Genomic DNA, 60,948 nt, shown 5'->3' on the forward strand with positions numbered 1-60,948 from the left:
CCCTGGGCAAACACCACTGAGCCCATCAAGCTCATAGAGGTTAGAAAATAATAATCATGTTTTATCTCTTGCTGTCTCCATTTTGTTCTTTTTCTAACTAAAGATATTTAAATGCATTCTCTTCACATGAGATTTATTCATTCAAATTTCTGCCTTCTAGTTCCTGGAAACTACGCTGAAGGAAAGAGACAAGCAGGGTTCCTTCCATGTATCCCAGGCCATCCTCACTCCCACTGTCAACACTGTGGCTAAGGGGTTGCTCTGGGGCCTGCGCAGCTACCTGGTGGAGAGGTCCGTGACTGCGATTGGATGGTGTAGAGGGAATCATGGATCATATTTGTATGACAGTTTTAACATAACAACTCTGAAAAAAATCTTAAGAATAACTGCTTCCTCTACTGCTCATCTTCATTCATTTATTATAGTTTGTGGCCAGTAGAGGTCAGTAGAGTTAATGGTGCTAATGAAATGCATGGAACAAAGTCAAGCGCTGGCTTTGCACATGCCTTAAAAGGCCAGAAAAAGAAGAAATTCTAAAAATATTGAAAAACTACATTGCAAGAAACACTGCAGATCTTAGAGCACATCCTGTAACACAGTAAGTTATAAGAACATGTTTTGCATCTTTATATTGACTGAATGGGGGAAAAAAACAGTGCACAAAACATAAATCAAAACTTTTCATAACTCTTAAGAGATTGTATTCTTCGTAAGCAAAGGCATATGATTTTCACTTTTTTTTTTTTTTTGCTGTCATCTGGCTTTTTTTATCGTCAGTGGAAGTCTTGATGTAAGGGTATTCTACTCTCTATGCCCTTACATCTGCCACCGGGCACCAATATCAGGGTATAAAACTTCTGAACAGACACTACGGCGAGACAGGAGGTAGCCTAATTTTGCACTTCCGAGGAAATGGGATTGTTTATCCAGCAGTGATAAACAATGTGACTTCCTGGTTTTGTTCTGCTGGTGACTGAAACATAGTGAAGAATCAGAGGGTGTTAGAAGTGATACGGCTACAGCGTCGCTGTGTTTGTGTCTATGCCAGGAACTAAAATATGGAAAGCATTGATTCTGAATGGGGGCAAAGCACTGTCTCCCTGACAGATGGACAAAAATGTCCGTCCCTTTAATTTTCTTTCCCCAATATGTCCACTTTCTCCCACATTGTGACATATCTCAAAAGTCAGTCAACAGCTCTTAATGAAATCTGGCAGAAAGAGAAACAATTACGTAAGGAACTACTGATTAGATGTTTGACAGTGTTGTAGACATAACTATAAAACTAAAAGACAAAACCTTGGCAGTGGATATTTTTGGTGTGTATTTGCAAGGTCATGAATTTGGTTTTGATTCAAATTTAAATAGCAGGATGTTCGGTGCAACAATAATTGCCGTAATGCTTTGCTTGCTGATACAGACTTTCTTCCTTTTTGGCTCTAGAAACCTGCCAACCATCATGTCCTGGGTTGAGGCTCAGAGGCCAGGGGTGGACGGAGTCAACATCATCACCTCGGACTTTGTGGACCTCACTGATTTTGCCAACATTGTAATCAAGCTAAATAACCTGCTGTTGTCTGAACAGAACCGCAAACCAAGATGACACACGTTTTCATACCAGGAAGACTGACATGGTGGCTTTGAGTCTAGTGGCAGATTTTCCCTGCCTCTCTTTTTATATTGTTCACAAACGGCTCTGGTGCTGCTGGTAGAGCTTCAGTGTATTTGCTTAAGGACACTCAGCATTAAGATGTGCAGGGATGGACTCTGTATGAGCTTGGGTCCTCTAAAATAAAGCCTTTCAATTTTTAAGGAGCTCGTCAGCTAACTTTCAGTCTGATTTTAAGTTGTAGATGACTTTCTTAGCCTCAGTTCTATGAAGACAGTCCAAAAGAGGGAAAGAAGTGAGAGCTCAGATGAGAGAAAACCAGGCATGCCCAGCTGCATTTTTTTACCATCTTCATAAGGCAGACTGAGTCGTGTCATGCTGGAGTTCTGGCTGCATCTGCAGATTCCTTTTTCTGCTTTCCCTTTTGAGGGAAAGCTAGAAATACATCTCATATTTGCTACTAAATGGGACTGCCAGGCAGGTCACCAGATTGGTAGCTGCTGTACATTTTCCCTTGCATGATTATATGACTTTTAACCTCTCAGGTGCTTATGTGGAAGTTTATTTGGATGGTTTATCAATATTACAGATGTGAATTTGGTTTATTTGTATTTTTAAATGGTCTTATGAAATTACTGACTTTGTAAGTTAAGATAAGAGACAGAATTGCATGTTAAAATGTGGCCTGTAGGCATTTTAGCCACTATTGTATGAACTGCACACAAGGGATTAGGATAGCTTCTTTGTTTGTTTACAAGATAAACTCTGTGTGAAAAGAAATTCTTGATATGATTGCAATGGAACTCATTTGTATTTCCAACATACTAATGATTGTTGAAACTGGACCAGTGAGTTAGGGTTGGCTTGTTAAATGTAGACTTGGTCTTTTTCCAGTAATTAAATGAACTTGAGGGGAAAAAAACACATACTTAAATTTTTTTTCTTGGTATTTTTATTTATATGTTAAGCAATGCCTTTTTTTTTTTTTTAATGAAAGAGAAGCCAGCTGCTCTCTCATTACTTACTGAATTTAACAAGCAATGTGGACTATGGCACCTTTAGGAGGACTGCATAGGAAAAGCCCAGTATGGGTGGAAATTGCGCCGCAGTTCCCACAAAACGCATACAAATACACACAAATAGCTATATATATCTTTATGTTTATCGTATTTTTCCCCCTTGGTCTGTTTCCTCTTACAGTGCTTAAATGTGCAGAAATAGAACTAGTCTCCCAATAAATGTATGTTGGAAAGGAAGTGAAGAGTATATGGTTGTGTACAGTATATGCAAACATGTGGATGAGGGTTCATTTAAAAACTGTTATGCTTAAAATGAAACCAAATGCCAACTGTTGAGGTCTTAAATGTTTTTGCTTGTTTGATAGTGTGCATGTGCATCAGTGTGATTTACAGTCTGTGTGTGTGCCTGTCAGGGCCAGTGATTATTATGCATGCGTGGACTAGAGCAACGACAGTCACCCTGCATTCTTGTGGTCAGACTAGAGTAAGAGAAGAAAATGAGACAGCACAGGAAATGTCATATAAAGAGAAAGGAAGGAGTAACAAAAATAGACTTTTAAATGAAGGTAGATGACATGAAAGATCTGAAACAAAAGGGAAGAATTTAGTTAAAATAGAGCTGAAGTTGTAAAATTGTAGCAGGTGGACCTGTTGCAAGAGAGCGATCAGAACAGCTGCCTTTTCCTGCAGCGGCATCATCATCTAAAAGGGAAATGTTGTTTTACTTTTTAACCCTGTCCTCATTTTGTCACTTACCGACTCACTTATGTCAAATAGCCTGGTGTGTCCAGGCCACATTGTTGACAAGGTTGAGTGTGGTCACCAGGCACTGCGAGGTCCACACACAGACGAGCAAAGGCACTTTAATTGTGGAGTAATTACACATACCATTGTAGGCAAGTGGGAGAGCAGGGAGCAGCAGTTCGAGCAGCAGCTCGAGCTGAGAACATTCCTCTGTTGTTTAGATTGGTTCTGTCTTTTGCTCTCCCCTTAGTCTCTCACTGAACTGTATCCCTGTTGGCTTCCCAGGTTTCAAAGGAGAAGACGATCTAAGCGTAATCACTCAGATGTTAATAAAATCCTGCAGTATTAACTTTTTCTGTCCAGCCGTTTATAAAGACTGCTGTTCTGAAGCTGCTCTCTACCCAGTAAGGTGACAATACTGACACAGAGCTCCCCTAAACTGGTTGGGCACCATAGCTGAGATAGTTCTACAACTGTGCCACTTTAAGCAGTGGTATTTCTGCCACTTCACATGTTCTCATGTCATTTCTCTCTTACCAGGTTCAGAACTTCCTTCATCTACCTCAGTTGCCGAAATATTTTCTCTGGTTACAAGGCACGTGTGTTAAACTGGTGCAAGGCAGTGGTTTCACATATGAGTAATCAGGGTTTCCATTCATTAAATCTCTGGTACATCTGTGGTGTGAAGTGTTTTAACCAAAACCAGCCTTATACACTCCTGTTTGCTAATTTTCTCCTTAAAACTGCTATGACTAGTGCAGGGATGTCAAACTAATTTCACATCATAGGACACTTACAGCCAACTTTGATCTCCAGTGGGCCAGACCAGTGAAACACCCCCTTTCTGTCAGTGCACAGAGGTTCAACTACAAATTTAATCTCTGACATATCTTAATATAACATAAATTGCTTCAATTAAGACAGCATGTCTCAGTTTTTTTCTTACATGATAAAGATAAAGAAATCTGTCAGCATCACTCTTTGAGCTTAACTGTGAGAAATATTACCAAAGAAATTCTGGTATTTCATTGCCCATCCTGTCCTGTAATTATAACAAAGAAAGTTCTTATTAATTCACAGATTGTTGTTTTTTTTTTAATTGTGAAACCACTGTTAAAAAACAACTCCCCGAACTGACATTTCTATAGTAAATGGTGAAAAACCTGGTACTTTTCTGTCATTTAATTGCTTATCTGTTAATTTGGTGTTACTCCTAAATATACAGTTACAAATCCAAAAGTTTAGGCCCTCTTTTGCGTTTTCCAAAGACATCCAGTAATCCGCATCAGAGTCTTTGCCAGGTGGATTCAGGCCTCTGGACACCCCTGGACTAGAGTGCTAAAACACACGTAAAATGCATCTGACACTGTATCTAATGCCTATAGAAGTTCGGGTTGAATGACAGCTGACAGCTCGGACTTTATAACAAAAGTCAGATTCAGGTTTTGTCAAAATTTGGAGAGTGTGATCACTTTCCAAAGAGCTCCAGTGCTCCTGCTACACCTCCTGGGGTCACATGAGAATTGTGGAATCCATTCGGGAATGCCGTCTAATATTTGGTGGCCTTCTGAAACCCACATGCTCTGGGATGATATCACTGGGAAAGCTTAGAAGCTTTCATTGCTTCTAGGCAACCATGCAAACATAATCACTTAAGAGCTTCTGGAAATACTTGAGAAGAAAGAAAGCTAAAAGGAATAGCAATTTTCAGGCAGTATTACCCAGATAAGGTCTTAGCTGTTCCCTTTTTAAATTCTTTCTCATTCAGGACTGATGGATCCATTAGCTGGTACCAACAAAAGTTTTAAAAAGTCCATGAACTTAATTTAATGTAAAGTAAACCTGATATTTTAGATTCTTTAGTGTGCTTTTGGCCAGTTAGAGTGTCATACATACCAGGTGTTGTGGAATGCTAGGAAGCAGTGGAGAAAGTGGAGCACGCTGGGTGCACAAGTTCTCTTCCTGTTTATCTATTAAGGGGTCCACTCAGTGCCTGAGAGATAAGATAATCTAGAATCCATGAATGTCCTATGTCAGCATGGACTTTTTGTGTGTGCGTGCGTGTGTGTGTCAGCAAACTTTCCTTGACCTTAGTCTAAACCAGAGGACCATTTTCACTTCTATATTTATCGTTTTCTAACCAAAAGAATACCTCGTGCATTCTGTCCTCAGCAAAATTCTGCATGACTTAGGTTTTATTATGGCTCTGGATCATTCCTGTTGTTGCTTCATGCAATCATTGTTATGAACTGTAACGAATGCAGAGAATCCTGCCAAGTAAAACTGTTTTTGTGTGATTGAGAACTGATGGCATCTTCTTGTGCCTCGTGATGTCTTCAGAGAGCTGCATGACTGGACATGTAGCTGAAGTTTACAAGTGGTGCACACAGCTTATGCAAACAGCAGCCTATAAGACATTTGCAGTTCCAGATGTGTAGATCAAATAATAAAAGATTATCTAGAAGTGGATTTACACAGAGAACTACGAGCAATATTTTGTCAGAGAGGAAAGAAGGACTCTTTGCCATTAAGCGCACACAAGAGGCGTTCACATTTCTTTCTTTACTACACCTGCATCCATGAGGTATGCCATGGGCTTTTTTATGGTTATGCAACTATATTGTTGCAATTAATAATGGAAATAAAAGCCACAATAGCTTTACTTCGCTGAGAAATATGCCTCAACAGGAATTTAACCTCCAGAAAACCTTCACTGTTCTTTATCACTTTTCTATGCAAGATGGATCTGCTTGTGTAGTGGATTTGAGTGTGGATATTTACAGTGTCACACTATATGAGTGACAGGTATTCATGGTCAACCCTAACATAAATCCCTATATCTATATGACTTTATATAATAAGCTTGTTATTCACTAAATACCAGTATATTCCTTTATTGTTCGGCCTAAATGTTTTTTAATATATGAACCATTTACCACGTTTAACATCCCCCAAGTTTTTTTTTTCTTCATAGAGACAAACTCTCAGTATTAGGAGTGAATGAGACTGCATGCATGCATGTTGTAAAATCATTAGATATCCTTATCAGCTGCCAAGGCTGAAATAATGCGCTCTCTCTTTTTCTTTTTATCCTTCACTCCCCTCTCTTTGTCAGAGGCTTGAACCATTTGATGAAAGGTCAAGTGTACTTTTCTGTAGTCTGTTAACACCTGCACATTAAACTCAGCTTGTGTGAGTGAGTGAGTGAATGAGAGAGAGAGAGAGAGAGAGAGAGACTCCCTCCCCTTGTTCCTTATCCACTTCTGCTTCCAGCTGTTGCTGCATTCCTATGCCCGTCGGAAAGCAGTCGGCCTGTTTTTTTACGCGTGTGTATGTGTTTGGAGTGTGTGCTTGTGTTTGTGATTGTGACAACCGGGATCAAAAGTCTTTCCTAGAGATCTGCACGTTGCCTGTGCTGTGCATGGAATGTATCTCCCGTCAAGTCAGAAGCTGCGGCTACAGCAAAGGCAGAAATAGGCTAAAAACTCTATTTGGGGGAGTTTTGTGCAAACAACATACCTCTCGATCTTGGATCAGTTTCGCAATTGCGTCCTTTCCTGCACAATGACAGAAGTGGCCATTCCCGCTTCAGTAATGGTGAGTGAGTTTTTGTACCTATAGGCTGTGGATTTAAAAAGTGGAAGAATGTATGTTAATTATCAAAATGTGTTCTTGTAAATTAGGTTTATTTTTGCTTTGCTTCACAGCGCTGCAATACTTTCAAAGTAAGCTGTAACGTTATCTGACTTCAACTGAGGATTTTGTTCGGCAAAATCAAACGCAGATTACCTTTTGGTTTGTTAGCGGGCAGGTACAACGTGAAAATGTAGGTGTACTTTTCGTGATTCCACCGACGATCCAACGCTGCTGCTGATGGCAGCTCTAACTGGAACATTGTAGAAATTTGAAATGATAAGATATCGTTTTGTAAGATTTTTTGCAAATATCAGTCCGCAGAGTACGCAGTGATATTGAAGCCCAACACGGGCTCTGAAGCCCTATGGCTACATAATGACAAGGCCACAAATCTATCTATCTATCTATCTATCTATCTATCTATCTATCTATCTATCTATCTATCTATCTATCGTGATGCAAAAAAACCGGTGGATACAATTCTTCTGACATACTGTTGCCAACCGTAACGCTGAAAACATATTTTATATGATTGCTTTTTATTTCACTGGGTATCTGCCAGGTGGAAAAAGGAAAAGCAGAAGTCAGTGTGGAGAGCATAGAAGTGGCCAATAGCTTAAGAAAAACAAAGATTTTTGGAAACAGTATGTAATGCTGATTTATGAAGGTAACTGCTTGAATTATATGTGCTGTATAGGCTCATATTGTGTTTGGAGGCCACTGGTGGAACTTGGGGATTTTTGACCATTAATCTTTTTTCCTCATATCTGAATTCTTTAGTCTGCATTTTAATCTGTGTCTACCTGCCCCCCCCCCATACCCCAATGCACAAGCACACACACAGACACACACACATAGTTTGTTTCTTTTGTTATCTCGAACTCCATCTCCTCTTTTCTTTCCTTTTCCAGCAGTCACAGCTCACTTCACCATACAAGAAGATATGTGTGCTTTAGTAAACCCGTCCACTAGCTCACTGTCTCCCCTTGTCTCGCTGTCATATCCGGCCCTGTGGAAACCAAACATGAGTTGATCCCCTGCATGTGGCAGTTAAAGTAATCTGGGCTTTTCCACAGACACACACACCCTCACTAGAAATTCAACTTACATTTCCTCCAGCTTTGAGTCAGCTGCAAAAACAATGGACTTTTTTTCCTGTCATCTAGCACTTTGCTAAAAGACTGCAAAACTGCCAGCAGGGATGTGAGAGAGTTTGAGCGTGACAGATATTTGTGCTGTTTAACAAGCGGCTCACAGACACGTTTTAATTGGCTTTCAGCGGTTTTAACCAAAACAAATGCAAACACACAACAGCAATGCACAACTAAGGACAAGGGATGCACATTATTAAGCATACAGTATTTTGAAAAGCCATGTATATATGAATGCATGAGGGACATTTTAATCTGATTTAAAATGTTATTGAAGACATTACTGCAAACATACTGTTTACCAAGGACAAGGGAGGACGATAACCCTGAATTGCCCCATATGAAGGACACTGAGAGAGGGACTCCATATTAAATAGCATCTGTGATACAATGCTGGCTTTGTCAGGTGGGAGGAGGAGAGGGTCATGCTGGAATGTAAGGGGAGGGGATGGAGAAAGACAGAAGAGAGAAATATAACTAGGCAAAGCACTGAAAGACAGCATTTTTAGACAAATACAACATAGCTGATGTTACCTTGTGTAAGACTGAGACCACCCTCAGCTCCACTTTTTGGTCAAGTTTGTACCACAGATTGTAGCCATCACAAGCTGCCTATCTTTAAGGCCAACACTACCACAGAAGAAAAAGATGGCAAAAACAAATATATGCATTAAAATGATGAAAGAACCATCCTGATGGCACACTTCTCCCACCATTTTTGAAGTTTTTAGCTAGAAAGCAAAAGCCTGTGAATTACCCCAAACTGCTTATTCATAGATGCAAATAATAATTTTTTTTTAATATCCCAACTGCCATTCATCAACTGAGCCAGAGGACCTGAGAAAAAATGTAATGTTATGGTTCTCCCTATCTAAATTGCCCAAGCCAGTCCATGATGGCAATATGCTCACAATACTATGAAAACCATAACATTTGATTTGGCCTTTTCAAACAGACATATTGTGCACTAGCTTTTCCAACTAGCGCACTAAAGAGTTGTTCTAACATTGGAACATTTTTAAGAGCAAGACCTTTCCTGTTAATGTGGGTTTGAGAATGCTGTCTGCAGTAACATACAGCAGCTGTGATGAGGAAAGTAACTGAAAGAGAAGGAAATGCAAAAACCGTTTAAAGCAAATACAAAAAGAGGAAGAAGTTGACGGAGGAAAGCAAGGATGGGATGGAGAAAATAAAAATGACCCAGCTGAAACAGTCTGAGAATGCTGGGTCTTTCCTCTTGGTTTTATGAGTCCTCTCTCTCTTCTACCTTCCACTGCTATCTTCTTTTTCATTACCCCACACTACCCTCTCATCTCCTTTTCTGTTTCCAGATGCAGGGCAAACAAAGCATTTCGGGGAGACTCAGCTGTTTTACAGATGGGATCAAAGACAAATTGTGTGTGCTTGTGCCTTTCTTCCATTTTGTGCACGCTATATTGTGCATTTGTGAGGTCAGTTCAGTCACTTTCCAATAGAAGGTTTATTTTAAATCTGGGATTAAAATTTTTATTAAAAAAGTAAGTGGGAGGATGTGTGCTTGGAATGTTTTCCTATGGGCAATATTTTCTCAGTGTTTCATATCATTGTGTAGAAATCTTCGACTTATACATTTACTGTATTAGACTTTCTTTGAGTCAGCTTGGTATGTATTTCTGTATTTCCCACATTGGATTCTGGCAGAAGACCTCCTGGAAACACCAGAAAATTTGTCCTTTAAGTTGGAAAATGAGTCTGGTTTCAAGCACAGCACATCCCATTACTGAGTAGAGAACTTTCTATCCATCCTTACATGACTTTTTTTGTAGTTTGATAAACATGATAAACATTTATTTTTTTAAGTTATATTTGAAATGAACAAGTCTTTGCCTTGACACCAAACATTATACAAATATGGGTGAAAATGTGATGTACTGTTAAGACAATCTAGGAGCAGAGACATGTATGCAACAAAGAATTAGGAAACAAACAAGGACACTTAAACACTGAGTGCTTGTTTAGTTTGAGAACAGTTTGGGAAATGTTGGTTAAGATTGTTTAATTAAGGATAAAGAACCATCATGCTTTTTTTTTTGCACGGCATTAGTTTTCATCCTCCATGCTCAGTTTTTACGGGACTCTGTCTCTGTACATATACGTATATCATTCAGTAATCCCATACTTTAGCTTTCACATCTTTCACATCCCTGATAGCAAAGTGACTGCTGTTGGAATCAAACACCTTGAAGATGAAAGCGCTGGAGTCTGGATACTCAGAATGGGGGTTGACACACTTCACTGCTCTGCTTTAACTAGAGTAAACAGGGCCACAGACATGTCTTGACCCGCCTAAGCCAGAGCTCACCTGGTAAAAGAAGGTGAAGGCGGAAGGGGGCTTTGAAAACAAAAAGAACCACAGAAAGACAAAGAAGAGGAATGATGGGATAGAGTGAGCCATTTCTGAAAGAACAAGTCAAGGGAGAGTCAAGCAGGTGGGAATAGACTTCAAGGAGCGTGTGTAGGAATGCAAGGTACTGAGGCCTTCATACATAAAAGGGTCTTTGAAATGCACTTCTGCCTAATTTTCAGCAAGCTTCTGTGACCTTTATTCAGCTGATGTTGCCATCACACACTGAGTATTTGCTTTGTCTACAGCAAGGACAAAAATCGGTAGAATGTGGGCCGATACCTTGGTGCGATAGCAAAAAGAGCTGGTGTGTGACTTTATTTGTAGATTTTTGTGTGTGGATAGGGGATGTAAGGGTGGCTGAACTGCTAGAATGTATGTGTGTGTGTGTGTGTGTGTGTGTGTGTGTGTGTGTGTGTGTGTGTGTGTGTGTGTGTGTGTGTGTGTGTGGGAGCAATGATGGTGTCCAAGCAGTAAAGGAAGTGATCTCAGGGCGGAAACTTAGCGCTGAATTAGAGGAAGTGCAGAGCTGACTTTGATTTGTGTTTCCCTTCATGGTGATTGGAGGAAAAGGCGAAAAGACAGGAGGAAAGAAGAAGGACAGGCAGGAAGAGGAGAAGCCAAGAAGGCCGCCTAGTATGGAAAACAGATTAAATGCAAAAGAGGACTCGAGAGAAAGGAAGGAATCACTGAAATCATTAAAGCAATGACACATTAGGATTTGAAAGAGGAAGGGAGAAAAGGAAATGACAGGAGCAGGAAAATGACGCGTGGTTGTGATAGTTTTTTATATGCTGTAATCATCTCTGCATGGTGAGAAGCATTTAAGTCATCCACTGGTGTGTGTGTGCGTGCATGTTTGTGTTTTTGATTGTGTGTGTGGACACAAATACAGTAGTAGCAAGACTGTTTTCTTCTTCTTCTTCTCTGTTAAATTACAGAGTACTCCGTGGGCTGTTTTTGGCACACGATCTGAGTGTGTTTCCTCAAACATACACATTCACATATTTTGGGCATTTTTTGATTTAGTTTTCTTTTATCTCCACTTCACAGTTTGTCATAGCGTTCCTTTATTTTTCTTGTACTTTACCTCGTTTTTTTTCCATTGCATCACACATATTCCCACCATTAGGGAATGCTTGGACTTCAACATTGAGTCCATACAAAATAAGAACAGTCAAAATTAAACCACTCTCACAGTCACTGCAGTTTTGCTGTGAGATAGATGCTTGAGGAAATATGCCCAAATACAAAGTTTATCACCCTGGGAGCATAGCTGAGCTCAATCTGCCTGTTAGATTAGGAGATGCCTTGCTTATGACATAATTTGAACTGTGCCATACTGTTTGATAAATGCTGAACAGGACTTAGAAAATGGTAAGAAGTGGGTTTTGTGTGCAGGAAGACATTGCAGCTTCAATTACATATATATTATATTTTAATGGAGCACATTCTGAATATTTCTCATCAGCATGCCTATTTGCATGTTAACATTTTTTGGTGACAATAAAAATTTCAGGTGGCATAAAATTAAGAAGAATTATTCACCGGCCGCCATGAATATCCACCCAAGTCATGATCAGGATTTAAAGTCATGCAACCTGGGTAAATGATGTGCACTTGCTTTGTCACCGCCATGGCCGTGCACAAGCACGAGCTTTGCTGTGTATTTACTTTAAGTAGTATACTGCTCATAGCATGCACACAGAAACTCAGTTACCTTATTAGTTACTCTGTATCTCTCTTTATCCAGACACATTCATTGCAGCAGAGTGATGGCAGACTTTAACAGTTTGTGGGAAGTCTGCTTTCATGAAACATTTCTCTCATTTCTCCCCACTGCGAAAAAAAAAAATCTATTTTCCTCTCATTTTCTACTTGGAACATTTTCAGAATCAGAGTTCATTTCACGTGGCAGCTGGGTAAGCTGTGGGCAATTTTTTCCCCTTCTTTTCATTTTTTTCTTTTCTTTTTTTGTGTGGTTTCTTTATTTGAGTGTTTCTATGTTTGGTCATTCCATGCAGGTCATTCCCAAGTTTTGTCATAATTGTGTACACTGCTACATGTCTGCATTGTTTGTGTTTACATTTATGTGTCTGCCTGAATGTGTACACAGGAATCGGAGATGATGTTTCAACCAGAGTCCGATCAGATCTCTCCAGGTGAACCTAAGGTCAGAATACACACAGACACAGGAAAACACATATGCACACATTCACAAGTTTTATGTGGTTTTTGAACAAATCCAGCATGAACACTGTTGCACAATGGCACATTCATTTTAGTCTTATGACTATAAAGTGTGTTTTTAAAATGACCTTTGCACTGACTCTTGCTTGTAGTCTCCGCCCCTGGACCTGATCGACACAGGGAAAGGACTAAAGGTCCAGACAGCAACTCCTCATCTGGTTAGCCTGGGCAGTGGGAGACTGAGTGTGGCTATTACTGTTCTGCCGCTGAAAGAGGGTAACGCACACAAAAAAACCCAGACACAATTTACAGTAAATACACAAACTCAGCATGGGCAGGTTATTAAGTCAGTAGCCACAATTTTTCACATTCATTCCTAATGTAGCACATCCTCACAGCTTCAAATGTTAATTCAACTTAATTTTATTTATATAGCTTTGAATCAAAGCAACAGATATCTCAAGGTGTTTTGTATCAGATGTCCCTATAAGCAAGCACATGGTGGACAGTGGGAAAGAAAAAAATCCCTTTTAACAGGAAGAAACCTCCAGCAGAACCATGTTCAGGGAGGGCTGTCTGTCTGTCATGACCGGTTGAGGATGAGGGCATGGAGACAGGACAAAGGACACACAAGGACACACTGTGGAAGACAGCCAGAGATTAATATTGACTAATGATTACGTAGAAGAATAAAATGGAAAGCCCTTTATTGTCATTATACATGTACAACAAAATTGTGGGTGCTCCACATCAACTGTGCCAGAAAAAAAATATAAATAAAATATAAGTAGTAGACAGCAGGAATCAACAGCAAAAAGAAGAAATATATACAAACCAAGAGAAATATATACAAAAATAAGAGAAAGGCACACATTAGAGAAGTAAAAGAGAGTTTAAAAAAAGGTGAGTGAAGAAGAAACACTCAATACAATTATGGGAAGCCCCTAGCAGCTTAGACCTATTGCAGCACTAAGGAGAGGTTTGGGATCACCTGATCCAGCCTATATGCTAAGCTTTACAAAGAAAAGTTTTAAGCCTAATCTTAAAAGTAGACCGGGTGTCTGTCTCCTTAATCCAAACTGGGACCTGGTCCCATAGAAGAGGGGCCTGTTTGGGTTGCTGTAGCCCTGTTTTTTCCGGTCTGCATGTCAAGTATCCTTGGGCAAGATACTAACCCCAAATTGCTCTCCGATGCATCCATTGCAGTGTGAATGTAGTTAGACAGCACAAAGTATAGAGAAAGGGCTTGTGTGACTGGGTGAATGTGGCATGTTGTATAGAGCGCTTTGAGTACTCTGGGAGAGTAGAAAAGCGCTATATTTGAAAGCTGAAGGGTTTGCCTCCCTTCTAGGAACAGCATGTAAACCTGCAGTCTGAGAGCAAAGTGCTCTGTTATGAGGGTCAATATGGCACATTCAGATCTTTAAGATGAGATGGGTCGTGATTATTCAAGACCCTGCTTGTGAGAGAAAGGATTTTGAATTTGATTCTGAATTTAGCAGAGAGCTAATGAAGAGAAGTCGCTATGGGAGAAATATGCCCTCTCTTTCTAGTCCCTGTCAGCACTCTTTGCCCTACATTTGCCCACCTTTTCCCACTCTTTTTCTCCCAAATATTGGCCCTTTTCCCAGGACAAGTCACTTCATTTCTGTGATTACTGCAGAAGTGAGTTGGGGGGTGATGCTGTGGAAAAGTGATACTGTGTCAAACATTGAGCCAGTGCATATTTATACAAGTTATTCAATCCAATTCCATGGTTACTGTTGCTTATTAACATTCATTCATTGTCATGTGTTGGTTAAGGCACAGCCTGAACCCACAGTTAGCCATGAAAAAATGAAGAGAATGCTTTGGCAACAGAGTACAACCCAAACAACAGTAACACAAATGACACACATCGCGTGGTTTCATGACTCTGTTTCATGCAGCAGAGCGAGCGCACTTGCTTTATTAAATCCAGAGATTTTATTTGGAATGTTCACTGCTATTTATATCAGGCCAGTATACAGTTTTTTTCATAACAAACAACTGACTACAATTAATAAAACGCATTATATTAGTTCCTGTACTGTAAGGGTGGAGTATTATAGTTATTTATACTTCCTCTACTATCAGCTATCTGCAGGTTTCTGGAATTTCTCACCCTCTTACACACACACACACACACACACACACACACACACACATCAATTCAGCAAGCCACAGGTTTCACAGCTTCATTACTCATTCAGGTAGTATTATAAATCAGAGTGAAGTGAGAGGCACACTTGTACTAGTGATTATTATTTATTAGCCTGAAGACAGGACACTGAATACTAATACAAACTGACAGGCATTATATTAAAAGCTTTAAAAGACAGCAAATATCTGCCCTTACAAGCATTACAGTGATAACTCTCATTCATAAACTTGTAGTTTTCATGTGTCTTGCATAGATCACAAGGCTCTGATTATACCCCAGTGAGCCAGAGAAGTCTTTTTACTTGTCTTGTCTTCTCTTTGCAATGAGAACAGTGCACACTGCATTTTATATGAATGGATTTGACACTTAACCCTTAGTCGGGGTTAATGCAGAAATAAACTTACAAACAGTACAAGGGCAGACCTTGACGTCAGAGTCAGCTTTGTGACATTTCCACTTCATCATCGCTGCCCACTGCTTTGACACACACTTTGAAGAATGCTAAGAATGTGAATAAGACCTTTTAGGAAAACTGAGTTTGTACTCCACAATGTGTCTGCATGATAACAGCATTAGATATAAGACCCTTTAATTATGACTCACACCACCTATATAGACATGATAAGTCTAATTCTATCCCCTATATTTATATATTCTGCTGATTGTAAAAAAAATGTGTTTCAGGGGTAACGCGCATAGGCACAGAAGATGCTCCAATTCCTCAGGATATTACCATTCAAGGACCTGGCATCGAGGCAGAGCATTGTCTAATCATCAATGAAGGTCTGTGTTGGTTCACTTTCTCTGAAATGACGTCATAATTTTGGCAGGCCCCAGAATAAACACAGCTCTATTGTCTTTTCCACACTGGCAAGAGTGCTTACATCTTTACAGCATGTCGTGGGAAAGGGAAAATGACTCCTCCTTTCGTTAGCAAGCTTTTAATCTTTGTTTTTGAATCCTAAAATATTACTTCAAGTAAAATCCACTGAAATCAAATCTGTGATTATATTTGGCATTTAGAAGATCTGCTCAATACCATCCCAAGTGCAATCATTGTTATTTTGTTTTTAGAAGATTATTCTGACAAAACAGCAGCGGAAGAATAATAAACTTTCTCAATCCTCTAAAGCCTAAAATTCTAATAATGTAAGAAAAGAAATATACTGTTTCAAAATGAATATAAGACTGAGAAAGCCATCGAGCTGGATACCTGTTGGGCTTTTGATAAAATAGCTGTGAGGAGAAGGGAGAAACTGGATTATTAATTACGCTGTTGTTTTTGTTCTTGTGTGAAGCTTTGTTTTAATTACAGTAAATCTGAATAGTGAGTACCTTTTATTAACAGGGGATATTGGATGCTTTCAGAGGATGCCGTGTAGGAGCGGGATGATTAAGGCAGTTATCTCATGTCGGAGTGTAATGTTGGAGTGAATGGTAATTCACTGTTACTCATTTCCCCTGACTATCTCCTCATTATCAACAGGAGGGGTGGTGACCCTGGACCCCTGTGGCCACCTCTGCAGTCTTGATGGAGTCCAGGTCACTGTACCAACACCACTCACTCAGGGTAAACTCTACACGCACACATGCGCACAGTGTAGGTCAGCCTGCTCTCAGGAAAAGCCTGTATACTGCACATTGGTATCAGCATACATCAGGATACAGGCCTTTTCACATACACACACTTTGAGATATTGCCATCTACTGGTCCTTATTAGTACTGGAGTTAATTGAAAGTTGACTTCATTGCTGACTGTAGATACTTAGTATTTCATAACTGGTGTGCAACAGAGAGACAGTGGTTAGTTTTCTGGGGGGGGGGGGGTTCTTTTTTGGATTGGTTAACTCACATTCCAGTCTATCTGTGTGACTCATATGGGCACAGTTAAGTTTCTTCATGCAAACAACGGGTTGTGCAATATGTTTGTGTCCATGTACATCTACACACATGTAGTCATGTGAGTGTATTGATGCATTTCGGTATGTTTGTGTGTGTGTGTCTGTGTGTGTATCTTTGGGTAATTCGTAGTGGTTTGGAATAGCTAGCTCCTACAATGAGTCACAGCTTCCAGCAACTGCAGAGCATGCAAACCCTTTGGATTGTTATTGGAGACTGCAGAATGTTCTCAAAAAAAGAAAAGAAAAAAAGAAAGTGTAGTCACCCAAAGTTAAATGGATCTCTCTTCTTATCTTGTTCTTCATGCCTGCCTACGTAGACGTGTCTATATTTTGTCTGCGAGTATCTTAATCTGTCTATCTCTGGCCTTTCTTCCCTCTATTCTTTTCACTTCTCTGAATTGCTCCGTCATTTATTCAGTCACAGTATACTCTCCCATTTTCTCCACAGCTTTGTCCTTCTTTCACCTTTCCCTGTCCTACTTAAAATGACAAGCAGCACACTCACTTGTCTGTCCTTTCTGTTTACAGTTTTCTCCTTTTTCTTGTGCCCTGGAAAAGGCCTGGACGGTTTAAGTTAAACATTGACAGGCCTATTTAACTTCCCGCTGTGCCTGGCTGACTCAAATATTGACATCATCTTGGTGGGTCCACACACAAGGCTCAGGCACAGCAAAATAGCAGGGGTGGGGAAAAGAGACTTAAAAAAAACAAGACAGGGTTAAAAAGTCAGAAGAGTATGCGTAGGAAAACGATAGTAAAAAAGGAAAAAGATTGAGAGCATCTGTTATCCACTGGCCTCAGTTGCTCTGGGTTGAGTTGGTCGAACCACATACACAGACACTCATGCACACTAGTCTGGAGATGATTAGCTGTGTTTAGGAAATGATCTGTTCTGTATTTTGGAATTCAGAGCTTGATCTGGAATCACATCAGCTGGAGGACACTTGTAGAGTAGCAATATGTTTATTCAACAGAGGTGGAAATGACAAAGGAAATCATTGTTGAGCAAGAAAGCCGCTGACAAACAAACTCCACAAGTACATTGTTAGTTTATTAATAAGATCTGTTAACTGGAACATTACTGCTTTAGATCTGTTCCGTGTTTTTTTATTTTCCATTTGTCCAAGATTTCCACGTTGTTAGTTTTTCAGTTCACATTTCAGTGGATTTGTAGTCATAAAACTAAGTCTCTCAACATTTACACTGGAAGGGAGCAGATGCAAATCTATGGCACATCTATGCTGCTGCACAAAACACGGGATGCTCTAATATCTGCTCTCTTGTTTTATCTTATTTTACTGTGTGCACAAGATGATCGCAGGATAAAGGGCAAAGTAGCTGTCCACGGGTTCGTGTCATGGTAGAAATGCTTGCAAATGAAGCATCTAAGCAAAACAGACTAACAACCTTTAACCCAGACAGGAAGGCACAGTCCTCCCTCTTATTTTATTTTTTTCTTATTTACTTTTTGACGTTATCTTTCTCAGTCAATACCTTCCACTTGCATACTGCATACCGTTTCTATGCTGTTTTATCATAAAGTCTAAGCAGTCACTTCTTCATTTTAGACTCAGTAAGTCCGACTCTACACAATATACCTGCTTTAAGGATAAACCAGCGGAGTGATTTTCATAGCAAAGAGCTGTTGAAGAGGTAGGTAGACAAAGAAAGCTTTAGAGGTGGGGGTGGAGGGGGGTGTCTACTAAAGACCTCATTGCCGAACTGTCTTTGAACTAACCGACTACACACAGGGGTCGTGGCGGGTAATGCTGTTACATTAAGCTGGTCTTTAGTCACGTGCACTCATCAGTTTGCTCTTTACAGTGTCACTTCGGTGTAAGAAACCATCACTCGTTATATTTACCGTGTTATAACTTATTCCCTGTGGTTATTTATTGACCTGTCCTCCTCCTCCTCCCCCTTTTTACCGACATTTGGTACAGTCCCGGGTTCTCGTGGACGGTAAATCAGTGAACCAACTTTCTTCCACACGGAGTCAAGAGGAGGCGGAACATCACGGAGGAGGGAGGCAGCACAGAGGCGGACAGTGGTGCTGATATATAATCTGTATCTGTTTTGCCCGTGAGGGAGAAGTTCTTGTAGTTCTTGTCATGATAAGATGCTGAAGGAAAACAAATAGCTCGAAAAGGTTTGTAACGGATTTTATTTGCTTTAGAAGTAAAGTAACGTTGTAATTTACTCAGCCTTTGTGTTAGCAAACCTCTGCTTTACTGAACTTTATCCATCCGAAGCACTTTGTGTTACACAATGTTTCAGAAACTGTTGTAAGAGTTGGGAAATATTTTAGAATGAAAAACACACGTCGAGCTTTAAACTATGACGTAGGCTGTTTCTCTGTATATCTAGCCTATTTAATGTGAGGATGAGAAACGCAATTCATAGCTTATATTCCACTTTCACTTATAATATCATCATACTGCTTGGGCATCTGTTTGTTTATGTATGTGCTAAGGGAAATACCTCTTTACTCTGAAGCATATGCAGGATGCTCTTTGGACTGAATGACCAGTGATCCCGGCGTTAAAGTTATCAATCGATTTGTGTACTGGCTTATTTACAGAAACCACACTAGTGAGCACTTGTGCCAGCCAGGGTAAACAGCATTTGCTCAGCAGCTGATATAAAGGTAATATGTCCTTCTGATTGGTTAAAATGATTCAATTCAATTAGATTTTTTTAGTCTAAAGGTCAATAGTATTCACACTGTTACTGAACTGTTACCTGATGTGCTGATCTTTGCTTGTTGCTTGCTGGAAATGGCGAAACACTGTAATTATTGCACGGGTCAGTAAATCACGTGCATCATTATTACAGCAGGTTAGAGGTGTGATTCACCCGTGTTGCTCACTTGGTGGTTCGTTTTCTTATTTTTAGCCAGATTCTGGCAGTGTTCCATCACAGCTTCTTGTCTGCATCTTTTTAATATAAATGAACTTTGTGTGCCTGTCTCGTGGTTATAAGTTAGCTGGTGAGTTCACGTGCATGTGCCAGTGCAGATGTAATGTAGCTCATGGATAGAAAGGCAGACTCAGTGGTCAGGATACCTGACACCTGAAAATAAAACCTCCCTCTTTGTCACGGATGTTATTATCCTCACAAATCTTTCTGCCTGCCCACCCCCAGAACATTTGGATTTTGCTTTTTCCAGTTTTACACCGTAAAATGGATGAAATGTATCTTTTTTTGTTCGCTTTATTCTTTTCTTTAAATACTTGGTGAGAAATACAGTTAATTAGAGGGCTGTTAAGAGGTTATTCACAGGTCTGCATTCTTTGCTTGAGGGAAGTTGATTATTTGTTAATAAGATTTGAGATAGAGCAGACAGAAGGCAATCCTGAGTTTGTGAGGAGACAAATTAGGCCTGTGAGTGTGAGCATGTGAGAGACGGAATGACTAATCTGCTCTGACTCTCCTGAGAAACACCAGTCTGTCTTTTCATGGTGTTACCACTATGCCCTTGTGCCTGGGAGAGGGTTAATTTGTGGTTTTGAGGACAATTTCCTCTCCCGCTGGGACCTGTTTGTGTGTGTATTCATTTCATGAGTGAATACATTCAGCCTGAGATTTAATGTCAACACCGTGCATATTCTAGGGATCATAACCAAGATAGCATTTGTCTAATATCTTTCAAATTTGGGGATAGTTTTAGTTGACCTTGCATCACCATTGTTGGGTATGATTGCCATGGATGTCACACCTGATCAAGTAGCAGGTAGCTGGGTTTCATCCGGGCATGTGTTTGCACCTTTGAAATTGGTTTATTTTTCCTTGTAGCCTAATGGTCTCAAATTGGCAATTCCGCCTCTGATGTTAACCAAACAGAGAAGCAGATTTAAGTTTCTCCTCCCATAACATTGTGGCGAGAGAGCGCAGATCTACATGGGGACAGAAATTGGCTCCAGGCGTACAGCTCAGGCTCCATCTGCGTCCTCAAAGACTCTGAGGTCTGACTTTGTAGATTGCAAACTTTAAATTATCCCATAAATGTATATACAGGCTTATTTCAGCTTTTGTTGTTGTTGGAAAGGGTCTGCTCATATGTGTGTGCGCGGGGAAGAGTGCATGCATTGGGGGGAGGGGGGGGGCAAACTTAATTTGCTGGTAAGCAAGTGAACACGTGAATGAGATTAGAGCAGTTTTTGTTGTGGATGGTGTCTCTGTCGATAGTGCACCCCCCCCCCACCGAAGTTATTAAAGACAGCAGACTTGTATCACAGATAAATTTAGATGTGAAATTTTTTTTCACATGGAGTTTGTTTGCCCTTGTTGCGTAGACTCGTATCTTCATAGCTATTTGTTTATGCTGGGGGTCGAAATGAGGAGAGAATAATTAAGAGTTACTTGCTAGCTAAGGACATGAGAGGAAATTAGAAAGACAGGAGGGTCGGGGCTTGTTAACAAATCAAGACGTCACACGTTACCATACACTTTAAAAGTGGCTATTGAGGGTAGGAAATTAGATTTTTACAAGCGCTGACTGCTGTGTGTGTGTGTGTTTGTTTGTGAGCCCATGTCTGTGTTTGCCGTTACGCTAAATACTGAGAGGTACTGGGATTCATTAGGCAGACCCTGTTACAAGGCATGTTCCAACACACACAGATAGATAGACGTTTTGAAGATTTACACCTTTACTCACGTCTGGCAAGGAGAAGCGCTTATTATTAGCTCTTACTCATACTCGCTGACACAGTGACGTTTGTCTGTGTGTGTGTGTTGCTCTCAGTCTCTTCACGGAGGCCCTACATCTTTTATCGGTCATGATCCCACTTCCTCACAGGTTGTGGCCAAACCTGCAAGCTCATGTTTATATAAGTATGGATTTGAGAGCTTCACAGTCTAGCTGTGCAGACTAAACATTTATTACACTGTTTTCGGGTGTGTGTGTGCCTGTGTTGCCCACTTCACATCACAGCCGCAATCGGATCTCCCCACTATGCTGAGAACTGGGTGTATTGAGAGGGGGGGGGGGGACTGCTTGTGAAATGCTCTAAGGTAATATCTAGACTGGCTCGACCTCTTTCATTTCAACTGTAATGCTCAATTCGGCTATTAATGCAGCTTTTCTGCCTGAGATGTTTATGAGACTTGACATAAGTGTGAGAAAGAAAAGGCAACAAAAAATGAAATGAGAACGAGAGAAAAAGAGAGGATGAAAACAATCTGGATTTTTTCCATTCAGCCTTTTTCCACACCCCCCTCCTCTTGCCTCAGTGGTTACGTCTGACTTCAGGTCCAAAGAATCTGATGTAACTGAAATGGAGCTATTAAGGAGGTGCTTTTTTAGCCTCTTACACATAACGTTATGGGGGTTTTACTGTAACAGGGCTTTTCGACAATGGAAGTAGAAGAAAGACCCGCATTGACCTGTTGATTTAAGAAAGCTGGCCCTCAGCATTTCTTTCCTCCTTGGCTCAAAAAGTGCGTCAGTTCAGTGTTTTTATTCTTTTATCCTTTTCCTCTGTTTTTCCCACACAAGACCTCCTGTATCTGTGTCAGCGCCGCTCTTCCTCTCTGTTGCCATCTCAAGTATTTGGACAGCTGTGGCTGCCTGTGTGTATTACAGAGGTTGTGACCCTGAGATCTTGTTTAATACCCGGCCCTCTCAGGCTAATTGATGGCCAGGGCAAACACAGTCGTCTGCTGCGCGTGCGCAAGTGTGTCTAGCTGTGAATAAACATCCAGGCTCACATGAATCTACTTAAGACTTACCTCTTCACATATGCGCTGTAATGTGGATGTTGTAATTGTGTATTTTGTATCACACTAGCTTCACATGTTACCTGGTTACCTGCAGATTTTGCATCATTTGTCTCAGTAATTTGAGACGTGTGTTTGTGTTTTCCCTTTCAGGTTATTCTTTGTGTCTGGGAAAATCCTATTTGTTCCGGTTCAACCATCCTGAGGAAGCCAGCAGAATGAAGAGCATGCTTCCCCAAAAGAGTCCTGTATCAGCTTTAGCCTACAACACAGGTACATCACACAAGGGGCTGACCCTGAGCTGTGCTTGATCCCTCTTTGGTTTGTCTCCTCTGTGTCTTAATTTTGCCATTCCAGAATATACATGTAGGCCTTTTTGATTATTACTTTACTGGCTTTTCACTTCTTTGCCATCTTCAGTGCTCCATTAGATCCAGCTGCTGATGTAACATCTGCTGCTCTTCTCACTAGTCACTTCACTGTTATGTCAGTATGGAGTTACAGATAGTCACACTCCAGACGGGTTACATCCAATTGGAGGACCACACTGACCCAATTTAACGACCTGGTTGAACCATAAAGAATGTAAATAAATTCAGATTTCAAAGATTGGATGTCATCTAACTGACTGGCAGGGGGGAAAAAGCGGGGAATGCATGTGAGCTCAACTTTTCTGTGCACATTAACCATGGCTGCTGCCTGAAAGTGGTGGGAGGAAAGAGTCAGTGTTAGGGTGGGGGCAGGTGTTTCTCTCAGTCTTCTCATATGTCTTTCCCAAATGCACTTTCACGCACATTCCAAAACCTAAAATTCAAAGCATATTGGAATGTTTTGGTTGTGTGGTGTCTGTCCATTGCCACGGCGATACATCTGGACTCTGCTGTCTCTTAGGCGATTTATCGAGTGCTCGAGGCTGCTGTATTCAGTGGAAATCCCGCTCTTTAAACAGGCAGAAGGTGCTTATTTCTTCCACAGCTTCACGCACGTGTGTTAGGAAAGATTATTATTATGGGCAGAGATATTCTTCACCGTCACCAACCCTTATTTTAAAGACGTCCAACTAAAGACAAGGCTCCCACACAAACACAACTGAATATGTTGGAGCAGAACAATCATGAAAGGAGAGAGTTGATGCACACCAGCCCTCCGGTGTAAATCTGCCCATGTATGGACACAAACACCCTGTGTGTGTGTGTGTGTGTGTGAGCATGCCTGCATGTTTCTAGATCTTATGATGTCTTTCACCTTCTGCCTCAGTTCACTCCACCATGTAAGGGTTTGACATTTTCTCACACAGGCTTATATTCATCTATAATCTGTCTATGCACTTTTAGGTGCTCCAGGTTCTCGCTTTCTTTTACACATGGAACATACAGGCGGAGGCACAGTTGCAGGAAAGTGTATATATGTGTGTGTGGGTGTATGTGGTTGTTAAACACTGGGTGGTCTAAGTTTGAACATTGTAATAGCTCCTTTTCCACATAAAGCCACAGATAATTTTGAAAACTGGGCAAGGTTTGAGCACATTACTTTACCCTAAGTGTTTTCACCTGGTTGGCCTTTTTCAGAAGATATTTACTGTTTTCTTTTTGGAATTTTACACCAAAATAGTACCGGAGCTATCAGGCAGACATACTTATACTTAGCATTGCTGCCAATCTTAGCTATGCTATTGAAAGAAAATGATAGTTTATTTGTAAATCCAGCAGGAAGGAAGTAAAAATTGACTCAGCTGAGGTTTTGAGAAAAAAAGACCTCCTCACTGCTGAAGCTACTTTAAATAAAAGACTTAAGGAAGGGCGGGGGGGAGCCTCATGAGGGTATTCCAGAATATTTTGTGGTTTATCTCATCTACAAAATCCTATACTGAGGAACTGAACTCGAGTTAAACTGTTTGTCTTGGATCTAATGGATGGTTTTGTGTGAATGTGTATTTGCATGCAGTTTGTGTGTGTGGGACAGGATTGTTTCCTATTCTCAGGGATAGGGTTAGTTGTGGATTGTTTGGTTTGAGTTTGTTCTGCCAAGGGTCCCATTTATGAATAGCTGCAGGTTTAACTATACATAAATCTCTCCCTCTCTCTCTCTCTCGCTCTCGCTCTTTATTTTCATTCGCCACTCCCTCTTTCCTTCCTCTGTCTTCACCTGGCTCTTCACACATAATTTCCATATTTGTTCTCCCTGTTTCTCTTTCCCCTTTCTGTATCTACTTTTCTATCTAGTCGTTCGATAGCTTATGTTTATGTTTAACCTAGCTTTCCCATGTTATAGATTCATTTTCTTTTCCATTTAATCTCTCTCCCCGTCCAGACTACCTGAAGTTTAGCAGTGACTATAGCCATGCAGTTGTGGGTGGCACCAGTAGTGCTAGGGGCATGCGATCAGCATCAGAGCTTCGGGACTTGATGGACACCCTGCAGCGTAAGAAAATTGCCCTGGAAAACAGCCTGAGAGCCAACGGGAATGCCAACCCCTCCTACTTCAGTGTGACACAGGTCAGTCATCCTTTAGCTCCAACATTACCTCTCAGGGCACTTTAACAGGGTTGTGAATGATTCTAACTGATATTCACTCATTACATGAACCAGTTGTTATCCAAACACAACTCTGCACATATTCATCAACACATACATCAATATCAGTGTTTCTGTAATTTATATTACACTGTAAACACTTGAATCTAATAAAGCCTCAAAATGATCATATTTGTGTATTTCCATTTCTTCGTTTGTTTCTGTCTATAGCTTCCACAGGAGAACTGAATTCTTATATATTTCTAATCATACATTTTTTTCTTTTCTGTCTCCCAGTCTCCCCCCACCACACCTGTCTCCAGTCCTGCCACATCTTCATCAGCCTATCAGGAACAGGCAAGGCGTTTCTATAGCTCCGATCGTCCTTCTCTGTCTTTAAAATCTGCTCCCCCTCTTTCCCCCGGGCGACGTTCCGACCCTTCTTCTTCTTTGGCCTCGCGCTCTTCAGTTGGCCGCAGTCAGGACAATTTTAGCACCAGCGATAGCCGACGACTGCACAGTCAGAGCTCCTCTCCTTTACTCTCCACCTGGAATGGTGGGGGATCTTCCACTTCTGTTGCCAGTAGTGAGAACTATCTCCTCTCTCTTCCTCCATCTTCTTCCTCATCCCGCACTCCATCTTCTGGGGGCGCTGCCAGCATGCCCTCTAGCCCCCGTCTAGGACGCCGCACCTATGGGAACCAGGGGAACCAGGAGCCGACGCCCACTAGTCGAACCAGGAAATACTCAGCAGGTTCGCTGAGTGGGATGACAGCAGGTAGGACACAGCCGCTCACTGCCACGGCTCTGTCCCTCCCCGTCCCCCCGTGACAATAATAATGGAGTGCTAACTTTGTCAACGCTGCCTCCACGGCGGTCTGATACTGCTGGGGATTACAAATTTAGCAAAGAGCATTACAGCAACGGCCAAAACGCTGACCTCAACCACAAGTCTAGTCACTCCAGTCAGCAAGCTGCAAACAGGATTAAAGGCCAGACCACAGCTCAAGGGGAAGGTGTCGTGTCGATCTCCCTCTCTTCCCCTAGGACCTCCTCCTGCGCCACCTCCCACTCCATCTCTTCCACATCCACATCCACTCCACCAGATGTAACAATCCCATCCAGGGCAGGGGGCTCCTCTTCTCCTCGTGTTGCCAAAAAACTCAGCCTAACCTCCACCAGCTCAATAGGCTCCATCAGCTCTATAGCTTCGAGCCCTCCAGAACAAGAACGGCTAAGCAGCAATGACGCCTCCTCAGGAGCAGAAATGTCTGTGGCGGAGCAAGAAACACCAGGGGTGGGCCTTGAACTCACCGTTGCACCGGGACTAGGACTTAGAGAGAGGAGTTCTTCATTTGGGAAGGCCGGCCTGGAAACTGGAATTGGTCTGGGGGAGAGGAGGCAGTCATTTGGCAAAGCAGGGGTGACCCCGCCAGGGGGGTTCAGGGAAAGAAGGGGGAGTATCAGCTCCCTAAGTGGGAAGGAAGAACTGACAGACTACCACCAACGCCAAAAAGAGGAGAGACTCCGTGAGCAGGAGGTGGAGAGACTGGTGAGTTTAATTGCTTTTAGCTTCTGTATTTAAACCATTGTAGCTGCTGTTTTTACTGTGCCATTTAGTATTTGCTTTTTTTTTTACTTATCATCATAGAGTGCATCCTCCAGCTAAGCTTATTCAGATAGACTGAATATAGGCAGGAGAGCAGGGTGTTTAAGGTTTAATGTTATTTTGTGCACGCATACAAAGACACCAAACATGGAACGAGTGTAGGAATGCTTCCCCGCTCCTTGCGCTCTCAAACATACTCTCCCAGGGAGCTTAACACAGGCGCACAGTGAGGTTCACCACTTGACAGGTGCTCATGGCAGTTAGCCCATACTAACAGCACTATTCTTAACCCTGTACTTGGATTGTGTGTGTGTGTATATGTGTTCATATGAGGTTCATGTTTATGTCAGTCATCTGGAGGTCCACCCAGTGTGGTTTGCTGTGCTAAGGAGCCACAGAACACATCAGTCAGATGTGGGTAAGAGAAACCAAGAAGATTACAGAGTTATAGTGTAGCAGGTGGATAAACACATATTATCAACATATAATGACAACTGATCTCGTGATCCCTCTCTTTCTATTTCTCTGTTTCTCTCAGCCATGTTCTCACAATTAAAGTGTCTCAGTATCTCTGATTTAAAGAACAGTTTGACGGTGGCTTTTGACAAGCCTCCAAATTCTTATGAGCGTGGTTTTGAGCTTTCATGATGTGAAGATTTTCTCTTTTGCCGGTATGAAGATGGGGGAATGAATTGTGTTGCAGTGTTGCACTTAATTGGGTTGAAACTATTTCGACTGCCTGTTTTAGTGCGTGCCCTGGTGTTAAATATCATCGATGATCCACATTATACAGGGAGTTATAATCACGTGCATCTCTACTTTAATCAGATGACTAAAGGTGAGATGTAGCAGCAATTGTAGCGTTTCAGTCTAGCCTTATTGTCTTGTATTTGTCTGCCCCCTAGTGGTATCTTTAGAAAATAGAATTCTGAAACAAGAGACTGCTAAAAAAGAAAGCTGAAATTAATGTCTGTGTTAATTAAAGGCACACAAACCTTTTAAAAATGAATTTAAAGCAAGGCGTGTTGTCCAAAAATTTCCCAGCTCGTTTCCTGTCTTTCGCTTCTTTCACCATCTTTCATTTTCGTGCTTTCTCCAGCTTTCCTCTCATCTGTCCGTGTCTTTGTCCTCTCTTCTTCTTTCTGTCTCTTGCTCTAGTTGACAGCTGATTACTATAGAGGCTCCACAGAAGCTTATGCCCATTAGAATAGCGCAAGGTGACAAACTGACACGGACACGTTTTGTGCCAGCTCCTGGTTCATGTTACGTGTTATAATTGGGGTTTGTATGTGTGCATGGTAAAATGTGTTCGATGCTTTGTTATATGTTGCTTCTGACATAACTGTTTAACTAAGAAGCACTATAAAGTGAGTGTTTCGTGCTTTTCCTAAACACACAGTTAACTATTTCATGATTTTCACAATCCAAATGTCACCTGGATCCGATTCTCTCCTTGTGAAGAATCCCCTGGAAAGCATCTTGTTTCCACGGTGACATTCATAGACACATTCCTACTTTGGAGTCAAAGCCGGTTCTTGTGCACACTTATGACCATGGTTGACAGCTGACCACCTTCTCATTAGCTCACTCTTTCTCTCTATCACTCACACACACACGCCTCTGTCCATTTCCCCCCCCTCTCTGTATCTAATATTACTAACACAGGCTGGCTGTGTGGCTCATATACGTAACCCTTGAGAGAAGTAACTGCTGAACCTGCAAGAGGGCATTTTTGACTCTCTGCAGCCTCCGTAGTGCCCCACATATAGCTATGCACTGGCAGGGAGAAGTGCTCACTCCAGGGATTCCCAGTGAGAAGAAATGTTTCTTCTAAAATCTGCAAATATTAGATCAAATTAGATCCACATACAGGAGAGGGTCATGCTGAATACTAAGTAAACGCTACTTTTCTTTATTTTGGACTAAACGGAAAAAGTTTTAGAAGGACTGACTTCTGTGATGCTTCCCGAGGTAATACTATTATTTAAAACTTGACTAAGCTCAATACTATAGGGTTGCATTGTATTTGTGTAAAACTTCAGCAACATGTCAACATTAAAAATCTTAAATAGTATTTGCCACTGCATGCACATAACCCATACACGTGTGTGCCTTTATGTTTGCCATCATCTCAGGAGCGACAGCGGCTAGAGACCATCTTGTCTCTTTGCTCTGAGCTGGGCCGAGCTGAAAGGGACGGAGGCGCCGCAGCCACCAGCTCCACTTCAGCTGTTGCAGACCTGCAGAAGATCAACCAGGAGCTTGAGAAGCTGCAGCTGAACGACGAAGATGATGACACGCCTTCTGTGTTTTCCGACTCTTCAGCTGTTAGTGGAATAGTCGGAAACGGGCACACGACCTCCCCTGGATCGGAGAACGGTTACTATGATGATGACCTGCAGGTACGACGGAGGCGTAGCAGCGGTCACCGAGACAACAGGGCCGAATCGCCTGCTATCAGTCTGCGAAGCTTTGCCCCCACACCTTCACCACGTGCACATAGGACAAATGAGGTATAAGACACAGGACACTTATTTTGTGACTGTTAGAACTTTATGCTAACACAGAAATGCCCTCCATGTGTGAGTGCAGTATCACTGAGGTGTTATCAAGAGCAAAAACAAATGTTATTTGGTGTATAAGATGAACTAGTCTACAGAACCGTGTTTGTTCAGTAGAATCATATAACTTTTGACCCTCATTCAAAAAAGTAGGAGAAAACATAAATTTAAAAAAATATTCCGGTAGTATAAAATAAATACAGTGAAATATGCAATGCCTTGATGGTCTACAGACTTTAGTCACTCTGAAGACTTCATGCAAGAGAATATTCTGTAACATTAGTCTCTGTTGATTTGGTAAAATGATAGATGTATGTTTTTTCTTCTCCGTGCACCTTTGACCTTGGTCATCTTACTAAAATATTAATCAAGATTTATGCAGGAAGTGTTTAGCCCCCCATTCATCCTGGAAAACATAACAGTGACAAGGATCCCTCCTCCTAATACTTAGAAAGTATTGACATAAACATCCTACTCAAGCACAGATGGGAGACATTTACAGTCTATTTATTAGATTAGAGCAGGCTAAGTGTTAGCATTTGGAACTGACAGCAGGCATTTGTGTGTATGTATGGAGCCCATACGCTTTCCTTTCCATTTGTGGCATCAGTGATTATTATTACAGGTCTCGCAGATATGTCAATGTAAGTGCATGTTAGCAGGAGTTAAATCAGCGACTACATTGATGATGATGTTACCAGGCTCTAGAGGATGCAGCTCGCCATCGTGGACAGGACACGATCCCTTCAGAGGAGGAAGTGAGGCGCGTGGAAGAGGAGAGAATCCAGGTCCTGAACAACATGGAGGAGCTTGAACAAAAGATCAAAGAGCTGGACAATCAAATTGAGGAATCTGCCCGAGAGGTATGTAGACGATGATGATATTTACTTTATTTATTGATTGATTTATTGTCAAGATTAACAGAAGATGAATGAGAATGTTTTGATAAAAGCACAGATATAAAGTATTGGTTTAAAACTGAGCGGTGTGTGCGCGTGTTTTTGGGTTTTTTTTTAAAGGTCGAGGTTGAGCGAGCTCTAGTTGAAGCTGAGCAGGAGTCCGAGATAGCAGCTCTTCAACACGAAAAAGATGCTTTAGAAGCGCTTCACAACAAGATGGCTGACTTAGAGACCCAATCCCAGCAGGAAAAAGAAAAGGTATTCAAGTTGATACACTCAGAATGGGATGCTTACAGACCTCTTTATCATCTGTAATCCAGCTGGGTTAAAAGTTAGAGGTCCCTTTGAATATGCTTAACTTTGCCTTTGAATACATATGGTCATCAAAAGGGGAGAGAAATACACATTAACATATGGAAAAATTCTTTTAGGTGTTTGAAAAGCCATCTCCATTCACTCATACAGCCTATATTTTTACTAGCAACATGCATTGAATGGCATTAAAAATACATAAGCAACTGAGAGACCCGGGCGGTAGGTGTTAATCCTTCTCATGCTCTCTCTGGTCCAAATATATATCTGCTAAGACTGTCCGGGGAGTAGCGGTCATCAAGTGATCCTGTTTGGCAAGTGTAGGGAAGCAAGTGTGCCTATATTTTTTCTACATTTATAACACCATATGATATTATTGACAGAGTGGGAGGTGTAAGCAGATAAATGGACGGTATTTCTGGTGTGTATCCGTGTGTGTGCGCGTGCTTTGGTTTGGCCTGTGTTCGACTGAGTCCTGGACTCACTCTGAAATTTCCATGCACCGGCATCTGCCAGCGGAAGAAGTTAGGGAAAGAAAAGCGAGCGATCGGGTAGATGCGTGTAGCCCCGGGTGTTAAAAACTGTGGTTGAAGAGCAGATGAAGTTGAGTGCTTGCGCAGATTCTAGGTGAATGTGTGTTTTGTGTATTTTATAGAAAGAGCCATCAGTGTGATAGTTAACCTCTGCTGCGCCATTCCATACATGCCCGTTCTCTCTTCTTACTTAATCATTTCAATCATTTGCATTCATAAAAAAACGAATAAAACGACAGAAGTGAAGTCTCATAACATCATTAATCAGTTTTCCATTGCGCTCCCTCCAGCTTTCCCTCCCTCCCCACCCACTAGGCTATCCGTACTGACCTGGTCGCTGTAGTAACTAACTGTTGCTCCCCAATCCCCACTAACTCTGCCATCCTCTCTGTCCTTTGTGTGTGTGTGTGTGTGTGTGTATGTGTGTGTGTTCGTCTTTTTGTGTCCATATGTACACATAAACAAACGTGTACATGGTGTACGTCCTCGTGTGGGAATGCGTGTGTGCATCTGTGTGTACGTACGTTTGCCTGCCAGGCGTGCAAGCTGCTGCAGGCAGAAAAGGGCAGAGTAGAGAGGTTGGCTCAGATTGTGTGTGAGCAGCGCTCCCAGCTGGACAGCTGTCCTGAAGCCACCAAGGAGCCCCTGCAGGAGCAGCTAGCCAGGGTCAGTACACACAAACACACACACATATGCACACAAATACACGCACATACATATATTTAGAAAAATATAGTGGAAGAGCCAATGGAAATCATGCATATTCGAGAAAGTATTCAACATAAATGTGACAGCTGTATCGGCAAATACTAGCACTGACTCTAAACATTTGTTCACATGACAGACTCGTTTATACAATGTTTGCTTACTTGCATGAGAGCATGGCACACTTTCAGAGCTAACGTTCATTCTCAATCATTCCCTCTTTATGTTTTGTATCATCTCTAAAGTGTCAGGCTTTGGTACCTGTTTGGTTCTTACAGACTCACTCTGTTGGGTGTAATGTCTAAAGGCTTCACCTTTTGTGTTTGATGAGCGACTGTTCTTTGAAACGACTTATCAAAGAGGCGGCACATTTAAATCATCTTCACTTTGGGGCGAATGCTTATGGTGTGTGAAAGGCTGCATGTTTAGCCAAACGGTAGTGATGTGTTGTTGCATGTTTAGTGTTGATGACACACACATTAGAGATTTCACAGTCTGGTTTGCACCCGTGTCTACGTATGTTATGGAATGAGACGTATTTGATAAACGATTATTTGTCGTATTTGAGTATGTTGGCATTTCTTTGCTAATATTAGTAGATGCAGGTTTTTATGTGAGAAGGTTTCTTTTATGGACACTTGCACGTATACTTGATGTTCTTTCTCTAATGTGGTGGCTACAAAAGCATGCAAAGTTTTGGATTGGTGGAATTTTTCTTGTTTTTTATTGCAATTTATGGAGTTCAAGTTTAGTGAAAGGGTTTGTTTTAAGTTTAGGAGAGCGCAGCATCAGCTTTGGAAGTAAGTTTAGCCATGAAAGACAACACATATTACTACATTTATGCAGATTACCACCTATTATGCCTGTGTTACTTTCAGGCCATTATTAGGGCAATGCCAGACTGCAGGATGTGCTACAGTACATTGCTGTACTCAAAAAATAAATAAAAAAGAATAAAAACATCAGTAGCAAAGGAAGACTGACTGCTTGGTCATGTGATCCTAGGGTACCAGCCCTAGATCTTCAGATAATTAAAGCCCGCCACAGCGGTCTGTATCAAGCAGGTTTAAGCTGTACTGCACAGGGTACTGTGCTGCTTTGACTTCAGAAATCTTACAGTTACTCCCAGTGACAACTAAAAATTTGTGAGCAGTAGTGTACACTTGTATTATCTATTTCATTGTGTGTATCAGGACTGCGAAGTGCTTGAGGCAGAGACAAAGCGTTTTGAGGACCTGGAGTTTCAGCAGCTCGAGAGAGAGAGCAGGCAGGACGAGGAGAAGGAGACCCACACCCAGCAGCTTCTCCGGGAGATCGCAGACTACCAACGCAGCACCGTCACCCGCAAGGTATCAGCTCTCTTCTCGGTTGTTCTTGATTTAAAAATCCAGCCTGTTTAATCTGCCGTTTGAAGCTGAATTTGCTCTTTAAATGTCAATTTGTTTAGATTTGCAGGGTTAACAGGAATGTTTGATTCATACTTTCTAAGCAGGCTAGAGGCGCTTGATAAGTTTGTTCCGCTCTCCCTCTCGCAGGAGCGTCTGTTAACTCTGAAGAAGCAGTCGGCGCAGATTACGCAGCAGGTTCAACGAGAGAAGGAGAGCTTCTTGAAGGAGAGGAGCAACCTTGAGTCCATGCTGCAGAGAGTATGGCAGATTTTATGTTCGCATGTGCGTGCTGTGCTCTGTATTAATGATGGGAAAAGTTCATTTTTGTGTCTGTATCTGTCTGCCAGGAGAAAGAAAGCCTGGCTGTGCTGGAAAGAAAATACGCTGGCCTCACCGGTGGACGGAGTTTCACCCTGAGAGAGGTTGGTGTGATTGGCGGCTGCTGTGGTTACTTACGAGTCCTGGAACGGGCGATATCCTGATTTTAATGGCTATGATTTCCTTTTCCGCTTGCTAGGATTCAGCCTCTTTGGCTGATGTGTGTCGCTCCCTCCTTTCTTCTATTTTTCTTAAGAACGCAGAGGTACTTTGCCTTTCTGAGCTAATATTTCCCCTTTTGTGTTCCACTTTATTTTTGGTTTCCATTTTTTCTCTTTATTCCCAGTCTTCTTCTTTGTTTTGCCACTGTAGCCTCTTGTTCTAACTGCTAGCTCTTGTAAAGCACTACTAGAAGTTCCAGAAATTCGAGATGAAGCTTATTTTTTTACGTCCACGTACTGTATATTAATGCTGACATAATCTTGTTAGTGTGTCCTTTGTCTCATGTTAACAGTGTTGTGTGTAAATAACTTATTTCTGAAATTGCCACTAAATTTTTTGCATTGTTCTAACAACTAATTTCCACGGCTAACTCACTTCCCGCTATGCCTCACCCCTTCTCTCTCCACATGACACCTTGCAGGGCTATGTCACAGTCAGTGAAATCAATGAGCTTTACTCACAGCTTGGGCAAGACCCTAAAGCTGCTCCTGTCCCCACTCTGACCAAAGCCTCTCCTGAGCCCGAGGCAACCCTTTCCCCTGATGAGGACACCCCCAAACCAGCGGAGGATGAGGTGTGTGTAGTGGTGTGACGGGTTTATCGTGTGTAGATAAGTACGCCGAGGCGGATGGTGCAAAGTGTGCGGCTGGTTCTCTCCCCCAGCTTGTCTTCCTGTTTCTGCGCTCATTTCAGCTTTCTGACAATGTTCCTTTCTTTTTCCGAAGCTCTGTCGTTCTTCCTCACCTGCCGACTGTCACTCCTCTTCCTCCTCTCCTTCTTCTTCCTCCCGTCTAAATCCCCGCCCCCTCCCAAAAACACCCTCTGTGCACTGGCCAGAGAACATGGTGACATATCGAGACCCTTCCCCTCTCCCAGACTCCCCCCCACCTCCCCTTCCTGTCAAAAAGCGCCATCAGCAACACAGGCAGGTAATGTGTGTGTGTGTATATGTATACCATATTTACATATCTTTGTGGGGACCAAAAATTGGCATGCTCCTATACTTGTGGGGACTCCCAGCCATTATAGGGACAAAATGCCTGTCCTCACTCAAAATGTGTTTTTAGTGTCAAGGTTACAATTAGGTTATGTTTCAGTTTAGGGTAAGAGTTAAGGTTAGGCATTCATTTTTGATGGTTAAGGTTAGGGAAGCGGCAAGGGAAAACATAATGTCAATTAGATGTCCCCACAAACATGAAAACACGACTGTGTGTGTGTGTTGGTGTGTAAACAACTGTGTGTTTATTTTTATATCACAAGCATATTACATTGAAACTAGATCCGTCTGTCTAAAGAGTAAAATTATTGAATGTGGGTTAAGAAAGGGAGAATGCATTTCTGCCACTGTGACTTATTGATCCTCCAGCAGATGGCGCCAGAGTAAGACATTTTAAATCCTGCACACCAAGACTTTACGTTACACTTAAAGTATGGGGACATTGATATATGACTGAAAGTGAAATGAATAATTTTAATTTTTGGTAATTGTGTTCATGTGTTCTGTGTGTGTGTGTCTCATCAGCATTTCCGTCTGCTGGAGGAGAGGAAGAGGTCTGAGAAAGAAAGTGGCTCACATCTAAGTGATACATTACCCTGGAAGAAAACCGCGACCGCCATGAACCCCCAGTTTATGTGTGCAACACTCGGGCGCAGCTTCCCCACAAAGGTACAAACAGAGATGATTGTGCATGTAAAAAAAAAAGAAAATTGACAGCAACTTCCGACTAAATATGATTAGATTATATTAGATTAAATCTAAAGTTGATTTAGTGTGAAAGTTTGTGGTGTTTTTACAGATGGGAGTTCACAGAGCATCTTATTTTCCTTGACATCAAATGCGAGATGTGTTCATATGTCTGCTCTTCTCTTCTTCCAAAGCGCTGACATTTTGTCACGTTTTCATGAGAAATAGGGAGCATGGGAGCTATTTGTGATGTGCATGTCTAACCTGGATCACTTCCAAACTCGTCCCGCCTTTCTGCGCAGCTTAATTAGTTCTGATTGGATCTCATTTTATTCATTGACAAATGTGACAGTATGTTTCATCATAGTTTTTGTCCTTGTGCATTAGTTTTTGTTTAGTTATCGTCTCGATCTCATCAGAAAACAGGTTTTTTACGAAAACTATGGTGGAAATGATTGGTTTACAAATTTACCACTAAATGTCAGACTTGGTCTGTGTATCACTTTTCGGCTTCACCACTTGGTCTTTGAGTTATAGTGTTTATTATAAATAGAATATGAAGCACCCATTTCTTCTCCGTCTTCTTGATTCTTTATAGTCCCATCAGCCTCTGGTACAGACTACAAGTTGTGGCAGTATTCTTCCAAGAATCCTCAGTTTATCCAATAAGGAAAGTGAATCTCGACGTCTGCATAAAGGTAAAACACACACACAAATACACTTAACTTCACTTGATCTTACTCTCTTTTTTTTCTCTCGTGTATCGCACAAACACACAAAACCACACTCATCGCTGAGCTGGGATTTGAAAATGCACCTTATATGGAGACAATATCCCAGCAAGAGGCTTTGTTTGTGGGTGTGCACCTCATTGTGTTTTGATAAATTCCACATTTGCTTATCTGTCAGTGGAGGAATGTGAGCGTTCCATCACTTCGTGGGGATTTACACGAGTTGTTGTAACGTCTTCACTGTTAAGAAAATATGACACACAAGAGTGTAAAGCGTTTGCAGTCTGTGTGGATGTTTGCTGTTTGGCCCAGAAAGATACAGGATGCCACCTGAAGGACACCATGCCTCCTCTCCATAGCAACCTTTTGCATAGGCATCGCTATTATAAATTAAATTTAGATTTGCACCTACTTAGACATAATAATAAGTAGTTTAGTCTTTCATAAAATAAATTTTTCATTGCCCTTCAGACAACAAATCAGCATTTTGGGGGATCATTTTGAAGTACTGTGTGTCTCATGTTATAAGAGTACTGTTGTTGTTTTCTGGGAACTGGCACGTGTATCTGATGCCTTGGCCCCTTTAGTCCCCTGATCTGGCTCATCTGATGGGTGGGTCTAGTAAACAGAGCTGATGGTATCAGTTTTTGTGTGTGTGTTTCTTCCTGTACCAGGAGGTTTAGTTAGTCTCTCTTTAAAGTGTCCGCACTGTAGATCTGTCATCATTCATCCGTCAGCTTCTTGAGAATATCTTTTTGTCTTTCCAGAAGTCTTTGGACAGTTTCAGGCTGCTGTTTTTATTCATTTTTAAATCTCAAAACCTGTTTCTGTGCTTGTTTTACAGAAAATATTTTTTCCTCTTTATTTTCCATTTATTTTGTGTGCTTGAGTGTCTTACTGTTAGGCCGCAGTTTCACCTAATCGTAGCATTAAGGCCTGGATATATTTTTTCCCGGGACGTGTGAGTACACAGTGTAACGGTGGCAGGGCATTGTAATCAAAATTTGAACCCGTCTGGGCAGTCTGTCCCAGAAGAAGTTACACCGACAGGTAGAAGACTTGGGTTGATGCGTGGGCAGGAGGAGTAAGTAACCTTGGTTGCTACTGGAGAATTCATCCTTTTTCGTCTTCATTGCGTTTGTGTGTATCCAGGTCAGCCGAGCTCCCGAGCTGCTTCTCAGACCAACGTCTACCTCGATGCCTTTGGGTACCGTGAAAACCAGGCCTTTGACACAATGAGTGTGGATAGTAGTGACTCTATTGAAACCAGCATCTCTGCTTGCTCACCTGACAACATCTCCAGGTAGGTGACACAAAGGCCTGTCAGCAGTGTGTATGCGCTGATGAAAATAACTGTTAAAGACGTCTTTAGAATAAGTTGAAATGGGACAGAAAGTTGGATGAAGTGGGGAGGGCTTGCTAGCAAAAAATTAAATAAAAAAAGAGTTTCCTGCCTTTCATGTTCCCTCCTTGGAGAATAGGATGTGTAGAACTGAGCGTGTAGCATGAGTTAAGGGGGGAGGACTCTGTTGATTAGAGTTGTAGGGATCAGCTTACGGAAGACAGAAAACATAAAGGGGTGTGTGCGCGGGTGCCTTTCCAGTCAGGCCCCTCAGGTTCAGATTAACTGAGCAAACCAGCATGAGTGTGGAGGTCCATTTAGGGGTTCAGCCCCCCGACTGGAGTAAAACCATGTGTGCCTGCTTTCCCTCAATCCTTTTTACATCTTTTGTCTCCCCTCCTCTTGTTTCTCTGAATGGTATGGTCTCGTTCCAGCAGATTTGAAACCATTTGCAGAGTTACATCTCTGTTTTGCGCGTTTTTATTCTCAGTGTGCTTTGGCTCAGATTAGGCTGCATGAGGTTATATTGCACTGGAAGTCACGTTGGGGAATGTGGATCAGTTTTATGACAGAGCTGGAGTTTTTTTTGTTAATTTGCAGTGATGAGTCCTGTTTCGGGAGATAGAAGTGTTAGAACAATTTTTTTCCCAAGTAGTCCAGAACTCGAATAAATACATTTGGAACTGCACGGGTGTGTATTGACAATGAGTGCAGTTACCTCTCGTCGATTGAGGTAAGAAAAATGCCATCGGTGGTACTGTTTAATTCATATTTGACTTTGGTGATATGTTGATATTCATTCATAATTAAGTACTTTTTCATTTAATAGTAACAAGTGCTCTAATTTCTTTCAAAATGATTCGACTTGTTACTGTTTTTGGATTCTTTGCTGGTGTTTTGTTGAGAAAAAGCATCTGGAAACTGATGAAGAAGACAATGAAAAAATAGCAGAGTGGGGAAAAAAAGAGGTTTTTTTCCCTTTTGCAAATGTTCTAGTTTTTTTGTTAGTTTTTTTTCATGCCCTCCCTCCCGTTCCTTTTTTGTCCTCTCTGCACTCGGGCTGCTCCACATTTCTCCACCCTGTCTCGCTTCCTGATTTGTTTATAGTTCAGTCTGATGTGCACCATTCTTCTTAGCACTGTTGTGACATCAACACCGGGTATTCATTTCCTCCTGGATCCAGATAAGAAGCTGTGTGTGTGTGTGTGTGTGTGTGTGTACATTGCTTATGTTGCTTAAATCTGGTTACACGGTCATATTTTGGGAATTGGCCTTCCCCTGAGTATAAAAAGGCAAATTCCAATAACAGAAATATTTAAAATGTAGTGCTCAGACTTGGTTTAAGGTTAGGGTAAAGCAGGTTATGTTCAGGGCTTGGGTAAGGTTTCATAAAATGAATGTAAGTCAGCACGGCGGTGGTACCAGAAGTGCATTTGTGAGAGTAAATAGACTTGGCAAGAAAATTAGTGTGAGAAAAAGAATTACTGCTTGACGTGACAGAGAAATACATACATAGATCCTTTCGCTGTGATGTCAGGAGTGAGTGTCATGTGTAGACCATATGCAGTTTGGGAGACCCTAAATCAGACAAGGCCTCAAAGACCTAAAGAGATAATATAGATGGTTTGCCTTGGCAACGCGGCCTCTTTTCTTAATGGATTTCCTCTTTGATTTAGCGCGCACGCACACACACACACACACACACACACACACAAGCAGTGAATAATCAGTATTCTCAGGACAGTTTAGCGTTTACTTTGGAATGTTAAACAGAGTTCTTCTTTTTGGCTGTAGATCTACATGTGTTGTATGCATGTATGTACACACACTGCAGCCATTCATCGACCAACTCGAAAAACTCCATTATGAAAAAATCCTCGATGCAAGTTTTTCACTTTGATCTTTTTTTTAATCCGCAACTCTTTAGGGCTCAGTTGTCACCATGACTATGTGAGCGTTTCACCCACACTAGAGACTACAAATACAGCTGCAATAGAAGATGTAGATGAACTGTTTAAATTAGGCAGCTTACTAAAGCCGTCCCACTTTTTATCACAATGTTAACTGCAGGGGTGAGTCTAAAGGGGGGCATGGGGTGTTCTAGGCCATATTTATTTGAATGATTTTGCAGATTTATATTAATTAAAGTGTTTTATTTATTAAATGGTATTGTATATAATATTTAAAAATATAAAAAATAAAACTGCTAAGTTGCACACTGAATCATTACTAGCATTAATTGTTATTATTAATTATTAACAGTTATACCAATAAGAATGTCACTTTTATGCTGACATGCTAGCTTCTCTTCACTGACTGAATATTTACTATTGCTCAGTGATAAGACATAAGTATTTCTAATCCGATTACTTGATTAACTCGAGTACTAAAACAATATCGATAGCTGGAGCCCTATATTGGATTATAGTAATGCCGACATTCATCAAACAATTTCAAAGAAAAGTCCAAGTTCATTGATTTTCTCATGTCGCGTGTTGGTGTACCCACTGGTTTTTTTTTTTTTATTAACTCGCGAACTGCTCCCTTGCATTTTTGGAAAATCCCAAAGTGGGTTTTTTGTTTGTTTTTCTATGAGTGTGTTTGATGTAAAGCAAAGGATACATTATTTCCTTTAATGGTTGCTGTATGTGCTTTTTGCGCTGTAGTGCCAGTACGTCAAATGTAGCCAAGCTGGAGGAGATGGAGCGCCTGCTGAGAGAGGCGCAGGCCGAGAAGAACCGCCTCCTCGAACACAAGGTCACTATTTGATTTATTCATATTTTCACATTTTATTTAATGTTAGAGAGATATGTAGCGTTAAAGCCAACATGCAGATCAGTCGAGTATCTTTGCAATAATTCCAAACCTTAAAGATAGAGGTGCTACTTCATTTGCCCAAACTGCAAAATTGTTGTGTTTTTTATGTGTGTGTCATTAAATAACCTGTGACTGCATCTGAATCGTTCTTAAGGAGCGGGAAATGGAAATTCGAAAGCAGGCCTTGGAAGAGGAGAGGAGGAGACGGGAGGATCTGGAGAAAAGGTTACAAGAGGAGACCAACAGACGCCAGAAACTGATCGACCGCGAGGTGAAGCTTCGAGAAAAGCAGAGGGTGCAGGTACGAGCTCTGGGAAGAGCTGTGGATAATAGAGGTTCTTTATCCAAAACATACTTATGAACTTCAAGGGAACTAACCTTTTACCTTCTTTTGACAGTGCACTCTGTCTTGTTTCTGTAGCTTACTTTTATACATTTCAGACTAGAGCTGGGCGATATGACCCAAAATTCATATCTCGATATTTTTTAGCTGGATGGTGATATACGATATATATCTCGATATTTATTTTTTTTAAAGCCATAAGGTAAGAACAAAAAGAGTTCTTAGTCACACTGTGTCCCAGATGTCACACAGGCACTTTTATTAAGTGCCTGTCAGTCACGCAGTTCTACTGCGTGACTGACAGCCTGGAGTTTGAAATCCTCTTTGTAACCATGTCTCTTAACAGGTACCATTTATGGTCCTTATACACACACAATACGGTAATATTACGTTGAAGCACAGTACGTATTACTCCGCGAGGCTCCAGACTACGGTAGCCGTAATGCTCCGACAATCCATCAAGCGGTGCGGCTCCGTAGCTTACCAAAGTCGTACTAAAACATTTTTTGACAGATTGCTGAGCGCCATGTACCACCTAAAATCGGTTCGCGGTCAGCTTTTAGGCCATGCAGCTCCTGTGGGCTGCATGTCGTTAGCGCGGTTAGCTCGCTAACACGTTGGCGCCGTCCAGCCCCACGCACGGGGCGATCTGCGGTAACTCGTTAACGGAGATTTGCCGTGTTCACCTTGTCGTTGCCTGCAGGTGAAGCTATGGGGGAGGGGGAGTTGTGTTCAGTGAAGGAGAGGCGAGGCCGAGTGAGTTTGCGTAGAGACAAAAGTGGACGAAAGAGAGGCAAACTTGCGGCTCCACAAGTATAATTATAACGTAACATATCGATATAAACGATATTGTCACATCTTACATCTCGTATGAAGATATATTGATATTTTTAAAAAACTCGATATATCGCCCAGCCCTATTTCAGACATACTTACAGCACCTCCTTCTGCATGGTTTTAATCATGTCTGTGTTGACAGTTCTCATAGTAAGCTTCATTTATCATCTTTAGTTCTTTTTCCCGGACCATCAAATGTTGGCAGCAGAACAAAGAGAGAGAAATACTCTGATGTTTCCTAATGTATGACTTTCTGTAAATCTTTGTGTTTTATAGGAATTTGGTAAAAACAAAAGAATTCATAAGAAATTATAAATACATCTTTGTCATTACATTCTCAAATGATTCCTCTCCCTCAAGTCCCGGCCTCTTACTCGGTATCTGCCTGTGAGGAAAGACGATTTTGACTTGCGGGCTCACATTGAGTCGGCGGGCCACAGCCTAGACACGTGCTTCCACCTGTCCATCTCTGAAAAGACCTGCCGAGGCTACTTGGTCAAGATGGGAGGCAAAATCAAAACGTGGAAGAAACGCTGGTTCGTCTTTGATCGCAACAGACGCACACTATCCTACTACGCAGGTAGGGACAGCGCACACTTGCAACCACACACAGCAAAGTCTGATTAAAAACAATTTAAAAAACTCTCTGTGTAGATAGAATCACAGACACATATGTGTTAAAGTTTTGTATTTCTTATAGTTTGAATGTACTCGTATGTTCTCTCCAGACAAGCACGAAGTCAAGTTGAAAGGAAACATTTATTTCCAAGCTATTGAAGTAGTATACTATGATTACTTGAAGAATGCACACAAGGTATGCATTTCACCAACAATGATACAAAAAGTGCATTATAACTCTTTCTTCTTCATTCACAATTCATTCTCTCTCCCTCCTTCAGAGCCCAAACCCCTCCCTGACCTTCAGCGTGAAGACTCACGATAGGGTCTACTACATGGTTGCTCCCTCTCCCGAGGCCATGAGGATCTGGATGGATGTGATCGTCACAGGCGCTGAGGGATACACTCAGTTCATGGTGTAGTGAAGCAGATGTACGGGCCTCATGTTTTTTTTAATGCTGCAGTCCTTTGTGGGTTTTGAAGACAAAAGTATCAGCTCCTTATTTTCCTCCTGGATGAAGTTTGTGTGCATTTGTGTTACACAGATAACACTTCATGTTGTGTTACAGAGCTCTCATGTGAAATTGCGGGCAGATATTGGACAGTTTAACAGTTTAACTGTCTTCAGAGAAGAATAAAGTTTTTTTGTTCTGATTTTTTTATGTAAGTTAGAAACATTAGTTAAATCAGAGCTGACTTTGGCCTCTATATTATGCCCTACAGTGTTCAACATTTTATACAAACTGTATACATATTTCCAATATTTCCAAAGAAACGGGGGAAAAGGCATTTAAAAGCATTTGTACATTATGAAATGCCTCATAATCTAGTAAAGGTATATTTTTTAAATGAATTCATTTCATGTATGATTAATGGGGCATTCTCAGGTCTTAAATCTGTGCGTGGATGTGCATGCATGCATCATATGATCATGTGTGAGTATATACACATGTGATGAATTGCCTGCTCTGTGTGCGCGCGCAGGCACTCTGTGCACATTGCCTATTTACTATGGGCTTTTCCTGTAGCTCCAAGGTGCTGTACTTGCACGGTAAATGACACTAATATTCCAAACCACACTCGCACAAACCAAACTAATCAGCCCTTCTCTGAATGGATGCAGATGCCGGGTTTACAACAGTGTCAGCATAGGTAACGTGTTAATAAAACGCCAACGTATTTGTACATTTTGCCTGCTAATTTCTTAAATGTTATGACATGTATGGTCCATTATCAACTAAAGATGTTTGTTTGTGCCTTTTAATCACATTTTAATTTTTTTTTTAGCACTACATACATCTACAGTACATACAAAACGCCAAAGTGGTGAGAAAGTACGCTAGTGTGGAATTGCGGTCCTGGATGCTTTTTTAAGGAAGAACTTCAGCAGGATGAAGTTTTATTGTTAGAAGTCAAGCAGACGAAATCTATGGTACATACATTTATTTGTCCTAAAGTGACTGATTACTGTGCTGCTGCTTTAGTCCACTACATTTCATTACATTGCATTTATTACCACTAATTTAATGTGTTTTATTTTTTTAATGACTATTCCACTATGATCACTAATGCTGCTTTATGCATTATACTCCATACTGCATTGGCATATTTCTGTCCGCTGATAACTGCATTTATAATCTTGCCTCCTGTGTTTTTGCGTGCTGACCAAGCTTTATACATATGTGATACAATGTATATTTGCTTTGAAATATCTTTAAAGTGGAATATTATCTGTTTCGACATGACGTGCCGAGCATATTTTTACCAAACTAATGGAGTTGTCACAGAGGAAGCTTTCATGTGTTTTAATCCAGTATTTTTATATAATTAATTTTTATGTTGATTTTACTGTATTTATGCCAGTACCATTGCATGTATCTTAATTTTGTATTTTCATATGAATAATAAAAAAGAATATATAATAAATATAATCGTTTGTGTTGTTTTTGTCTTGAGGAATACCTTTCTATGAGAACAGTGGAGCTGGAGCATTTTACAGGTTTCCACCAGCAGTATTTCCAACTGTGCTGTAGTGCAACCTGCCACAGATCACTGGGATAAAAAATCACAGACAGTAAAGACAATAAGTCTTTATTTAAGTTCAGCTAAAATGTATTATTACCTGTGTGAAACTCCTGGAATAAACATCATATGTGTCTGCACTCTCATTTGTCCTATGTTACAGTTACAGTACAGACAGGTGAAATCCACACAGCCAGCCCATAATCAGGGATGCACCTACCTTACTCCACCAGCCTAAACTAAGCTCAGGACATCTGTTCCAGTTCATAGATACAAGGCCTTACTAAGTAAAGCACACTCCCCTAATCCGCCTGACACAATATTAATAATAAATATTTTGATATACTGGTAATGACACAAAAGAAAATAGTCAAGTATCATGCAGCAGAAAGACGTGTCTGAGATTTGTAAGAAACTACTTAAAAATGGATTTTTTTTGTGTGGATACACCTGCCTACATACCTGGCTGAAGGGGGCGTGGCTCCACCTCAGCTCCTCACTGAGCCATATTACAATGTGTATAAAATATTTGTGGCCTACAAACTATTACACACACACACTGTGCTCACATGTTTTTGCTTTCACATTAGCTCGTCCAGGTACTCTCGGCACAGAAATATAAGTGGAGGAAAGGGTGTAGTCGATTTGGATCGGTTACCCATGATTCAATGCGGAAATTAAATAAGTCAGACAGATAGCAAGGTTTGTATAAGTGCTTGGCGGAAAGTTCTCTGTGATTTTAGTATCCGTGATTTATTCAACTTCCGTATTAAAATGAAACTCCTCTGCCCTCACTTTTTTTTCACACACCCGTATGTAACTGTATGTGACAACAGCGCCCTATTTATAAGTCTGACTCTCATAACGAACGTGGTTGGTCCGAAGACAGTGGGACCCACAAAGAGCACAGTCATCATTCGTTCCGTTGGTCACCATGTGACGCCAAATGTGAATCGCGATCTTGTTTACGCGTTTGAGGTTCTCCTTGTGGATTTCTATGATGTTCAGAAGGTGAAGCTCAACCACGTCAACGTGTTTGCGACTCACATCTGGGTCATCTTGTGCTTCACGGAGCGGCTGATGCCTGTGCTCCTTGTAGGTCCTCTCCACTGTCAGTATTGATCAGCCTTTTAGTCTATGCTAAAATGATAATATTACCGGACAGTGAACAGTTACGTTTATTACATGACAGCTACAATGAAAAAAAAATTGTCTCACAAATGTAACAATATTTTCTACTAAGGTAACTTTATTTTATTGTAGTCAGCTGTCTATTTATCTTCATTGACCCACTGTATGTGACTGAAAGCTGATTTGAATTCCCAAATGGATCCAGGTTTAGTGGCATGGAGTTTGAGTGCCGCCATGTGGCAGCCATCGGTACTGTCACAGAGTCTGCTGAGATGCAGTACTGGCATGGTCAAATCTAAAACACGGCGGCTAATCTAGGTTGATTATTTATTAAACTGTCCGTGTATCTGCAGTTTGAGTTGCCTGTACCACCCCCGACAACTGAGGAAGTGATCCTCAGGACTTTCTATGCAGGCGCTGTGGAAAGCATCCTGGTATGGGAACAGCTGTGTTGAGGATCAAAAAGCTCTTCAGAGACTGATCCGTACGGCAGAACGCTGCTGCAGGACTGCTCTCCCCTCCCTACAGGACATCTACACCAGGAGATGTTGGTCTAGAGCAGCTCAGATACTGAAGGACCCCTCAGTTGTCGGGGGTGGTACAGGCAACAAACTGTCCAACTTCTACAATCAGGCAGAAGGTTCCGCATCATTCGGGCAAGAACAGACAGACTCAAGAGGAGCTTCAGCCATATTCCATATAAATCAGGTAACATACAAAAATAAAAATAGCTTCAAATACAGTCATGACAATAAAAGAATATGACTTTAAGTACTTAACAACATTACTTCAGTTATAGTGCACCAACATCTCTTACACATTAGCACTAAGGGAACACTGAATGACCTGGTGGTTTTTGTCCATAAAACTACTCGTCTAAGATTACCACAAAGTAAAAGATCTCTCAGCAAAATTCTGCAACATTTTAGGCACAATATTGCCCCGATCAAATCAGTGAGCTGGGATTTTTTATTCTAAACATGAACTACTGTTACAGCAACAGACATGAACTACTGGTGTTCCACACAACAACTCAATGTCCACTATGTGAAGGAGCCAAACACATGTTTTCTCCTGTCATTAACTGAGATGAACTGCTGGCATATTTGTTTTACATCTATACTGTCCAGTCTCTCCTGGTGGATATGGCAAAACGTTATTCATGGTTACATACAATTTTAGACAGATGTGGGCCAAAGCCTAGCACATACTTGCCATACTTGAGACCTCAGATTTAGGGAGACATTCAAAAGGGCTGTTTGGGGGGATATATACAAAAAACTTGAATTTTACAATGTTTATTTATCGGATAAAATAAGTTAAATGTCACCGTTATTAGAAACAGAAACAGGCCGGGGGTGTCCAAATTCAGAGGCTGTGTCGACCTGAGGACCAGGTGTTGTGACAAAAAGTGATTGTCTGCCAAAAACTGATTGCTTGTATTTAAACTTCTATAAATAACTTGTTGGTCTATAATATGTGAAACATGTGTCAAATATATCCCTCATAAGATGAGATAAGAGATAAGATAAGACTTTATTGATCCCACAACGGGGAAATTTTTGCGTCACCTCAGCTCAGGTACAGATATCAGAAGGAAATACAAAAATACAAATAAGTACAATCAGTGGAAAAAAAGTAAGATAATACACTATATACAATGGTAGCATACACAGTATGTGATTATGGATATGGTTGAAAATATGGAAGACATAAACTATATAGCTTGACATAACTATTGTACCACTACTATTCCTATTTATAGACATGTACACACACACATGTACACACTAAATACACATATGTATACATATACATACATATATACCTGCACATGTCCATACACATGGAAGGTCCATTATGCATGAAGTGGTGACCGTGGATGTTCACAGCGTCCAGTGAGTTATGACATCGTGATTGAGGAGTTATAGAGTCTAACTGCTGTTGGGATGAATGATCTGCGAAAGCGCTCCTTCCTGCAGCGAGGGTGTTTCAGTCTCTGACTAAAGGAGCTGCTCAGCCCACTCACATACTCATGCAGTGGGTGATGTGGATTGTTCATGATGGATGTCAGCTTTACTAACATCCTCCTCTCGCCAACCACCTCCACAGACTCCAGGGGACATCCCAGCACGGAGCTAGACCTCCGCACCAGTTTGTCAATCCTGCTCCTGTCCCTGTCCGTGCATCCACTCCCCCAGCAGGCCACTGCATAGAAAAGGGCAGATGCTACCACAGTGTCATAGAATGTCCTTAACAGAGTCCTGCAGACTCCGAAGGACCTCAGTCTCCTCAGCAAGTGGAGTCGACTCTGGCCCTTCTTATACAGGATGTCTGTATTTGTAGTCCAGTCCAGTTTATTGTTGAGGTGAACACCCAGGTACTTATAAGAGTCCACTATCTCAATGTCTTTCCCTTGGATGTTCACCGGTGTTGTAGGGGGTGACTTCCTCCTGAAGTCTATGATCATCTCCTTTGTCTTGCCGGCGTTGATTTGGAGTAAGTTGGTCTCACACCAGCCAACAAAGTCACTGATGACCCCCCTGTATTCCTGATCATTCCCATCTTATACGCATCCAATGATGGCTGTATCATCTGAGAACTTCTGTAGATGGCAATCGTCCGAATTATAACAGAAGTCTGAAGTGTAAAGGCTGAACAGGAAGGGTGAGAGAACCGTGCCCTGTGGTGCCCCCGTGCTGCGCTGCAGATTACCACCTCGGACACACAGTCATGGAGCCTCACATACTGTGGTCTGTTAGTAAGGTAGTCGAATGATATCAAGTCATCTTGAGCAACAAACAACATTCCTGTAACAAGGTAGAAGCCACAATCAGTTTTTGGCAGTGACTCTTATGTATCCTTTATTTATGCAGTTTAAAAAAATCTTGTTTACTTTAAAAATGTCTCTCTTAAGAGTAATCTGGCCAGGAGGACAGCTGAAATTGCAACAAATGCAAAAATAGTTCTGTAAACATATTTTAAGTGGACAAAAGGGAGCTGATTGATTATAATGTAAGTACAATAACACAGTTACAAAGATACTTGAGAAACAGGTAATTTTTTAATTTTATATATAACCCCTTTGTAATACCTGTTCACAGAAGTCTATTTAGTATCATACGTAACGATATTACACATAAAAAGCACACGGAAACATTGGAAATCACTTTTTTGGCACAACACCAGCTCAGATATTTGAAGTTTACACAGCTACATTCTCGTCTTCACGAGACAGGTGAAATCCACACAGCCAGCCCATAATCAGGGATGCACCTACCTTACTCCACCAGCTTAAACTAAGCTCAGGACATCTGTTCCAGTTCATAGATACAAGGCCTTACTAAGTAAAGCACACTCCCCTAATCCACCTGACACAATATTAATAATAAATATTTTGATATAATGACACAGAAATAGTCAAGTATCATGCAGCAGAAAGGCGTGTCTGAGATTTATAACAAACCAAACTGCTTAAAAACAAAGAAAATGTCGTGGATACACCTGCCTACATATCTGCCTGAAGGGGGCGTGGCTCCACCTCAGCTCCTCACTGAGCCATATTACACTACACCGTCCAACGTGTATAAAATATCTGTTGCCTACAAACTATTACACACACACTGTGCTCACACGTTTGTGCTTTCACGTTAGCGCATCCAGGTAGTCTCGGCACAGAAATATAAATGGAGGCAAGGCTGTAGCTGATTTGGATAGGTTACCCATGATTCAATGCGGACATGAAATGAACCAGACAGATAGCAAGGTTTGTAAGAGTGCTTTGCGGAAAGTTCTCTGTGATACAGTATACGTGATTTATTCAACCTCCGTATTAAAACTCCTCTGCCCTCGCTTTTTGCACACACCCGTATATAACTGTATGTGACAACAGCGCCCTATTTATAAGTCTGACGCTAGCGAAGCACGTGGTTGGTCCGAAGACAGTGGGACGTGGCACCTCCGCCCGAAGACTCTCAAAGAGGTCAGCTATCGTTCGCTCCGTGGATCACCTTGTGGCGCGAAATGTGAATCGCGGTCTCGTTTACGCGTTTGAGGTTCTCCTTGTGGATTTCCATGATGTTCAGAAGGTGAAGCTCAACCACGTCAACGAGTTTGCGACTCACATCCGGGCCACCTTGTGCTTCACGGAGCGACCGATGGCTGTGCTCCCTGTTTGTCTCGCCACTGTCAGTATTGATCAGCCTTTTACTAGCGACAGGCTAAAATGATAATATACCGGCCAGTGAACAGTTACGTTTATGACATGACAGCTACAATCAAACATTTTATACGCTGGTAGTCTTGTTTTATTGTAGTCAGCTGTCTATTTATCTTCATTGACCCACTGTATGTGACTGAAAGCTGATTTGAATTCTCAAATGGATCCAGGTTTAGGGGCATGGAGTTTGAGTGCCGCCATGTGGCAGCCATCGGTACTGTCACAGAGTCTGCTGAGATGCAGTACTGGCATGGTCAAATCTAAAACACGGCGGCTAATCTAGGTTGATTATTTATTAAACTGTCCGTGTATCTGCAGTTTGAGTTGCCTGTACCACCCCCGACAACTGAGGAAGCGATCCTCAGGACTTTCTATGCAGGCGCTGTGGAAAGCATCCTGGTATGGGAACAGCTGTGTTGAGGATCAAAAAGCTCTTCAGAGACTGATCCGTACGGCAGAACGCTGCTGCAGGACTGCTCTCCCCTCCCTACAGGACATCTACACCAGGAGATGTTGGTCTAGAGCAGCTCAGATACTGAAGGACCCCTCCCTTCCCGGTGTTGTCCGGCAACAAACTGTCCAACTTCTACAATCAGGCAGAAGGTTCCGCATCATTCGGGCAAGAACAGACAGACTCAAGAGGAGCTTCTATCACAGGCCACCCTGGTCCAAAACCAGATCATGCCCCGCCACCTCCCGCATCCATAAATGGCTGAGACAGGATTTATTCTTAACACATCCAGCCTGATTCTTCTCGGCTTCACTACAGCACTGGACACTTTAACACCCACTCGCACATTGTACATTTTTAGATTTTCAAGTTAAAACTTTCCAGATTTTTATTTTAAATTTAACATTCACTTAATGTACACAATTCACTTACTTTCTGCATATAATGCTACTTACTGCATATTACTCCATATAATGTGGTCTTTTGTATAATTCACTTAATGTAGTGTCCTCTCTTTTTGCAGAGTCAAAGAGCGTTTGATTTCATTGCGTGTTGTACTCGTATAACTATGCATATGACAAATAAAGGATCTTGAATCTCTTGAATCTCGATATACTCATCAAGATTGCTTTTCTATCTTAGTAAAATCAAATGAAAAAAACCCGTGAGTTATATAGTCCACGGGATCCAAATTTTAAACATGGGCGGATATAACTTATAGAAAACCGAGACGACACATATTTGGTGGACAGTTTACACTGGCTCTGACCTGCCGGTGTAAGTTACGCCTGTGATCGTCACAGCCTATCAAGAGCGTCTATTCTGCATAGATTACCCGTGGTTCATTGCGAGTGGGAAAATGGCTCTCGGAAACTCTAAAGTTTGTGTAACTGTTTGACCCAATGGTCTCATCGATATCACGCTACGCAAATCACTTAACGATAGGTTTAAAAGTCAAAGAAGAATTACGTTTAAAAACCATCATGTAACCAGGTTTGTGCAACGTGAGCTATTTATACTGTTTACAGCCGGTGCTTGCATGGCTGGTCCGAAGGTGGTACAATCTAACAAACAAATCCTTTCACACAAAGCTCTTCAGTTCAGTTAATACCGCCAGATATTGACCAGCTTTTTTTTCTCAGGTCACACGATTAACAATTTGGTGCATTGAACGTTTTATACCGCGTTTCTAACGATATAATGTGTGAACCCAGATGGTCAGACAAAGAGTGTAATAACTTCACCAGTGTTTTGTCAAACAAATGTTGCTATAAAGATAAAAAACAAAAAATCAGTTCACAATTCTTTCCTCACAGTTTTATTTAGTAATGAGGTTTATTTCCGTGTCACAGACAGGACAGTGCACAGTCCAGTTTCCCATGAGTCATTGCGAGTGTAAAATTACCACAAGTAAACTGTAAACTTTGTTTCATACATTATTATTTTCCATGTTAGTATATGAGAAGTGTTTCAGTCTAGCATTAACAGCCAAAAACAGCATTGACACCAGTAACACCAGTAACACTGTTATAAAATTTGGTGATGACACCACCATCATAGGACTGATTAACAACAACAATATTCAGCCTACAGAAAGGAGGTTCAGCATATGAAGCAATGGTGTGACGACAACAACAACCTGCACCTGAACACAGCCAAGACCAAGGAGATGGTAATCGACTTCAGGAGAACAAAGCAACCGGAGCACTCCACCCGCTACATTGATGGAGAGGAAATAGAAAGGATAGAAAGGTTTAAGTTCCTTAGGGTCCACATCATTCACCATTATGCACTCCATACTGTACATTAATGCCACTTGTTTTTCACAATATCCAGCTACCAACCTCTGTATATTTTATATATTTTATTTCATTGTTTACTCTATTTAATTTGTAAAATATGTACACACACACACACACACACACACACACACACACACACACACACACACACACACACACACACATAACAGCAAATGAACTGTACAGCAGAAAATACAAATGCTATTTATGGTCTCCTCACAACAATGATAAGAAAAATAAACTGGGCCAATATGGCATGTTTGTTAATACAGGGATACACATGTTAATGTGATCTGTGGTCTCCCACTCAGAGACACAGGTCTCTGAGTGTCCAGCATTCAGACAGCTACCTGAGGACACTCATGTGAGAGAAAAAATCTGCTCACACAGATATGTAGAGCCAAATACTGTCAATAAGACCTCTGCAATGTTCTGAAGACAGTCAAACTTGTCAGGTAGTGATGTCCAGCAGGTAAAATGCAGCTCCATGAACACGCACAGCTGTGGATTCCAGCTGCTTCGATGTTATATGTATGATTTCTATACATTTTATGTCAGATAAAAACTTTGGTTGTAAGCTTCAGATAATTATTTAATAACAGCCAGACATTTTAAATGAGAATAAGAAAGTATTTCTTTGTGCCCCCCTCTCCCCTGTTAATGCCCTACCTGGCCCCCTGGCAAAACTTTGCTACGCCCCTGCACAGTTATCAGCAGTCAGTTACATTAAAAACGGATCCTGGTGTTATTTGTCTCTCAGAAACAGTTCATAACTTCCCTTCAACTCATTCATGTCACCTAAAAGGTAAACCTGTTTCTCCATCACCTGTTCAGCTCTGATGATTCAATAAGGACATCTCCTGGTTTCATCTTCATGTTTCCCTCTCACCAGATATACAAACCAACATCATGACCAGCAGCTTTTACAGCTGTAGCTCCAGCAAACATCAACTACTAGAAAGTAATATTAAATAAATTCTAACAACAGCTGATCAAGCTTAAACGTGCTGCTGTTGTTTAGCGCGACATCCGCTGGTTTCCTCTTTCTGGCGCAAAGTGGGCGATAAACAAACAAGAAAGAAAAGCCGATCAGCTGATCATTGATCAGTTTCATGATTGAAGTAGAAACAGGAGAGGGAGGGGGAGAGAATGAGAGAAGAAGAGGCAGCTGTGCAGCGTAATCACAGAATAAATCCACCTTTGTGTCTTTTTCCATCCTAGCTGACCTCCGGGACAAACTGTTCCTTTTCACTTCAACACGAAACGCATAATAATTTCTCTGAATGCTGGACGATTCAGTCTTTTTACGGGACGGTTGGCAACTCTACTAACTAACCTTATGAATTAAATAAAGTTCACTATCAGTAACATCATAGCACTCACCCAGCTGTATAGAAACTCCATCATGCTAGCTAGTACGCAGTACGAGTTATTGTAACTGACTGTAAAAAGTCAGCACAATGAAAATAAACTCCACCTAAACTTGGTTTATATCTGACCCAGATGGACTGCAGGTCATAACTTCTTACCTGAAGTTCAGTTCACCTGACACTCAGACTGCCTCGGGGCTCTCCTCCTGCCTCCCCTTTCTCTCATCCACCTGCTGGCCTCCACCACTTGCTAATGTTACTGAATCTGAGGAAGCATCACCACAGCCATCACCAAACAACTGAGTTATTTTTACACACCGACCAGCATCTGGCCAATCCACCACCTTCCATTGTTTGTACCGTTACAAAAAAAAAAGTCAAATGCCCGATGGCCAGTCCAGCTATGGTCGTGCCATCAGTTAACCCTTCGTGTGCCAAATGTGGCACATGTGCCTAGGGTTGCCGACCCCTGCCTTAACTAATCGTAACTACAACGTTTCCCTGTGCACCTGCAGGAAGAGGCGAGGCTTTACCAGACTGCATTATTGAAATGTCATTCATTGCAACAACAACCTGTAATATCTATTGATCGCAAAACTGTTACACATATAGACTATCATCATATCTTTGTGATTTCAGATCAGGCAGCCCATGAAATCTGGATGCAGTGTGTACTTTTATCTATTTATTGACCATGGGCCCATTTTACAGGTAAATTTGAAGGGCCGGTCAATAAAGGGTTAGGGGTTAAGGTGTACTGCACAGCCTACCCGTGAGCCATTGCGGCTGTGAAAGGAGTCACTTTGTAGATGGTAAAAATGTGTCAGTCTGTCTCACACTTCTTTGAGTCCTGCACTAAAATCTTAAAATATTTTTAACTAGCAGTAGCTGTAGACAGTGCCCTACAGCGACTGATGGCTGTGCTCCCTGTTTGTCTCGCCACTGTCAGTATTGATCAGCCTTTTACTGGTGACAGGCTAAAATGATAATATACCGGCCAGTGAACAGTTACGTTTATGACATGACAGCTACAATTAAAAAAATTTGTCTCGCAAATTTAACAATTTTTTTTTACTAAAGCAACTTTATTTTCTTGTAGTCAGCTTTCAGTTTACCTTCACTGACTCACTGTAAGTGACTTCAAGCTGATTTGAATTCTTTTGATTTGAATTAGAAGCAAGGAGTTCGAGTGCCGCCACGTGGCAGCCATCTGTACTGTTACACAATCTGAGTTGATATACCCATCAAGATTGCTTTTCTATCTTAGTAAAACCAAATGAAAAAGACCTATGAGTTATACAGTCCACGGGAACGATATTTTAAACGGGGGCGGTGAGGGTGGTAGAATTTATACAAAACCGAGACGACACTTACACTGGCTCAGACCTGCCAGTGTAAGTAATGCATGTGATCGTCACAACCTATCAAGAGCGTCTATTCTGCATAGATTACCCTTAGTTCATTGCGAGTGAGAAATGGCTCTCAGAAATTGCAAAGTTTGTGAAACTTTTTAACCCAATGGTGTCATCGATATCACGCTACCCAAATCACTTAACTGTAGATTTAAAAGTCAAAGAAGACTTGCGTTTGAACACCATCATGTAAGCGGGTATGTGGCACGCCACGTATATATACTCTTTACTGGGAGAGTGTGTGTGGTTGGTCCGAAGGCGGTACTATATCTGTCTATCTCTCTATCAATCTATCAAACAAACAAACAAACAAAACTTAACTTCCCTTCCCTTACCTTCACCAAAATTGGTGGCTGTGCAGTTGTGTGCAGTCATTGGTTTCGGCCAATACCGCCAGATATTGATCAGCTTTTGTTTATATATATTTACAGGTCACACAATTAGCCCCTTCGTTCATTGGAAGTTTCCAACGATATAATGTGTGAACCCAAACGGACAGACTTTAAAAGAGTGTAAAAACGTCAATCATGGTCTGTCAATCAAATGTTGCTGTAAAGATAAAAACAAGTTAAGTTCACAATTCTTTCTCAGAGTTTTATTTAATAATTGCGCATTGAGGTTTACTTCCGTGTCATAGACAGGACGGTGTCAGGTTTTACATGAGCCATTGCGGGTGTAAAATTACCATAAGTAACTGTAAACTTTGATTCATACATTATTATTTTTCACGTTAATATATGGGAAGTGATCGAGTCTAGCTTTAACAGCTAGAAACAGCATGGACCAAAAATTAACTACCGATATATAGATTTATACGTCGAAGAGGCGCTATATAAGAGGTCTGCGCTACTGGTCAAAATGGTTCATCCGATGAAAGTGAGGAACTCATCCAAGACTTCTTAACTTATCCTTACCTTACTTTCGGTATTGACCAACTTTTTCTATTGTATTAACAGTAGTAATACAACAGCTTCTCTGAACATCACAATAATGTATCATTATAGCACCAATTGACCCCTAATAATTTTAGAATTGCTTTAAAAATTCAAAATTGTAAACATTTAGCGACATTAACTTATATAAACATTTTTGTATGTTGCTCGTGCTCGATGGTCCTATTTGCATGAATTACGTGAAAGTCATACTGTATGATCGAGTTGGGAAAACCTGCCACCACTAGAGGGAGCAGTGCGGTGGAATTTAAAAAGCAGGTACTTAAGAGTTTCACCTGACACAGTTCAAGAAACCTGCCCAACATTTCATCTGATGGACATTAACCAGAAATAACAGAAGACTTGTTCACCTGACAGCTCATCACTACCAAGTGTATAGTAGACAATCTACTATATATATGGTACTTCATTTGTAATGTCAGATTATGTAATCCAGGTTTTCTTCTTATATATTAGGTTCAATGCTTTATGCAGCTTTCCCATTCCATGTGATTCAATGTGGATATAAAATAAGTCAGCAAAATCTGTAGGTCAGTTTAGCACGCTGTTCACTTTGGTACAAAGATACCAGAGGTGGTAGCTGTGCATTGTATCATTGAGTAACAAAGACTACAGAGGTTCACCTGGCACAGCACAACAAATAGTTGATCCGATTCTGTTTGATGCACATAAACCAAAAATAACAGACTTTTTTGTTCACCCACTAGACCACCGGTAACAAGTCTCCGGAATCTCCTTCCTGCACACCTGTATTGGGTAGGCGTGTCTTGACCTGACCAGTGTCGCAGCTTCCTTGGTTTATCGTCCTATAGCAGCGGCCAGTGCAACAGCTCTATGTACCCATAATTCAGTGCGTGCTCTGAAATGCGTCAGGTAAATTGGGATTTTTGTAAGATTGTTTCACACAGTGTTCTTTTAAATATTGGGATATGTAACCTATTCGAGTTTGATATGAAAATCCAGAGGAAGCTAGTTCGCAAGCACCGGTATGCAACCTGACATGTTGACAGAGACCTATTTATAACCCGCGACTCGCAGAGGAGAATCTGGTTGGTCCGACGACAGTGAGGAACACGCCGTGTCTCACTAAAGCCCAGTATGAAAAGTCTAATATGTAGAGTGTCTTAAGTCTAACCTGCGCAGTATGCGTACAATTCTCCTATACCCATCCTCACCCCTTCCCTGTTGATACTGACCAGCCTTTTCATAGAGGTATGTGATGTATTTATCTGTCACAGGCCAAATGCTAAGATGTTTCAGCATTAGCTTTGTTCACAAATTATACAGACAAGAAATAATAAAACACAATTCGTTCTCTTTGTTCACAGCACAGACTTGTACTGTAGGCTACTGTCTAGCAATTGTTCCCCCCCCCTCCAACTCAAAAGTGTAAATGAGTTAGGGATTTTTTTTTTGTGGCGTGGCGTGCTTTAAAAGGGTGTGGGGGACCCAAATCCAGCAGTGAAGTGTCCACCTGCGTTACTCCACCAGCCTGAACCGAACTCAAGATACAGTGGGGCAAAAAAGTATTTAGTCAGCCACCGATTGTGCAAGTTCCCCCACCTAAAATGATGACAGAGGTCAGTAATTTGCACCAGAGGTACACTTCAACTGTGAGAGACAGAATGTGAAAAAAAAAAAAAAAAAAAAAAAAAAAAAATCCATGAATCCACATGGTGGGATTTGTAAAGAATTTATTCGTAAATCAGGGTGGAAAAATAAGTATTTGGTCAATAACAAAAATACAACTCAATACTTTGTAACATAACCTTTGTTGGCAATAACAGAGGTCAAACGTTTACTATAGGTCTTTACCAGGTTTGCACACACAGTAGCTGGTATTTTGGCCCATTCCTCCATGCAGATCTTCTCGAGAGCAGTGATGTTTTGGGGCTGTCGCCGAGCAACACGGACTTTCAACTCCCGCCACAGATTTTCTACGGGGTTGAGGTCTGGAGACTGGCTAGGCCACTCCAGGACTTTCAAATGCTTCTTACGGAGCCACTCCTTTGTTGCCCGGGCGGTGTGTTTTGGATCATTGTCATGTTGGAAGACCCAGCCTCGTTTCATCTTCAAAGTTCTCACTGATGGAAGGAGGTTTTGGCTCAAAATCTCGCGATACATGGCCCCATTCATTCTGTCCTTAACACGGATCAGTCGTCCTGTCCCCTTGGCAGAAAAACAGCCCCATAGCATGATGTTTCCACCCCCATGCTTCACAGTAGGTATGGTGTTCTTGGGATGCAACTCAGTATTCTTCTTCCTCCAAACACGACGAGTTGAGTTTATACCAAAAAGTTCTACTTTGGTTTCATCTGACCATATGACATTCTCCCAATCCTCTGCTGTATCATCCATGTGCTCTCTGGCAAACTTCAGACGGGCCTGGACATGCACTGGCTTCAGCAGCGGAACACGTCTGGCACTGCGGGATTTGATTCCCTGCCGTTGTAGTGTGTTACTGATGGTGACCTTTGTTACTTTGGTCCCAGCTCTCTGCAGGTCATTCACCAGGTCCCCCCGTGTGGTTCTGGGATCTTTGCTCACCGTTCTCATGATCATTTTGACCCCACGGGATGAGATCTTGCGTGGAGCCCCAGATCGAGGGAGATTATCAGTGGTCTTGTATGTCTTCCATTTTCTGATGATTGCTCCCACAGTTGATTTTTTTCACACCAAGCTGCTTGCCTATTGTAGATTCACTCTTCCCAGTCTGGTGCAGGTCTACAATACTTTTCCTGGTGTCCTTCGAAAGCTCTTTGGTCTTGGCCATGGCGGAGTTTGGAGTCTGACTGTTTGAGGCTGTGGACAGGTGTCTTTTATACAGATGATGAGTTCAAACAGGTGCCATTCATACAGGTAACGAGTGGGGGACAGAAAAGCTTCTTACAGAAGACGTTACAGGTCTGTGAGAGCCAGAGATTTTCCTTGTTTGAGGTGACCAAATACTTATTTTCCACCCTAATTTACGAATGAATTCTTTACAAATCCTACCATGTGAATTCATGGGTTTTTTTTTTCCACATTCTGTCTCTCACAGTTGAAGTGTACCTCTGGTGCAAATTACTGACCTCTGTCATCATTTTAAGTGGGGGAACTTGCACAATCGGTGGCTGACTAAATATTTTTTTGCCCCACTGTATATGCTGCATCTGTAATTGGCAATATTGACACAATATAGACACAAAAGCACCTTTCCCTTAATCCTCCTAAAAGATAAGACAAAAGAGGGAAAAGAGTTACTTTCTGTTTATCTGGCACACATGATATGACCTGTATTAGGAGGTGTGGCTCACTGGCAATTCCACTACACATATTGCATATTTCAATGAACGTGTAGCCTACAAATGTTTGTGTCTTTGTCTGTGGTTGTGTGTGCTACAGCCCCACTCCCATAAGCAGGAAAAGTGAGAGGAAATGGATGGATGGATAACCAGCCTATCGATCCATTAAGGTTCTAGCTGTTTTGCATAGCTTACCCGTGATTCAATGTGGCTATAAAATGAGTCAGAGAAACAGAAAATGATGAAAGACTGTTTTACACAATGTTCTCTCTGATGGCAGTTTGTGCAAGTGGCTTGAATCCGGTATTAAAAGCCAAATAAATGTCATTATTAAACACCAGCATATAAACTTAGATGTCAGCAGGGCACTTTTTATAAATCGTGTTACACAGTTAAGAGCGTGGCTGGTCCGATTAAAGTGAACGTTAGTAGACTGAAAGCCCCAGCCACAAACTTGACGGGACACTTTCTGTCTATGTTCACATTCGGTATTGACCAGCCTTTTTTCCTTTCTTTCTTTTTTTAACAACACAGAGGGGAAAGACAATAACAAAAACAAACAAAAAAACTAAATTTTGTGCACATGATTGCAGAAACTTTATAGAATAATCAGGATGTGAATAGTTTTTATTCAGCCAAGTTTGTGCAGACAAACAAAGAATCTGACTTTAATTCATTGTACTCTTTACATGCAAGTTTTTTTCTTAAGAAAAAGCAAGTTACAGAAAGTCTTGATAAACTCTACAACATACACAGTACAAACTATAAATGCTAAATTGAGTGTAATATCCATATGTGCATATGGATATATGGCTGATGTGACAGTGGGTTATTTCACAGTGTTCATCAGAGCGACAGCCTGTGGAAAGAAACTGTCTCTGTGGCAGCTGGTTTTGGTAAACAGTGGTTTGCAGCATCTGCCTGAAGGCAGCCGTTTAAACGGTTTATATCCAGCATGTGTGGCATCAGCAGAGGTGTTTTCTGCCCAAAATCCACTGTCATCTCCACAGTCTTGATTGGGTTCAGCTCTAGGTTGCTCTGACTGCAGCAGTGGACCAGCTGGTCCGCCTCTCGTCTGTACGCGGACTTGTCATTGTTCAGGACCAACCAATAATGGTGGTGTCATCTGTAAACTTTGGGAGTTTCTCAAATAACTCTCCTGTCATTGGTGTGTGGGCTGTGATGCTCCTCCGCCTGCAGCTGCTTGTCCATCAGGAAGCTTCCACTCAAAGGTGGAGGTGGGCACAGTAAGCTGAGTGTGCTTCCGGTGGAAGATGTCTGGGATTACAGCATTGAAGGGCAAGCTGAAGTTGACAAACAGTGTCCTGGAATTTGTCCCAGGTCAGAGGGAAGGGGTGAGGGCTGCAGGTAGTCTTTTAATGTGGGTGAGCGGATGGGAGGTGTGAATGGTTGTCTTTCAAATCTGCAGTAGAAAGTGTTAAGGTTGTCAGCCAGATGTAACTTCCCTTCAACTTTTTACCCTTTAGGTGACATTCATGTCACCTAAAGGGTAAACCTGTTTCTCCATCACCTGTTCAGCTCTGATGATTCAGTAAGGACATCTCCTGGTTTCATCTTCATGTTTCCCTCTCACCAGATATACAAACCGACATCATGACCAGCAGCTTTTACAGCTGTGGCTCCAGCAAACATCAGCTCATACTAGAAAGTAATATTAAATAAATTCTAACAACAGCTGATCAAGCTTAAACGTGCTGCTGTTGTTTAGCGCGACATCCGCTGATTTCCTCTTTCTGGAGCAAATTGGGCGATAAACAAACAAGAAAGAAAAGCCGATCAGCTGATCATTTGTCAGTTTCATGATTGAAGTAGCAACAGGAGAGGGAGGGGGAGAGAATGAGAGAAGAAGAGGCAACTGTGCAGCGTAACGACAGAATAACTCCAGCTTTGTGTCTTTTTCCATCCTAGCTGAAGGGACGGTTTGGCAACTCTACTAACTAACCTTATGAATTAAATAAAGTTCACTATCTTGATGCATTCTCAATCATCCAGGAAAATAAATCTCCAAAAATTGATTCTGTTCATCTGGATGTGGCGTTTTCTGGGAGAAACGTTTCGTCACTCATCCAAGTGACTTCTTCAGTCTTCAGACTGAAGAAGTCACTTGAAGTTAGTAACATCATAGCACCTGCCCAGCTGTATAGAAACTCCATCATGCTAGCTAGTACACAGTACGAGTTATTGTAACTGACTGTAAAAAGTCAGCACAACAAAAATAAACTCCACCTAAACTTGGTTTTTATCTGACCCAGATAGACTGCAGGTCATAACTTCTTACCTGAAGTTCAGTTCACCTGACACTCGGGCCGGCGGCTGC

The 60,948-nt window shown here is 41.4% G+C and overlaps 3 protein-coding genes across 4 annotated transcripts in view; all 3 read left to right on the plus strand.

Annotated features, from left to right (window-relative positions):
• plcxd2 (phosphatidylinositol-specific phospholipase C, X domain containing 2) overlaps positions 1 to 3,721 on the plus strand; it is an 8,147-nt gene extending 4,426 nt beyond the window's left edge. The window contains exons 6-8 of one of the 2 annotated variants that reach the window (XM_040043866.1): positions 1 to 39; positions 161 to 339; positions 1,444 to 3,721. The exon at positions 1 to 39 is cut by the window's left edge and continues 72 nt beyond it. In XM_040043866.1, coding sequence (XP_039899800.1) covers positions 1 to 39; positions 161 to 339; positions 1,444 to 1,603 — 378 coding nt within the window. In that variant the 3' untranslated portion in view covers positions 1,604 to 3,721. The remainder of the gene's footprint in view (positions 40 to 160; positions 340 to 1,443) is intronic. The other variant, XM_040043867.1, reaches the window with a different exon arrangement.
• A 2,916-nt stretch (positions 3,722 to 6,637) lies between these two features.
• LOC120741163 (pleckstrin homology-like domain family B member 1) lies at positions 6,638 to 26,202 on the plus strand. The gene is made up of 8 exons (XM_040043864.1): positions 6,638 to 6,969; positions 12,659 to 12,715; positions 12,885 to 13,008; positions 15,599 to 15,697; positions 16,401 to 16,484; positions 22,688 to 22,807; positions 24,845 to 25,029; positions 25,345 to 26,202. Exons 1-8 carry the CDS (start codon positions 6,937 to 6,939, stop codon positions 25,876 to 25,878), a joined length of 1,236 nt encoding a protein of 411 aa, XP_039899798.1. The 5' UTR covers positions 6,638 to 6,936; the 3' UTR covers positions 25,879 to 26,202.
• Positions 25,875 to 42,445, plus strand: LOC120741161 (pleckstrin homology-like domain family B member 2). The gene is made up of 17 exons (XM_040043854.1): positions 25,875 to 26,599; positions 28,792 to 29,169; positions 29,919 to 30,080; positions 30,237 to 30,374; positions 31,499 to 31,627; positions 32,860 to 33,015; positions 33,202 to 33,312; positions 33,402 to 33,476; positions 34,016 to 34,168; positions 35,117 to 35,260; positions 35,877 to 35,976; positions 37,162 to 37,312; positions 40,018 to 40,108; positions 40,323 to 40,469; positions 41,709 to 41,928; positions 42,077 to 42,162; positions 42,248 to 42,445. Exons 1-17 carry the CDS (start codon positions 26,315 to 26,317, stop codon positions 42,386 to 42,388), a joined length of 2,667 nt encoding a protein of 888 aa, XP_039899788.1. The 5' UTR covers positions 25,875 to 26,314; the 3' UTR covers positions 42,389 to 42,445.
• Positions 42,446 to 60,948: the final 18,503 nt, after the last annotated feature.

This window comes from Simochromis diagramma, unplaced genomic scaffold (assembly GCF_900408965.1).
Source record: "Simochromis diagramma unplaced genomic scaffold, fSimDia1.1 OVJJ01000602.1, whole genome shotgun sequence".
Lineage (NCBI taxonomy): Eukaryota > Metazoa > Chordata > Actinopteri > Cichliformes > Cichlidae > Simochromis > Simochromis diagramma.

What these genes read in the sequence shown, in the direction of transcription:
- LOC120741163 (XM_040043864.1), top strand. Translation starts at nt 6,937, where the DNA reads ATGACAGAAGTGGCCATTCCCGCTTCAGTAATG. An exon ending in AGCTTTAGCCTACAACACAG is followed by an intron (nt 22,808 to 24,844) that starts GTACATCACACA and finishes CTCCCCGTCCAG; the next exon opens with ACTACCTGAAGTTTAGCAGT. An exon ending in CCTACTTCAGTGTGACACAG is followed by an intron (nt 25,030 to 25,344) that starts GTCAGTCATCCT and finishes TCTGTCTCCCAG; the next exon opens with TCTCCCCCCACCACACCTGT.
- LOC120741161 (XM_040043854.1), top strand. Translation starts at nt 26,315, where the DNA reads ATGTCTGTGGCGGAGCAAGAAACACCAGGGGTGGGCCTTGAACTCACC. An exon ending in TTGAGGAATCTGCCCGAGAG is followed by an intron (nt 30,081 to 30,236) that starts GTATGTAGACGA and finishes TTTTTTTTAAAG; the next exon opens with GTCGAGGTTGAGCGAGCTCT. An exon ending in GGAGTTTCACCCTGAGAGAG is followed by an intron (nt 33,477 to 34,015) that starts GTTGGTGTGATT and finishes GACACCTTGCAG; the next exon opens with GGCTATGTCACAGTCAGTGA.